Below are 51,626 nucleotides of genomic sequence, written 5' to 3'. Positions count from 1 at the left end.
ACGTATCCCGGCCAGTAGTTGCAAATTCTCGAGTGATAGTCGTTGAGTTTATTGCTGTGATTGCTATCCAATGTCAAGAGCAGATATTTTCGTAACGGAGTTTTTCAAAAGCTCTATGTGTAGCTTTTGTTTGTATGTATTAAAAGAATTATATTTCATGTGGTATCGGTTTTATATTTAATTAAGCTGCTTAGGTATTCATCTTCTGCCTAGCTTTTTCTCAACTATGTTGGAGTTGGCTTTCAGTATCACCGGATGCAGCTGTATGCCAGTGTTTTACGTTTTTGTCGAGCTACCTATCTGACCTCCTCAACCCAGTTATCCGGGCCACCTGATGCTGGAAAGACTGGCTTCGGGCGAATGCCAAATGTGTTCAAAAGACTGCCAGGAACCACTAATTACTTGATGAAACTCGAGGATAGCAGTTTCGAAGGTAACTTTGTCTGTTTAATCAGAGCAAATGCATAATATCGAGAGCAACCTACAAATGTGCACTCGGAAATGCAGCCAGCCTGCAGGGCATGTCAAATTAAATTATTAACCTTGTCAGTAAGGTTGATATTAAAATTGTCGTGTTTACATAACTCCGGGAACTCATTTTTGTCAAAATCTCGAACACTAGTTCTGTGGTAATGACTTATTGCACCAAAATCAAAATCAAAATGTCTGGTTTTCCAGTTGTCCTGTGGTTAGATATTTCCATATCATTTGTCGGTGTCTCGTAGCACGGGGAGATGTCTCGACGGCATCGTCGGCATCAAACAACCAGTTTTCAGCAACTTTACAATATTTTGGTAAACGAAAATCTAGCGTTTGTTCCTACATATTTTATTAAGCTGAATAACTTGTTATATCTTACTGTACCAACTAACTAGATACGTAGTTTAGCTCATTATATCTACGACCGTTTGAAAATAAACTACGATTTAACTTTATTTAACCATGCTCCTTCATGCATTAAGCAGTAACGTAAGTAGCAGTACGTAAGTAGTAGTACTTGCCTAACTTTATGATGGTAAAACCAAATAAAGTGTCCTCTAACTTGATATAATTCCGGTGAGACAACTTGCCACCACTTTGATTGCATTGTATAGGAGACTTTATTGACGTTGGAATTCGTAAAAAGCTTAAAAAGAATTGCGTTTCTCAGTAATCGTGAGCTATCGACAACGACTTATCGGGGCAAGCAGATGCATTAGTACCTAGTTACCTATTTTCAATTCCTAGGATTACAGAATATACTTTTTCCTATAGTTAACACACAAATAGACTACGGTGCAACACGACAGACTATATGCTATTGAAGCTTCAATTCAGGAATTTGAAAAAATACTGGTCCACTCTTAGCGTGACCAGAGAGGCTGGCGTGTTCTTTGGTCGAAGAATAAGCATTGACATGCAACGTCGCCGCAGGTCAGTGATGCAAAGGATTATTTTATTATCTACTAGCTTCTGCCAGCGGTTTCACCCGCATCCCGTGGGAACTACTTCTCGTACGTAAAAAGTAGCCTATAGCCTTCCTCGACAAACGGGCTATCTAACACTGAAAGAAATTATCAAATCGGACCAGTAGTTCCTGAGATTAGCGCGTTCAAACAAACAAACAAACTCTTCAGCTTTATAATATTAGTATAGATTCATTTTCACTCCTTGAATAATAATTTAGGCTAAATTTTGCTGGCGGCCTTAAAAAAAAAACTAAAGCTAAATTATTTAGCTTTAGTTTTTTTTTTAAATAATATGTATATTATATAGTCCAGTAGCTAAGTAGGTATATAATTATAAAATGTTATATAAGTGTCATAATATTTTCATTTTTAAACAAATGAAAACATAGATTTTATCAAAGCGTCTCATCATGTCATTTTTCCCAGTCAACAATGATTTTGCATATTTTTATGCATATTTTTAGCACATACACTGTTAATGTGTTCTCTAAGCCTGACTTTTCTAAACTTAAAGTAATAGTGAATAGTGTATACTTACATGCACAACCTAATCATACAGGTAGGAACAGTTCAGAAAACTGTAGCTTACGACTCCCTTAAAACTCTGTATTTATTTAGAACATCTCAAGTATTTTGTTCTAGAAAACTATCTAAACCAGTGGGACAGGGACAAGTCTTATACCCACATAATATATGTATTTCAAAAGTGATTACAACAAAGAAATAAATTTATTAAACCTCGCTCAGGATATAACTGTGCGGATGAAACCGTTAGATATGTTTAAAAAAAAAATGTTATGTTTGCAAAATCTTAGAATTAGAGGAAAATAGGTAATACCTACACTGTCACATTTTATTTGGAGTTCACACAAATTTCCCCTTTACGTCAACAGTGTACGTTTGTATGTGGACTTCTTAGAACGATATTATGATTAACGTCATCCCCGAACAGTTTTCTGGTGTGAACGTGACTGCTTACATCTGCCTAATATCTTCGTGCCCCTGATGAAACATAACGACAAATTGTAATTTTTTTGTACATCTTGTTGTACTCGAACAAAAACTCGTTTTTTGAACAAAAACGTTGATACTCTATAATATTCATCATCTTTGAAATATGTAAGCATACAAATAATACATGCGATGGCACAAAGTTTCGCAAAAAGTCGTTTCGTATTTCAAAGATAAATGAATGAAAAATATATTATTAAAATTGTTTTAAAAATATCTTGTTAATAAAATTCAATGAAATGTAGCTCGGGTTTACAGGCCCCAGATTTCTATATTTATGCTAGACAGATAATATTAATATGTAGAAGATTTAGCGAAAGGTTAACTAGTTAACTAAGACCAGATTACGAGTAGGTATCGTGTATTTACTCGGAGCATGTCAATAACTGGATCTGACATAGGTATTTGTTACGTTGCATCGCAAGGCCGTGCCTATATTGGCATTTTTTTTAACGACGTCAAAAATCATCAAATGACCCCTCCCGCTGTGGGTTAGCAGCGGTGAGGGAGTGTCAGACTCTTACTGATTAAAAACCGTCGTGTTCCGTCGTAGGCCTTTTATGTACCAGGGCCGCGGTATCTCTTTCGAACAACCCGCAGCCCCGGCAGATCACAGAGCACCTTAATTCGTGTTAAATGCTCTTGGCAGCAGCTACAACAAACAACTATCCTTACAAATCTTCTTAAGCCCATAATGTATGATTTGAACTAGTTTCCTCGCGATGTAAATTGTCTTATATCCTGTGATTCTGCGATAACTTCATCAGCTATAAATGAGCGTAAGATCATTTTTCATTTTCAATTAAGGCCGCCAGCAAAAATAAAATGGTGTCGTACTTCCTTCCTTGCCATACACTTGTATCATCCGCAGCACCTTCCGACTGAACACAGCATCATCTGTCTTGTCTCACAAGGTTGGCCATTGAGCGCGCCTTAAGAGGACGAATTGGAAACTTTGGCGCCAAGGATCTCAATTTTTCTCAGTAAATACAAAACGGATCAAAATACAACTTGGTTACCTGAAAGTTCATTATATACACCTTATTTTGTTAGATTTCAAAACATGATTAGGTAACTTTTATAACAGAGAAAAATATATCAAACATACCTCTTCTTAAAAAGAGATTCACATATTATGGGCAAACGGGACCGATTTAAGCCTCTTAACTTTTTTAGTAGTTGTGTATATACATACTCTTTAAAATTGTGGAAGGAATTTTTATCAAATTATCATTTCTAAATAATAAAATTACAAAACCATTTTGTCGCTTACGACTTTTAGTTATAAGCTAGCGCGCCTATTGTAATCCTCGCCCCGCTCAGAGACGCTCCGTTCCCTTTTGGCGCCTTAGATGCGCGTGCCGGTTATGAAATTATTGTTTACCAATTCGTCGCCTTAACGAGAGAGCGGTTGAGATAGCGGACAATATCATAACTCAGGCGGTATTTTTTGTGTTGGACTTTTTAACCGACTAGGCGTCTCCCCGAAAGAAGGTTTTCAAGTTTGTGTGCTTTTGTAAAAACGTGTTATTTAAGTCTCTGATGACACGACAAAACAACTTACATCGTGTTTGGGCTCACATTAGTCAAATTGACGACAACCGAAATCCTCTAAAAACACAAACGCTCTAAGTTTTAAATAAATGAATCTAAGTTCTATAAGTCGACACATACAGTACCTAGTAAACAGAGCTATAACATCTAGACACAGACTTAAGAGTTACCAGTGCTTTTAGGAGTTTATTTTTATTTAATTACGAAGAGCATAAAACTATGTTCTGACGACGTCTATTTTGGTCAGGTCTGCTTGCTAATTTAAATTATACATTATATATTAGTCCATTAACAAATAGGTTATTTGAATATTCTAGAGTTTATATAACGGTGAGCCCAAAAACGTGCAAGTTATAAGATAAATACTAAATTCTGGTGTATATCTATACTAATATTATAAAGAGGAAAACTTTGTTTGTCTGTTTGTTTGTTTGGTTGTAATGAATAGGGTCAAAAACTACTGGACAGTTTTTAAAAATTCTTTCACCATTCGAAAGCTACATTATACACGAGTAACGTAGGCTATATTGTATCCCGGTGCGGGCAGTAGTTACCACGGGACGCGGGTGAAACCGCGGGAAAACGGCTAGTTAGGTATTATACGCATCTATTGTAGTTAAACTCATTATGTTAATAAACAATGATGGAGTAACAAAAGCACTTTACACAGCTGATCGTAGCTGCAGCAGAAATGATAAAAGAAATAACATTGTTAATTATAATAATTTAAAAACATATATTCATGATTGGAGATGAGTAAAGTTATACATATACTTATAAATAGGTATCTCTTTCAGATTTGGGTGATTATTTGTATCTGTAACCACTCCTCAGAGAACGCTCATGCTATAAGAAATATAGCAGTGTAAGTATTTACTTATTACTTAATTTATTGAATGGTTTACCGACGGTTTCAAGCATCATTATAAATTTGTGATTTCCAATTGATATCCTGAATGAACTAAGGAATCCTCATCAGGATGTATATAACGTAGTACCTATGCAAACATTGCAGTGTGGATTGGATATTTATCCCTCTGAGTATGCTTCGTAAAAATGAACCCAACGGATAAGAATAAAATATTATATTTAATTGTAATTACACAAAATACAATAAGTTTTTATCGACGTATCAACTGCTTCTTCAAATCTGCGCTACTGAACCTATTCTTGTGAAAAAAATATTCTGTTAATAGATCACATAGACTGACCAAATATAAAAGTCTAGCTAAATTCCGAAAAGACCGAGTAATCTTACTAAGGAATCGGGACTATCAACATCATCAGTATTGTCGATGGGGACGCCCAATTCGTTTAATACTTTTGCAGCCACTGCAGGCAGTGGCTCGTCATCGACTGCATCAGCTAATTGACTGGACAGCGAAGGTGAAGCCGTGCTCGAAGCTGGGGGTGATGAAGATGCGTCTTTCTTAGCTGCAGTCGGATCTGTCGTCGCTGAAGCTGGTTCGGCTGTTGTTGAAGTTGGTTCGGCCATAGCTGAAGTCGGTCCTTCCGTCGATGATGTGGGGTTTTCCGTCGATGTGTTCGGATTGTCTGTTGATGTAGACTCTTGTCCCGCTGTCGAAGTTGGGCTTTCTGTCGATGAAGACTCTAGTCCCGCTGTTGAAGTCGGGCTTTCTGTTGATGAAGTCTGTTCTCCCGTTCCCGTTGTTGATGTTGGGTTTTCCGATGATGATGTCAGTGATCCCAATATTGAATTTGGGTTTTTTGTCAAAGACGCCAGGACTCCCGTCAATGAACTTGGTAATTCTGTCGATAATGTCAATTCTTCTGTTTCAGTGGTCGGCTCTTCCGTTATTGAATTTATTGCATTAATAAATTCATTTATAACTTGTACTACTTTGTTAAAGTTTGGGGCTGGCGATGCGTTGATTGACGTAATTCCTGGTAACAGAACAACCAGGGTTCCTAAGAATGCCTGCGAGTAGCCAACACTGGCTAGTACCTGTTGGTACAAAACAAAATTTAAAGTTCAAGTTAAAGGTTTAACAAATATGACTAGTGATATAAAACAGTTCTAACCAGGATAGTCGTGGACACGGTCTTCATAGCGGCTGCTTTCCAAGATTATTTAAATAATATAATACTTATGAAACAGCTGCCTTATTCCTTATATAGGTGCAAATGTTTGTGTTTACTAGCTGATTGCCTTACAAAATATATTTATATGAACAAATAAAGAGGTAAATAAATATGACAGAAGTGTATAAATACATGTATTCAGTGCTTACGTGGGTAGCTAATTATTTGATTAAAATGTATTATGTTTGAGTTATTCATCAGCAGGTTTCTGTGGAAACAGATGTTTGTTGTAATGCCTGAAGTGATAGATGTAGTCATCAGCCTGGAATGTGAGTCACTTGATGCACCGGTAACAACTGGCTTGAATCTGCTGACTTTCGTTACGGATATTTGCAAGGATACATTGTGGTGTGCGTAGAAGGTGGGCCTCCATTCTTTGCTAGTCAGTAGGTTGACGAGATGTCTCTCTCAAAACAAAAATAGCTGTAGATATTTAAAGAAAATTCAGCTTTATTATCGAATCTCTCTATGGCTTTAAGATTGGCTGTAAGAGAACACAATTCTAGGTTTAGCTCGCCATTGTACATAAACTGTCTGTATTCTTTCTATATATTTATTGTTAAGTGTGCAATAAAGAATAATAAAAAAAAAAACATCCACGCCACGGGCTTATCCATCATGTTGGCTTCATAACAGAAATAAGTCACGGTCAAAAAATTAACAGTTTAAAATTTTCTATAAACAATATTTTCCGAAACTTCCGCATTGGTCTCCTTTTTAGTAGAGTTAAAGGAAAACAAATCAAAAATCAAAATCGTTTATTTTGCAAAGAATATGGGTACAAAATAAGATGTTAGATTTATACATAGTTCCAACACATTCTACCTTACGGCATGCAAAAGAAAAAGAACAAGTTTTATTAGATACTATACAAACAAATAAAAATTTATTAAAAGGCAACAATTACTTAAATTATAATAGAAAACAATATATATAACATTATTATAGACTATCGTCATTCAGAAAATCTTGAATTGAGTAATAGCATTTATCTATAAGTAGTGACGATAGCCTCTTTTTGAATAGACCTAAAGTCAGTTCTTTGTAGGCTTGGGGTATTTTATTATAGATGACAGGGCCCATTGTCAGAAAGCTTTTCTTTAATAACGCTGGTTTGCATGTACCTGTAAACATTCGATTTTTAGGGTTCCGTACCTCGAAAGGAAAAAACGGAACCCTTATAGGATCACTTTGTTGTCCGTCTGTCTGTCTGTCTGTCTGTCTGTCTGTCAAGACCCTTTATCTTAAGAACGCGTGAACGTATCAAGCTGAAATTCACATGAAATACTCGGGTCTATTGTCCCTTTAAGCTGTGAAAATATCAAACTTCTAAGCCAAGCCAATCAAAAGATACAACCGATTATGTCGATATTTTCAACAAATTTTCGACACTCGCAAAGGAATCAAAACCTACAGGGTACTTCCCGTAAACTCAGAATCTTGAAATTTGACATGAAGCATTGTCATATAATGCAAATATAGGAAAAATTGCGAAAATCACATTTTTTTTGTTATATTATATAATAAAAATATTTTAATGAAATGAAACTTACTACCTTATTTCTCACGAACGAATAAAGGTACCAAATTGAAATTTATACCAAATACCTAGGTCTATTGTCCCTTTAAGCAATGAAAAAATCAAACTTCTAAGTTAACGCGATCAAAAGATACAGCAGTTTTACCGACACCTTAGACGAATTTCCGTCACACGCTAGGGAATCAAAACCTACAAGGTACTTCCCGTGAACTCAGAATCTTGAAATTCGGCACGAAGCAACGTTATATAGTACAGATAAAGGAAAAATTACGAAAATGATAAATTTGAAGTTACATAAAATATTAAAATAATATTATTTTGGCTTACATGACATAAAATATATTTTTTTAATAATTATAAACTTACCTAACTACCTTTTTCACATGAACGCGTAGAGATATTAAAGTTTTGATAAAAAGTGAAATTCATATCAAACACTTCTTAAATATAATGGCCTCTAAACTGTGAAAAATTTTAAATCATTCAAAGGTCATTGGGCACCTTAGTATGGAAACCATACCCACGGCGGATACGAACGAAATATAGCACAGTATAATGATAAAGGCTCTGATTTACTATGGCATTAGTCGCATCAATGTGAACCATGGGAATCTAAAGAAAATCAGGTGAAAACATCAAATATTTTCCTCATTTCAATGGGGAATTTAAACGACCACGTTTGACGGATTTGAGAAATCATTTCTTTGTAGTGAAAGAGTATACTCGCCGTTTATTTCCATTGTCATCAGGTCAGGATCTGATGATGGAAATCCTGAGAAATCGAGGGCAACTATCAGAAATTGTAGGCATGCATAGGATTTAAACTTGATTCTCAGATGTATGTCTGGTGATACTATCAAACAGTGAAGGTTTAGAGCTTACCTGATGATGGAGACGTGAGAAAGTCGAGAGAACTCCTTAACGGTATGTTTTTAGTTACGTCTTGTTTATATTATTCGTATTGACGAGAACTTTTCACAAAAGTTAAAAATAAAAACTTTTTACAAAAAAAAAACAACTTCTAAAAACAACAAGAAAACTGTTTATATGCATCGGTCTAGATCTCGGTGGTTAAATAAATATAGATGCATCCTCTAGACACCGACTTCTAGACCGATGCACCTAACATCTTTTTAATTTCTTTCTTGCTTTTGTTTTCTTGTTGCTTTTTTATATGTTTGAAGTTGGATTTGTTTGTAAAATGCTACAAAATAAAGCCGACTTTATAAAACAAAGAAAGGGACAGAATACTTTTGTCAAGGCTCTAGAAACGTAAAGCCAGCAGCCCCGAATCCTACTCTCTAGAGGTCGTTGTTACAATTCGACAGCTACAAGTCGTCAGGCGGTTTCGAAAAAAACCTGAAACTGGGGCTCGTTAGGTGATTAATCCCTCAAAAATAAAAGATCCCATTCCTGCAATGGCTGCTTTAACCCAAGTTAGTAGTGAATTCTCGTCACCTAAAATAAAATAAGCTCCAACACAAGGTTACGTTATAAATTGTAAAGGAGTTCCCATAACTATATCTGATCTTTGCTATCGATCCCACAATGGCAGTCAAACCTATCTATGTGGAAAGTCTTCGCCAATACGAATAAAATAAACCCAAACACGTGGTAGTTGCAACATACCGTTCAGGAGTTCCCTCGACTCTCTGTAGTCTCCATAATCAAATCAGATCCAAACCTTCACTGTTTACCAGTACCCTCAAAAATACACTCACATGTCTGGTTATGACTCAATGCGTGCCTACAATATTCAAGAGTTGCCCTCGATTTCTCAGGGTTTCCAGATCCTCACCAGATCCTGGTCATCCGAATTGGCATCTTCCTTCTTTATGAAAATTCTTTAACAATAAAAACTAGCATTGCAACCTGTACAATCCTCTGAAACTGCTTGTCTTTTATATTTTTCAAACGATCCTGGACATTCGTCTCCATGGAATTTTAATAAAATATTATATTCAAAGAAACGTCATACCATTCTCCACGATTTAAAACTACTTTGATTCATGTCCGCCACTTTTTACAAAGCGGGTCAGATATGCCCAATGACCTTTAAGACATAATTAGTTATTTTCAATCAAATTTCTGAATGATGACTATAAAATGTTGTATACAAGGTGTTGATTTGCATTTGTGCCATACTTCAGGAGGAGGACAAAAAATACGTAAATAATCGATTGGAATTACAGTAGACGGGAAATAGCTAATATGCACTGCTTTTTTTGTCATTATAATGTCGTAGTATTTCAGAACTAATCCAATTTTATGAATGAAATTAATGAATAATCGTTGCGTATGCTTTGTGTTTGCGTTTGTGTGAGGGAGGAGCACGGTTTTGAGGCCAGTAACATACGCGCCGAGTTTGAAAACGGGTAGTTGACGTTGACGAATTTCGGGAAAAAAATTAAAATCAAAACTTTTCGTACCAATTTTTTTGTTGATTTGGGTTGAGAATCATTAGTATAATTACGTCCTTGACTATGGCACGCATGCAAATCAACAGCTTGTATAAATAACTTTAATAAAATAACTTTTACAAGGTACTGGCCTACTATTTTAGTTATATTATAAAATAAAAAATATTAACTATTTTGACTCTCACGAAATTACCATAACTAAGATTGTTCTAAACTTAACGGTTGGCGCGAAACTCACTTTTTATCTATACAGGATTTGTACGGAACCCTCGCTGCGCGAGTCCGACTCGCACTTGGCCGGTTTTTATATTGTGATCTAACTAATCCCGGACGTGTTCTAATATCGTCCAAACCAGGTTTCTTTAAGAGAATAAGAAGAAGTGTAGATTTTTACATATCAGATAATATGATGGTGCATTAATTGGGGTGCTTTATAAGGATCGATCTCAGTGGCGTGCACTCGGAGAGGCCTACGTCCAGCAGTGGACTGCGATAGGCTGATGATGATGATAAAGATTTTGGTTCATATCTAAGTTAGAAGATCTCTACAGCAAGGTTATATCTTGGCCAACATTTCAGGAACTTAGACAAGTTTAAAGGCCCTTAACCTTGCTTCTGGGAACTTCTACTAGTTCCTTCTAGATAAACAGTAGTAAATCACACACCCCTTGTGTTATTAGTTGGATTGCCATGTGAGATAGAGTCTGACTGTGACATCTAAGCTCATTAACGAATGAACCGATTTGGACGCAGTAGATGTTTTTTTTTTGTGTTCAGTTTCTATTGGTTTATATTGGTGTTTTTTTAGCGCGCCTGTTCAAATATTCATTTCAAACTTACTCGGCGACGCGTATTGAAGTAGGTGCACGCACAGTAGCATCGTCATGCGTTGCTTACCCATGTGGTTTGAGTTGTTCAAAGCTTATTGTTATTGGCTTTTCTTATGGAAATCAATAAAATAGAAGACCTGCGCTCACTTGTGACCTGATTCTGATATTTGTAAAGCATGTTATACGGGGCACTGACAGTGCCCTATGTATTGTAATGCAGATTTTCCTACTTAAACTAGTCTGATTGTGACGTATTTACCAATAGTAGCAAAATGAGTGGTATCGTGAGGTGTTATCTAGACACACAGCAGTGTGTCCGCCAAGTTCGAGCAAAAAAAGCGACACACCGGCCGTAGGTTATATTAAACGAACCATTTCAGGCCAAATTCGACCCCCCTATAACTCAAAATCTATTTTATTTACGCATATCCAATTTCTAGTATCTGTTGAGACTCCCTCACTTATCTAAAACACAAAATTTCATTAATATACCTATTGTAAGTCTTGAGATATTGACGTCAGAAAATCGCAATTTTTACTATACACTCACTGACTGACTGACTCACTTTATCATGTGTTGAACTGGAGCAGTTTGTTATAATTTGTGTATACAGGCCTCCTTCAGGTGATTTTAACACTTTTGAATCAGTAATGGAAAATTCTCTCTCTAAACTTAATTCCACTAGTAAATCACTTTTAGTTTGCGGTGACTTCAATGTTAATATTTTAGAATCATCTTCTTTAACTACAAGGTTGCTAAACTTATTTAAATCATTTAACTTAGTAAATTTATTTCTAGAACCAACTCGAATTACGGCAACCTCGTCAACCTGTTTAGATAATATATTTACTAATTGTAGCGCCACAGAGACTCTGATTACCAATGGCCTAACTTCCGATCATTGTGGTCAACTGGCGCGGTTTCCTGATAAAAAGAATAAAATCCAGCGGGAAATAACATGTCGGCCCTTAACAACCAGTCGTTTTAATAGTTTTAAAAATAATATTAACGCGAAACTAGACAATGAAAAACAATATACAATATATATAATATATTTGAAATATTAAATAAAAACAATCCCCATTTAATGTAGGGAGCACTATTTGATATAATAAAATACGAATTTAATTCTAGTTTTAAAACCAAAACGCTCGTACTAAAAGAAACGGCTAACTTCAATGAGTGGACTACCCCCGGCATTTACAAGAGTAGAGCTAAGCTGTATGAGTTGTATGAAATGAAAAATTATAATTTTGATGAAAATTTTATTAGATTTGTTAGGAATTATTCTAAATTGTTTAAAAAAGTTTGTCATGCGGCAAAATCAATGTACCTATTTCAGTAATAAAATTAAGAATAGTAAGAGTATAATAAAAAAAATTTTAATAAAAAATTATATACTTGATTCATTGCGTTTAGTAGGTTTATAACAAGGTGTGTGAAAACTTGCCAAGTACCATCATTAAAAATTAACTATTTTTAACTGAGGCATGTGTATGGAACTTGGTACTTATTCAGATCTCACTTCTTTTATAGGCGAAGCATTCCCATATTATCGAACTTGGCAGCCTTTCACATTTTTGTTTTGGGTGGGATATCTTCTTTGTGTACCTATATAAACACAGAAAGGAGGACTATATCTAATTATAATATCTAGCTGTTGTGTTTCGACGAAGTCTTAGTATGGTTCCCCGTATTTCGATTTCATACCACGTTCACTCCCACTAGTCAGAGTTAGTTAGTAGGTATACAGGGGTTTCGTGCGCATCGAGCAAACGACGACATCGCATTCAAGGAAACATTATTAATTATCCACATTTATGATACTTCTTTAGAAGGTCTATCTGAGTCGAAGATATATCTACTGCAGTGCCATTTTATTATAGTGCCATAATACATTAACACCATGATAGTAGGACATCTTACTAAAATGTCAAAGTAGGTACTAAGTTTAGGTTCAGGTTGCGGAAAGTACAGACAACGAACATACAAACACGAATTATTTTTATTATTTTATTTCACTGAATAAAAATAAATGAATCCATTATCAGATCAAATGGAGCCTGACAGAAGTTTTTGTAGGAACTGAATGACGTCGTCCTTATATTTTTGGTCTACTTTTTCCAGCACTGGTTGGAACAAAGAAAGCAGCAGGTTGACGGTGCAGGGCACAGGGTCCGCGGCTTCCGACATCATCACACATACCACCTGCAACAATATGGTGCACACGTCAAAAATACATCAATGTTTTAAAAATTACAACCAATTTTTTTGCAATCGGTGATGAATACATAGAAAGTCTTCAAAGCCATCTATATCGTAGCTAACAATACTATTTAAACACTGATACTGATTGTGAAGCCTTTTCACAAGTAATGATGGCAGCTTTCTGAGGAAATAATTGAATCACATGCAGCGACATCGCTACCTCATCACCCAGTTACCTGGTGACATTATGCCCCCTAGTTCAATATGTTCATTGGGCTCCTCGATTCTTTATCCAGCTTGTGACGAATAACAAAAACTTTGACAGTTTTTAGTGTGAAAAGAAGAGGCAACAATACTTTTGGCATTGTCATGATAGCTCATACACTGAGCACTTTAGCATGGCTTTATAGTTTCACCAGTTTAGCTACCAGTAGGTGCTGTTACTCACCAGTAGTATGAGACACAGAGTCCTCATGTTGTGCTGCAAGCTACTGAACTGCTGAGTATGCAGTGATGCACCACACAAGTGCACCTTATATACTAGCACATACTTGTTTACTGCACTTTTTAATTGTTTAAATGAACAATATTGCCATACAATACTCCACGTGTTTTTCATTAGATACAAAGAAATGTAGATCAATACAAAAATACTTGTTATTGTAAAACAAAAATTTTTATTTAATCCATATGGATGACATTGTCATATAATTAAATACACTATACGGACATATTTTCTATTGTGTACCTATTTATTTATTTGTACGGAGCCAATCTAAAACCGTAGCAAATTGTTCCCTCAAGAATTACAGCGCTCGTCCGGAAGTAAAGACGACGTGAATTACGCTTAGAATATTATAACAATTTTTCTACAAAGAATGTTCCTGAACTATTTAGAAACTTACATAGTTTTAATAATAGAATACCTACCTATAGAATTCTTCTGAAGGATCCAATCCCAGTGAGTAGAGTGGGTAATTGAATAGTTAGTTCTTCTATCTCGGATAGTTAGCAGACAAGTTTTCTTCGGCCTCTGATTCCAAACTTTAAGAGTACTCAGCTAATTTTATATCGGCTGATAGTTGGTTTGGGCTCAAATCAGTATGAAGATGAATGGTAGTACGCACATAACAAAGACCAGGCATTTATCAGGAATTAAACCGACTGAAAACTTTGATTGAAATCAAAATTTCCTTTAAAGAATTGCCAACCCTCGACTCAACTGTTTAGCATGCAGTTTACGGGAGGGCTAAATTGAACATTATCGTGCATCGGAGAGCACGTGAATGTCGGTCCTCAGCCTGATCGTTCTCCGGTCGTGTTTGATTGCCGGCCTATCGCGCTATGAGAGTGATGGAATAGAGAGTGCACTTTTGCACTATGCCTAATATTATGTCCTGCGCAGCTGACTGATCTCCTTATATGAGAACAGCCGCCGTTGCTTTATAACTGAATTTTCAGAAAGGTAGAAGAAACCCAGAGAAATCGAAAACAACTTTTGAAAGTTTTTACTGTAGGCATGCATACAGTAAAAACTTTTCACTTAGGTGTTTATCTGAAGCAATTCCTTTTGGGTGCATCCGTTAAGAAGTAGGTGTCAAAGTCAAAGCTTTTTATTTTATGGTACAAAGCTGTTAGATTCCCAGCTCGTAAAGCGTACATAAATTACATTATGCAATAAGTAGGCGAAATCGATGTAGAAGCATCGATCATTAGCTATATGCAAAGTCACATTAATAACTCGAAGTAATAAGTCTGACTAAACCTGTAATAAATAATAATTACACAATAATTCTAACTAAAACTTTCGTGTAAATATTCTGGCATTGAATAACAAGCCTTAGCTATCTATCAAAAATTCTCGCACTTTTTTCTGAAAATCGTTTTCATAATGTTTACAGGTGATTTTTGTATATTCCAGTGGACATGATAAAATTACAAAAATGGCTACCTCATAAATAAGGAAATGTCATCATTTTTTAATTCTTTAAATAATGCTTATATGAGTCTGGTATATTTGCTATATATAGCACGAACACATTTTTTTTTTGTGTTTTAAATATATAATTTGCATTTGTGGCATAAAATACGACACCATTTTTGTAAGAATAGATGCCCCAACGCACGGTATGCTGTTAGTACCACAGATGGATCCACTACTCTAGCTAATTTGAATAATTCATATATTGGTTCAACTTTTTACATATGGTGTCGATGAGAGTTTGCCATTTCATCTCTTCAATTTGTGACTCTTTATTAAACTTACTATATTTAGGGTGTCTAGTGGATGCAGCTTTGTTTATTTCGCTCCCGACTTTCTCTTGTACAAAGTTTCCTTAACCTTGCTTTTACTCTCATTAGTTAGGTGACCAGTCAAAAATATGGGATACATGTAGATTTATATTTATTTTCATTTTATGTACACACACATCATAAGAAGTAACATTTATGTAGTTAAGTAAAAAAAAACATTTTTGTCTCAAATGAATACTTTATTACAGTTCATACATTTATTACAGCACAGATAGGTAATTATTATGGAAATACATAGTGCGAACAAGATTGCATTCAACCTTTGATTTAAATAGCAAATATTTTATCCAATATGTCTGTAGCAATTAAAAGTGGAAAGTTCCTTAATACATAGCTCTTGAGATTCTTGTACATCTCCTGTGTGAGGCCGCACTTGTCTATGCTGCCCTGCGCGCGCGCACACTGCCATACACACGCCACTACCTGGAACAACATTAACATTAAAGTATCGTCAGCCCTTTTCACATATAGGTACCGTGTCTCTGCAAATAAAGGTTCTTATTCTTCTTATTCTCATAAGTACACTTTAGACATAAGCCTCTGTCAACGAGTGCCTTATTTCCACTGGGTACATGAAAGCCCACAAAGCCCGCATAAATTGACAACCTTAGTACGATCACCAAAAGTACCACCTAAAAAACCATCTCCAAGACCATCTTAATAGACGAGCGCTAGTTTATCTCATCACGAACATGGTTCAAATGTCGGACCGAATAGGCAACATTGACAAACAATAATGTCTACTGGTTTGTTTGTGAGAACTATCGTGATCATAATACGTTGTCACTTACAAGGATGATAAGGCAAAGAGTTCTCATGATGTCGCTGGTGTTACTGAGTTGCTGAGCAGTTACTGCAGTCTATATACCAGCCAGACTGTTTACTGCAATATTGTGGAGCTGTGCAAATATTAGCACAATGCATTCACTTTGCTACAGATATTTTATTGTACCCAACCTAACATCTGTTTGTATTGTTTTTTGTTTTCAATTTTATTGCAATAAATATGCTACTTTATAAATAAAATTGTTTATTAGTTTTTCAAAAGATCAGGTGCATTAATATACATAGACTTTATTATTGTCACAGGTTTACGTTTACTGTTATTACTATAAACAAGCTTTCAATTTTCCACTATAAAGTGAGTGTAGTATGGTCCAAGAAAAACTCTTCCTAGTAGTGGTGCTATGATGTCAGATAGATAATCATCCAGTTGTTTGTATTTCTCTCCGCTGAGGCTGCACTTCTCCAAGATTCGCAGTTGCTGCACCTCCGTCGACTGCGACAAACACGCCAGTAGCTGGAATGGTCAATGACATGCATACAATATTTATATTGGTTTTGTTTAAAAACTGTTGGATTAAGAGACCTTGTGGTGAGGAGAGGTGTACCCTGATTCAGGGTACACCACCTCTACTCTCTTCATGGTCCATGAAGACGGAGACAGGTCTTGGTACGTCTAATCCGGTAGCGAAACGTAATTCTCGCGGGTAGAGGACTAAGCCGCGAGTGAAATCTCATTTAAACTGTAATCTATCGATCCAACTAGTGGAGCAATAGTTCTCGTCATCACACAGTTTAGCCGGTAAATGTCGGACATAACTGGCATGACAATTGCAAAACAGTAATTAATACTAGACCTTGAACATAATATGTTTATTTATTTATTTAATAGTTCATGTACACAGATACACACACAGAATACAGAAAAGAAGAAAGATAGAACACATAGTACATAGGCACAGCTTATTTCAAGAGAAATTTCTTCCAGCAGGCCCGTTATGGGAGAGTTAGAATAAGAAGAGATGCAGATAGTGTGTAAAAAAGAAAGAAGCTATAACTAAAAATAATTACTAACATTAACCTAAATACATATGTAATATATATGTTACCGTAAGATTACAAATATCGTTAGATTACAATCTATCTCGAGAGATTGTAAACTGTCGAATTATTGTGAACCGTAACATCTGATTGCAATTTAACGCATTATTTTTCGCTATATTATAATCTATCGATGAGAAATTGGCAAATTGTCAACTGTCCGAAAGCTCTCTCTGATTGGTCAGTCTTTTTGTAAGATCGACCAATCACGACCAGCCGTTCTGTTCCCATGGAGTTCCCGTAGAGTTAGGAATGAAATAGAGGTGTCAGTTAAATAAAATAAATGCTCTTCAAAAATTCTTCAAGTATTAAATTTATATAAAAATAACTCTTATAAAAATACAGTTAGGTATTTTGTCTTCAAATACAAACTAATATTTAAAAATAAAATAAAAGGGGTGCTAATTAAACAGGCTTCTTTTTAATATCATTATTCGCCCCCAAAAATGTATGTCGCCTTCTAAATTACTAAGTCAGCCACAATTAATAAAGCGTCGAGCATCTAAATAATACTATCTTAGCCACGAGTTATCTTCCACTCTAAATACAACTCAGCATGATGGTTATGTTTTTGCATCTAAATTTGTAGCATGCATTCTAACAGTAAACTTCTTAAATACTATTAAATGACATCATAAAAATATTTATTTACCTTCTAATTTTTTAACTCGTACCTACTGAGTTTTTTGTTTAAAATATAACACATCCCATATTAATTGACCCAGCATGGAAGTAAGCATGCAACATGCAGCAAGCATAACTTCTGTCACGGCTCCGGCGCTGCGGGGCTCCGGCGGTCCCATGCGAGCTTATCGTCGCAGATGGTTTTCACGCTCACCACCGCAGCTGCGCCTCAGCTCGCAGGCCGCCTCGCCCCTCCGCGCCTACGCGGTTTTGAATTGCACTCTAGGGGTAGGGCAGACAAGACTACGTGGAGTCGGTTTTGCAGCGATTCGTTTTCGTCACTAACTTCAATTTTTAATACAATTTTTAATTGTGTGTAATTTGAGTCTTAAAAATTAAGTACAATTTTTGATTTTATAAAAAATTAAACCGTCACTTATTTTTGCACGTCAAAGAGCTGTGACACCGGGAGTTGCAAAGAACATTGTCTTTTTTGACGTTCTACCAATCAGCGCGCAAGATGCATTCCGTTCTACGCCAGTTGACAATTTGACCGCTCTACATCGCTCTCGATCTTACAAAAAGACTGACCAATCAGGGAGAGCTTTCGGACAGTTGACAATTTGACAATTTCTCATCGATAGATTATAATATAGCGAAAAATAATGCGTTAAATTGCAATCAGGTGTTACGGTTTACAATAATTCGACAGTTTACAATCTCTCGAGATAGATTGTAATCTAACGATGTTTGTAATCTTACGGTAACATATATAAATAAATAAATATACTATATGTTGTCACTTACAAGGATGATCAGTGCGAGAGTCCTCATGATGTCGCTAGTGCTACTAACTTGCTAAGCAGTCACTGCCCTCTATATACCGCTCTGTGTGTTTACTGCAATATTGTGCAAATATTGCCACGACTATAGTATGGCCATAACCGCTGTGCACTCCCTGAGGTATGCAAGGCGAGGTGGGAGCCGAGGAAAAAAGAGCATAAGTTCACATGAGATCAATACACGTCAGACAAATCTGACGATATCAGTTTACATTTCTAAGGCAAGACTTTTGGCGGAGCGGTGGTCGGAATCTACATTATGCTCGATATTGTACTAAAATACCTAGGCAGTTGATGAATGAGAACTAAAGCTAAAATTCAAATCAGGATTTGTTTTCTCGAAAATTTACTATAATTACAAACAAATAGATATATGTAGAAAGTATAAAAAGTAAAGTTATTCCGACATAGATTCTGTTTCAACTTCATCTTCGATTTCGTCATCATCTTCATCGTCCGTATCGCCATTGGAACTTGAATCAGAATCTTGCAAATTTATTATGAATGAATCGATAATATTATCGAACCTAAAATCACGATTCCAGTAATCATTTTCATTTTTCTGGACATGATCATCGCATTTCTGCCATTTTTCTGCCGTGAATTCCGAAAACAATTTATCCAATACAATCATCTTTTCGTCTAGAGAAGAATTCATATAGTTTTGGGCTATGTTATTTTTGACATCAGCCCAGACCAACTCAATTGGATTTAAATCTGGATGGTATGGTGGTAAACGCAGAACAGTGTGTCCACGGGCTTTCAGGAGTTCGTCGATTCTATACACGGGTTCTTTTTGTGTACTTGTGATAAGAAGTAGCAGTTGAGCCTTTGTCATGGTTCCTGAAAATTCTACATTATGGCGTAGCAACCAGTCTTGCATTTCTTTTTTGAGGCTTGATATAGTTGGCTTCTTCTCAACCTGAACGCTATGGTAAGACGCGTTGTCCATTACAACAACAGAATTTGGCAGCAACTTATCTTTTAACTTTTCATCTACCCACTTATAAAAAGTAGGCCCGTTCATATCTCCATGATAGTCGCCAGTTTTAGCATCTGATTTGAATATAGTCAATGCATCATCCACCAAGCCATTTCGACTCCCAGCGTGGAGAATTACCAATCGCCGTCCTTTCCCAATATCAGCATGAATTCCGGATTCTGAAGATGATTGCCAACATTTACTGGCATGGTGACTGGCATTGATGTATGTTTCATCAAGAAAATATATGTTGCGGTTTTGCGTCCTGTAATTTCTGATTTGTGTAAGGTATTTTTTCCGCCACACTGTAATGTTAGGCTGCTCAATAAGGAGCAGTCTCTTTGATTTGCATTTTTTGTAACGATAGCCCATTTTGTGTAAAAGCATTCTTAAATATTCTCGTCCACAATTCAAGATGCCATCCTGCCTCAAACTTGATAGCAACTTACGGACACTTGGTATTTTTTTTTCGACCTCGTAAAACTGATGAATTTTTCTTCTTATAACTCCAGGGTCAAAATCATCCACAACGTGTTTTTTCTTTATAATTTTTGTTTTTTTCGGCGATTGAAACTTTAAACGGCTTGAATTTTCTATAGATAAATGACCCGCAGAAATTACATTATGCACGGTTCTTTTAGAGTACCCCGTAGCCTCTGCAACAATTTTGGCAATATTTGCATCACTTTTGAATTCAAAGCTTTCTCTGTCTGCTTTTCTTTTCTTAAAATATTCAGCCACTTTAAAAATTATGGTTTTTACATCACGAGATAACGCACGACCCATCTTTGAATTTTTAACTCATGTGCATCTGACATTGACGGTCCGATACCATTGACACTACCTGCCACCACGATCGTTGACGGCGGGCTGACAGAGCTAGTGATGATGGGTAGCTATTCCAATAAATAGCCAAACAGCGGCTACTAAAAAAATAAGGGAAATTATAAGTCTAGCCACAAAAATTTTTATTGGACACATGACTAAACTTCTAATTTTATAACTAAGCAACGGGGAAATGGACATAGCCTCTAATAAACTAATTCGTCTTTTTTACAACGCCAACTAAATATTCTATAGAAAGCTTCAGGTAAGGGTCATCAACTATTGTGACTTGTCCATCTTATTTACACATTGTCATCTAATTTACTAACTCGGCCTCGTTTTTAGCATATTGCCGTTTATAACCTTCAATTAAAAAACATTGTATTAAAAATTGAAGTTAGTGATGAAAACGAATCGCTGCAAAACCGACTCCACATAGTCTTGTCTGCCCTACCCCTAGAGTGCAATTCAAAACCGCCTAGGCGCGGAGGGGCGAGGGTGCCGGCTAGCAAGCCGAAGCTGCGGTGATGAGCGTGAAAACCATCTGCGACGATAAGCTCGCATGGGACCGCAGGAGCCCCGCAGCACCGGAGCCGTGACAGAAGCCATGCTTGCTGCATGTTGCATGCTTATATTTTAAACGTACTGAGTTAAAAAATTAGAAGCTAAATAAATATATTTTATGATGACATTTAGGTTATAATATTTTAGAAGTTTACTGTTAGAATGCATGCAAAAAAAGATGCAAAAAAATAACCATTATACTGAGTTGTATTTAGAGTGGTTTACTTAGAAGATAACGAGTGGCTGAGATAGTATTATTTAGAGGTTCGTTAATTGTGGTAGACTTAGCGAGTGCTTACTTCATATTCGTATCACACGTCTCTTTCTCACAATAGTCACAAAATAGGTTTAGAGAACGGTCCCCTCGTTGGTCTTATTTTTTTTATTTTCAAAAGATTATAATATAAAATAAAAATAATGATGAACTAAATTATGGCATTAATATATTATTATCATATCATCCGAACTTGTTGCGGCTGTTAGGATCGAACTCGGATGCCAAGGACAGTTAGTTGAGCGTTATTCAATTCAAGTCCTGCTTAGCTAGCTAATGCGTCGCCAGGTAACGCTAGTCGTAAGCCATTTTTGTTCAATAACCAAGTAGCTGAAATCAATGAAGTAGCTGGCTATTCCACTACAAATAGCCGGCTGGTTAAGTTATTGAATTTTCGGCTAGTTACCCATCTCTAGATAGAGCGCGTCACCCTCCGTCACCCCTCCGTCTCTCCGCGCGCATACCTCAGGGAGTGCACAGCGGTTATGGCCATACTATAGGTATATTCATTTTGTGTCCATTTATAGCATTAATTACTTATGGTAATTATTGTCATAGCTTCTGTTGGTGCATGTATTGTGTCTAGTGTCAAGGTCTATATCTGCTCGTATTGGATACAAGCGTGGTAATATGAGGAATTACATAACTTCTTAAACTTAAGACATCATTTTCTGTGCTACTATCATCATGGGATATTAAAAAACACAGCTTTCCTTAAACGAAGTTTATTGCACATCAATTTATCACTTAGAACTAGAGTGAACAACCCTCATGTGATGAGGACGGAGTATAGCTTCTGGAAGGGTAGCTCCACCGTCAGCGTGAGCGGCACCGCCAGCAGGTACGACAGGAACATCGTCGCTGTGGTGTCTGCCACCTGCAATACCAGCATTGGAAACTTTATTTTCTTAAGCATAAACATATTTTCATAACTGAAATTATTGTTATTATACAAACTATATTACACCTACCATCTATTGATATGAAATACATAAAAATAATAATTACAGAATAGCATCAAAAATCTCCTTATCGCTGCCCATCGGGAGTGTACCCAAGAGGCTGGCATTTGTATGGCAATGCTTAATTTTTGACCAAAATAAAAACCAAAAATAAAGAAAATCTTCCTGTTATTATGTTGGGTAAAATGTACCTCAGTGTGACTATCATCCAGAACTCTATAGTTAAGTTGTTATTGCTTAGTTCTTGCATATAAACATAAATGAATTTAACTGTTTGACTAATGAGATAATCGTTCATGTAGTAATCGAACTGCACACTTCACCACTTTAAGATTTGACATAAAACCTGAACATGCCATAACGAGTAGCTATAAAATGATTGCTTCTGTCCTAGAGATGAGTCATACCGTATGTAGCGTGGAGGTGGTGATTGGCGTGAGTGAGGATCCTGTGAGCATGCAGTTGATGCACCAGTGCAGCAGCAGCACCGGCAGCGACAGCCGCCCCAGCGCGAACCAGCCGCTCCAACTGAACACGTGCCGCAGGTAGCCTGAGAGGCACATTCATGGACTTTGATTTATTAATGGGCATTCCTTTAGTTGCTTCTTATTATCTTTGTTTTTTAGAATAAGAACTTTCCATTTGAATTGATCTGTTCGCTAGCGATATCTTAATGCCTTTATCATTCAATGAATAAGTTATATGTACATGTTAGCCTATAGTTTACAACGGATTAATATTGCAAAATAGTATTTTTTTTGGTAAATTCAGACTCACCTTTATTTTTGGTAATAGCTGCAGATTTTTCTGGAAAACAAAAAAACATCAATGAAACAACTATAGTTCGGCCATTCAGAGAATGCGTTCCTGACACGTCGCGATTGAACTGACGACGTAACTTTGCAATGGCGTTGCAGTTACGATAAAAATATTTTTGCTGGTTGTTTACCGTTTTAACAATTGAGGAGCATTAAAACAACATTATTATATCAATAATCAATGAATGTAGTTACGTCGTCAGTTCAATCGCGACGTGTCAGGAACGCATTCTCTGAATGGCCGAACTATAGCAACATCAACGTTTATCCAGTTCCTAAGTACCTATTCTAGCAGAAATAATAAGTCGTAGTTGAAGACGTTGATAGAACATACATATACCACATCACAGTCATATTACATAAGACCAAATGCATCTCGTGCGCATCTCAAGTGCTCGACAATACCTGGTGGCCCTTTTTTTCTAGAGGCAACTCGGGTGAGTGACCGGTGAGGGAGTGTCAGACTCTTACTGACTTAAACCCATCATGTTCCTTCGAAGACTTTTTATGTACCAGGGCCGCGGTCCTTCGAACGATCCCGCAGCAAACTATATGACGTACCATCAGCGTGTCGCAGTGGCGGCGCGGTGCTGCCGTTGCAGATGCCGAAGAGCAACAGCGCCGCCAGCAGCAGCAGTCCCGGGCGCTCCAGCGCGAGCAGCAGCGCGTGCCAGAGCCGCGAGCCGCCGCCGCGCACCAGCCACCCGCTCGCCGTCCAGCACGGCATCAGCGCCAGCACCAGCTGGCACGCCATTATCAGCCGCTGCCAGGACAGATTAGGATATTCCTTGAGAATAGTAACAAGGAAGAGTGGAAGCCGAATACATATTGCGCTCACCCCAAATAAAATTGGGAACAGGGCAAGAAGAAAAAGAAGAAGAGACTGCATTGCTCGACTAACCACAATGACTGTCTCTTAAACTCTAAAAAAGTTCTACGTCTCTTGATATTGGAGATTCATGATGGATCCTACGTGTGCCAGCATCCTTCTACCAACTTTGTAATAAATAAGTATTAAGTAGCGATTTACTCAATGCCATATCTGTTATTTGATCGTGTAAATATGAACTGGACTTAAACCTTCCCTCCTTACCTTCGCCCAGTATCAGTATCAACTATCATGATAGGTAGACTCAGATGATGCATTTATTTGATATCTACATAGTTACCAACAGTAATCAGTTACAAAAGAATTGCGTACCTTATGGTCCTGTGGCTTAAAGCCTATGTCCCTGAGATGGTGCAGCAGATGTGCCATGAACAGCCCCAGCAGCGCGGCGGGCAGGCTCCCGCACGGGTGCGTGTAGTACTGGCTGAACGACGGAGTCGTCTCGAACTTGTTGTGGATGTTACTGGGGATAAAAGAATTATTATACGTAGGTTTTGTTGTTGCAGATTTTAAGAAATGATGTTGAGTTGCATTGCTGTCGAATAAAGGTATACAGTTATGAAGATTCTTGTAATATTCCGTTCTCACTTTAAAGACTCCTCGATTAGAAAATTTGAACAACTTGGCGACAGCAGAAAACTCTGTTACTAAACCATTCGAGCGAGGAATCAACACTATATACTATACTAGCTCGTGCCAGCGGTTTCACCCGCATCCCGTGGGAACCTCGGCACGAACCCGGATAAAAAGTAGTGTATAGCCTTCCTCGATAAATGGGCTATCTAATACTGAAAGAATTTTTCAAATCGGACCGAGATTAGCGCGTTCAAACAAACAAACAAAAAAAACAAACTCTTCAGCTTAATAATATTAGTAGCGCGGCGGTCACCGCCGGCGCCGGACGTGTGCGAGAGCAGGCTCTCCACAGTACCTGGCGTGTCCGCTGGAGGGCGCCACAGTGTCGTGCACAGTGTCGAGCACGGCGGCGAGCGCCGTCAGTAGCGCGGCGGCTACCGTCGGCGCCGGCGCTTGGTAACAACATCTCCCAAGCCTGATCGGAAATCCCCCGAAATTGTGTCTTGGCTAAATAGCAGACCACCACTGGTGGCAAGACACCGAGGCATTGCAGGAAGGGCTAGAGGCAGCGATAGGGATCGTGTTATCGTATGTCAAACTGCTGCATCTAACATCTCTCCGATCGTAGCGGTTCACCGTTCCATCGGATAAAGGGATGTTAGACGAGAGAGTGCTCTTGCGTTTGCGCGTATTTTTGAGCACTATAATATATCCTGCGCATCTGACTGCTTCCGTATAATGGACCCCGATTTGGCGAAGACTAGTGGCGATAGGTTGAGGTAGAGAGGTTCGGGCTGATGCAACCTGAGCTTTGTCTGAGACCTGCACACTAGCGGCTCTGGGGGTGTGAGTACATGCCGTGGTCGTTTTCTCTTTGAGCTGGGGGGACAGAGGGAATCCGGCAGCACCCAGAGCGACAAAGCAGCCCTTTTTAGGGGAGCACTGCTTTCCTTGCTCAGCCTGGGAGGGGGCTAGAAAAGGTGCCCTAAAAAAATGCTCACCCCAAACACTTTTTGGATAGCAGTAACCACGGCTGCTTCCGCATCTTTTTATTCGTGGTCGACGCAATAGTAATAAACTTAAAACACTTTTACTGACTTTTGGTGCATGGAATGTTCGCACCCTTCTCGACCGCGAGACAAACGCCTGACCAGAACGAAAAACGGCCATAGTTGCTCGAGAACTCCGCCGCTACAACATTGATATAGCTGCTGTAAGCGAAACCCACCTTGCCGATGAGGGCGAGCTAGTCGAGCATGGCGGTGGCTACACTTTCTACTGGAAGGGCACTGCTGCAACAGAACCAAGAAGGTCGGGAGTTGGTTTTGTGATCAAGAATAATCTTGTGAAGACACTTCAAGAATGTCCAATCCACATTTCGGACCGTATAACCACATTGCGCCTTCACTTAGACGGTGACAATTTCCTTAATGTTATCAGTGTCTATGCACCGACGCTAGGTAGTTCTGACGACATCAAGGATAAATTTTATGAAGAACTTACACAATGTCTCCATAAAATACCGAACAGAGAAAAGATTCTCTTGTTAGGGGACTTCAATGCTAGAGTTGGTCGAGATTATGAAGCGTGGCCTAAAGTTTTGGGTAGACATGGGGTAGGCAACATGAACTCTAATGGCCAGTTGCTGCTTAGTTTATGTGCTCAATTCCAACTTGCAATCACAAACACCATGTTTCGCCTTGCTGCTAAGCACAAAACTACGTGGATGCATCCACGATCTAAGCACTGGCACCTCACTGACTATGCCATCACGAGGCAGCGAGACATCTCTCTGGTCCTAGTCACTCGTGTTATGCGCGGTGCTCATTGCTGGACGGACCATAGACTAATTGTCACCAAACTGCGTCTTTGCCTTCGGCGACCATTCAGGGCTAGCAGGAAAAAGCCTCAGAACATAAACATTGAGAAACTCAAACATCCGGGACCCCGAATCAAATACGCTGAAACGCTGGCATGTGATATACACTCTCATCAAAATACCGGTGATATTGATGCAGACTGGAACGCTTTATCGTCGTCCATTCTTGACGTAGCCATTAACACCATAGGTCTAAAAAATAAACGCAAGCAAGACTGGTTTGATGAGAACGACGAAGTTCTTTCTAAAGCTATTGCCAAACACCGAGAACTTCTCAAGCGCAGTAATAACAGCGCACTTATAAGAGAGAGTGACCGTGAGTTGCGTAAACTCACGAGACACACTAAAGATAAATGGTGGCAAGACAAGGCTCTATACATCCAGTGGCTTGCTGATAGTAATCAGTTCGGTGATTTCTATAGCGAAATTCGCAATCTCCTGGGTACCACCAACTTCATAAAGGTACCACTGAAGTCGCTGGATGGTAAAAGTCTACTGAAAAGCAAAAATGAAGTGTTAGATCGTTGGGCAGAACACTTCAATAAGCTACTTAATGTAGATCGAACAGCTGATCTACACTACATAGACAGTTTGCCTCAACTTCAAATAGCAGAAGAATTGGATGATGCCTTGTCTGAGGTGACATGAGGTGCTTTGTGCCTTCAAACAACAGCAAAATTAGCGTGCGGTTGGCCTAGACCTTATACCAGGTGAACTTCTGAAGTACGGCGGCGAGGAACTGCATTCGCGCGTCTGGGAAATGTTTGTGCTTATGTGGGAGAAAGAACAAGTTCCTGAAACTTTTAAGTTATCACGCGTCAGGGCTCTCTTTAAGAACAAAGGCGACCGGTCGGAATGTGGTTCTTACCGCGGTATTTCACTGCTCTCTGTCTCTGGAAAAGCCTTCGCCAGAGTACTTCTGAACCGCCTCAGGAACCTCTCTGAAAAGATTCTGCCGGAAACCCAATTTGGTTTCAGACCAGACAGAGGAACTTGTGAGGCAATATTCGCAGTCCGTCAACTCCAGGAAAAAAGTAGAGAGCAGGGACAGCACTTGTATCTCTGCTTTATTGATCTGGAAAAAGCCTTTGACTGCGTCCCTCGCGAGGCCCTCTGGAAGGTACTGAGAAAGTTGGGGTGTACAGAGAAGTTCATAAGACTCCTGCGACTCCTGCACGATGACATGCAATGTTGTGTAGCGGTTGAAGATGACCAATCGAGCTTCTTCTCCGTCACCTGTGGAGTGAAGCAAGGTTGTGTCCTGACTCCCACATTGTTTGCGTTATATTTCGCAGTTGTAGTCCGGGAAGTATTGACTTCTTCTCCTGAAGGAGTTCGTATTCGTTATCGGACTGACGGCAAACTTTTTAATCTGAATAGACTCAAGGCGACCACAAAGGTGTCCTATGCACATATACAGGACATTATGTATGCAGATGACCTCTGTTTCGTGGCTGAATCCCCTGAAGTCCTGCAACAGCTAGTCACGAACCTTCACAAGCAGTGCTGTACATTTGGTCTAAAAATCAGCATCAAAAAGACAGAAGTGATGTCTTTAGACAATCACGGACGTCAAGAACTGACCATTATGCTTGGTGAAGATGTGCTGAAGCAGGTCGATAAATTTCGATATTTGGGGAGCATTATAACATCTTGACGCCGAAATCAATAGCAGAATTGGTGCTGCAGCCGCTGCTTTCGGCAAATTCGACAAGAAGGTCTTCAGCTCCCATGATCTAAAGATATCCACAAAGGTCTCTGTGTATATGGCAGTTGTGTTGCCTTGTATACTCTACTCAGCGGAAACATGGACACCGTACCGACGCCACATCAAGCAACTAGACCGCTTCCACCTCAAATGTCTGCGCAAAATATTAAATATCCGTTGGTTTGATCGTGTGCGTAACACAGAAGTGTTGAGGAAAGCCAATGTAGGTGGCATTGAAGCATACCTCATGAGGAGACAGCTTCGTTGGTGCGGGCATGTACTGCGCATGCCGGATACTAGAGTGGCCAAGCGCATCCTCTACTCCGAGTTGCAGGAGGGCAAGCGGAAACGTGGCGGACAGCTGCTGCGATACAAGGATGTGCTGAAGCGCCACATGAAAAGCTGTTCCATTGAACAGTCTCAGTGGGAGAATCTGGCATCCAACCGCAGAGACTGGAGAAGCCGCGTTAAAGCCAAAGTTTTTGACTTTGAAGCACGCCGGCTTTCTGAGTTGGATGCCAAACGAGATGAGTTGAAAGCTCGACCACCTGTAGCTATCAACTACAACTTTGTGGCTGGTACCCTGACATGTCCGCAGTGTGCGCGGACTTTCACGCACAAAATTGGATACTCCAGCCACATGAGAGCACACGCACGCCATTAGGGTCGAAGTGGTCGCCGTTGCCGAAATCAGCGTGGAAGATTATTATTGGGGGTAAACATTTCTGTTTCTTAGCCTTTTGGCTAGTTTTGACTACATTTACGGGCGGGCGCCAAGTAAATGTAGCATGTAGTGTGTTTTTATTGTGTGTGTGTAGTAGATGTTATGCTTTGTTCATCCAACTGCATGAACTTTCTGACGATACGACAGGTGTTAAGAATTGCAGCTTTTTGAAGAAGAATGTAGGTGGAGTCTTTGAGATCAAGTAATTTGAGGCTATGGTGAAGGTGATTCGGTATGACACCCGTGGTGGAGAGGACTATAGGTATTACATACACTTTGTCTTGTCGCCAGATTCTGGTGACTTCGTCTTTAAGGTCTGCATATTTACTTATTTTCTCGCCTATTGTTTTTTGCAAATTATGTGTGTTGGGTACTGCTATGTCTATGAGGTAAGTGATTTTGTTGATTTTGTCCTGAAGTGTTATGTCTGGTCTGTTGTAGTGTATTGTCCTGTCTGTGAGAATAGCGCGGTCGTAGTAAAGTTTGTGTGTGGTGTTTTCTAAAGATTATTATTATTATTATAGATACCTACAATGTACACAATATTTTGAAAGAACAATTGTACCCATAGATGAACCAGTTGTTATGAACGTACTTGGGCATGGAGACGAACATGAAGGACTTCCAGTCGTTGACGTAGCCTCGGTAGGCGTTGAGCAGCACAGCGCCCAGGAAGCCGGCACCCAGCAGCCACAGCGCGCGCCCACGCCGGCGGGGCAGCCACAGCATCACCACGCACCCCACCAGGTGCAGCTGCATGTCCACTGCCAGGAACCTGGGGAGCAGAACAAAGCAATAAAATACCTAAGTACTGCAAAACTTGGTATCACAAATAAATTGTCTTTATCTTTCAATTACATTTTTTTTCTGGTCTTCAGTACTGACATACAACAATAAGTGAACGCAATTCGTACAATATACATTAACATTCTCACTCAGTCGAACACCTAAGATGATCGTAGTACTGACCAGGTCTGCCACTGGCACATGAGCTCAGGCTCGATGAAGTTCTGCAGGAAGAGCACGTTGGGCCAGAACTTGCGGCGACAGATGTTGCTCTCGCGGCCCACCAGCATGGGCCACATGGGGCCGTCGCGCGTCAGCGGCCACCACGTCGCCGAGAAACCCATCACCAGTATGTATAACGGCGCTATCCTGGAATTCAATACAAACTTTTATAAAAAATATGAATGACTTTTATGACTTCCTCGTATTATAAAAAATGATATTTAAATACTTTCTGTTATTGGCGTCAGCAAAACTATTATTACCTACAGTTTTCGTGTGTCTATTGAACAAGATAAGTCAGTATCGTCAACCTTAATCTAAAACCTGTTGACTTTGTACCTGAAGATTCTCTTGAGCATCAGTTTGGGCAGCAGCGTAAAGCTGGGTGGCTGCGGCGCCTGCAGCAGCGAGTCTGCCAGGAAGAAGCTGGACAGCATCAGCAGTATCTGCACGCTGGCTGTGCCGTTCTGCAGCAGCATCATCGCTGGCCATCGCGCCAACTGCACAAAGGAGCATCAAATTATTAACCACAGCAAAGTATTTCGAGTCGTTGAGAAAATAGACAAGCTACATAGCACTGACCTCTTCAATATGTTGCGGGTTCTGTATATAGAGTATGTGGTGCAGACAGCCCGCGTGCACGAACACCACCAGCGCCACCATTACCACTCTGTAATATTTGCCTTTCATATACCAGCTGATCACCAATGTGACTTTCAAAGTTAGCAATACTAAGAGTATCATAATAACTGCCGACAAGGAAATGAAAAACATGAGAGGAAAACTTTTCCACCTTATCTACTGGGTAGTTAGAAATCGCCAATCTGACTATAGTAAATGAACGGTAATAATGCATGCAGAAGGCATAATCTTCCAAGGGTGATGTACCTGAAAGCCTCGAGAGTGAGCAGCGTGTCCAGCCTGGGGTCACCGGCAGGGTACGGCGTCTTCAGGTGCTGCCAGTTGGACGCCAGCGACCACGCCGTCAGCACTCGAAGCTCTGCAATAGTTCTCATGTTTGCACTTCGATCTCATCTCGTTACATATGGACGTACCCACCTATATACACGTCATTAATTTACTTGGCGTTTAGAGTATTATATACTACTTTATTGCTATTGTAAGAAGCAACTTACTTTTAATGCTCTTCGTGTTCACATCATACACAGTCCCCACTACATTGAGGAGCACAATAACTGCCACCGCATACAAGAATACTCGGTGCGGCGTCTCTACAGCGCTGCCGGTGCTTCTCAGCGCTTCATGCTTGGTGTGCGACCGGCAGTAGCTGAGCTCGATCAGCTCGGCTTTCAGGCAGAGGCGCTGCAGTTGTTCCGACATGCAGCGCTGGAAGCGACGCGAGGGACTGCCGCTGGTGATGTTGGGGCAGCGAGAGCTCACGCAGTAGCCGCGGTGCAGTAATGTGCGGTTGAAGTTGTGCCGGTCAATAGAGTACTCCTGTGTTACACCGTATAGATATGTCAAAGAAAGAAAGAAAGTCAATTTTCACGTGTAAAGACGCATATACGCAATACGCATTGACATAATAGAAAAAAAATTTAGGGGGAATGTATGCGTCTTAAAACGCGCAATACGACAATCGCTCAGCATAATGCTGCGACCCGAAACGAGACAGCTTTCAGCGATAGCTGGTGCTACCGTGATAACGTCATCGACGCGTGTCCATTAATTATTTATTTACGTACTTATCAATATATATCTTCAGTAATAGATATCTTCAGTTTCATAAAAGCGTTCACAATGTTGTGAGGTACGCTTGGCTACACCACCCACAACATGAGAATGAAGACCGCTCGCGCCGAACGCGTTATATTTACGTGTGCTATCTCGCTCGCGCGCGCATCTGTCTCGTTTCTTTTAGGTACTCACAGAGTCTTATCAGAGCGTTCTTATTGGACAATCGCGCGACGTTCTCGCCTGAGCGTTAGCACTTCTTCGGCCCCTGTGATTTTACACTTAAGCTCGTTTTGTATTTACATTTAAGATCCTCCGAGCCCTCTGACTCCTCTTCCTCCGAAGACGACTTCACCGTCGTACAGGGAGGTAAGAGGAAAAAGAATAAAAATAATGACAAGGCGCGCAAGACCATCGCCCTTGCCGCATCCCCTCTCCCTAGCCCGCCCGCTGTGTCTACAGCATCCCCCGCCCCGTCACCCTCGACCTCACAGGTCGCTTCCTCCCAAGGTGCCGCTAAGCCCAAAAGCGCACCTAAAAGCAAATCTCCGCCGCCTGTATACTTACAGGACAAGGCGAAATGGACCGAAGTGTCCAAGCTGTGTGTTGATCGTAAGATCAACTACAGATCGGCCTCCAATACCGGAAACGGTATAAAAATCGTCCTCCCTACGTCAGACGACTATAGGGAGATAACTAAAGCGCTAAGAGCGAGGAACATTTCGTTCCATACATACTCCCTCCCTGAGGAAAAACCTCTCCGGGTCGTCATTACCCGTATTCCGAAGGAAATCCCTTCGGATGACATTTTAAGTGACCTTAAGTCACAAAACATCCCTGCGACGCAAGTCCATAGGATGCACCGCGCCCGCAGCGGCCACGCCTTCGACATGGTGCTCGTAGTATGCGAGCCGTGTCCTTCTAAAATCCACCCGATTTTTAACATCAAATCGGTGTGTAATTTAACCGGCATCTCAATCGAGAAGCCAAATAGATCTGGCATTGTATCCCAATGCCACCGTTGCCAACTGTGGGGTCACTCACAGCGCAACTGTTTCGCCCAGCCTAGGTGCGTGAAATGCCTAGGCCAACACGGCACCTCCGACTGCCCACGACCCAAGGACCGCACTCTGTGCACCGAGCCTCCGAGCTGTGTACTCTGCGGCGCCTCAGGCCATCCCGCCAACTACCGCGGCTGCCCAAAGGCCCCAAAAACGTCTCCAAGCTAGCCAAGCGTGCAAACGCCCGCCAGCTAAGGGAAAGCCCATCAGCGAGGCTACCTACCGCTCAACTTCCCGAGCGTCTCAGCCCACAACGGCCCTCCCCATGGAACCCTCTCAACCATCAGAGAGCCTTTCCAACCCCGAGGCCAACTCAGCCCCAGCCAACTCCCGCCCCGGTGAATAATCCCACCGCGGCGCCCGCGAGCTTACCTCGCGTCCCTCCCGTCCTTCCCTCCGCGCCCTCCGCGCCCTCCGCGGCTCCTATAGCCGCCAAGCCCGCGCAAGCGCAAGTGATCGTGCCCTCTTCTAGCCCAGTATCAGCGCTCAGTTCTATGAACGTTATACTGAGCACGTTCAGTGTATTCACGAGCGACAGAGCTCAACAACTTTCGAGGGAGATAGTCGCCAGCAATGGCGACCTTATCAAACTCTACTCCATTATGCAGGAGTATTCAGACGTCGCCCAGGCAGTTCAAAACCTGCCTCACTTTAGGAAATAGAAATGGATAATACATCCAAAATTAAACCCCATTCCCTTAGGCTTGGCTATTATAATGCCAACGGTATTCTCGGCCAACGCGACGAGATCTCCGCCTTCCTACAATCCCATAAGATAGACATTCTTCTCGTACAAGAGACCTTCCTAAAGCCGCGTGTACGCGGACCTAATATAGCTAACTATAAGTTAATTAGAAATGACAGGATCACACGCCACAAAGGCGGCACGCTTATCTATTATAAAAGATCGCTACATTGTGTAGAGATCACTCCCCCCGACTTAAGCTGCATTGAAGCCTCGATCTGTCGACTAGCCATGTCCCATCACCAGTCGATCACTCTCGTATCGGCCTACTGCCCTCCCACGTCCTCATCCTTTCAGTCCTACGACCCGATCCTTTTCACGAACGATCTCAGAGCCTTACTAGGCCTGAGCGACTCTGTAATAATAGCAGGCGATCTAAACGCCAAACATCCCGCCTGGAATAGCAACACTACTTCTCCAAGAGGCAGGTTGCTATTCAATCAGTGTGAATCCCTCAACTTCGATGTCATCGCTCCGATGCATCCCACTCACTTTCCTAATATAGTCGACCACCTTCCCGACGTTCTCGATGTAGCGCTCCTCAAGAACGTAAACTTACGTTTACATTCGATCGAGGTACTACACGAGCTCACCTCCGACCACAGACCGGTTCTTGTGGAACTAGCCTCGCGCTCAGGCCCACTCGACCCGGATCGCCCTCCTCCCACCCAGATTGTCACGGACTGGAGAATGCTAAGCGAAAGCTTGAAATCCTCCTCCGCCCAGTTAGAATCAATTCCCGATGAAATCAACTCAGTCGCTGACATGACGGGCGCGATCGGCTCGTTCACCGAGCACGTACAATCCACCGTGGACAAGTGTTCACGTAGAGTTGAAGCGACGAGCTTTCATCGCTTCAAGCTCCCGGATGACGTGCGTGCTCTGGTGACCGAGAAGAACGCGGCTGTCCGTGCCTACAGTACTTTTCCCTGCGACGCTAACAAGTCTCACATGCGTAACTTACAGCGTGCTGTAAAGGAACGCCTTGCTGAGATGCGTCAAACGCGCTGGGACAAGACGCTGAGCGAACTCGAGCCGACTCATCAAGCCTTCTGGCAGCTTCAAAGGAAACTCAAATCCGATGAAGTAGCTTCCACCCCGCCGATCAAACGCCCCGACAATTCCATCGCCTTCGAGGCCGATGAAAAAGCGGAATGTCTGGCCGACAGCCTCGAGGCTCAATGCTCGCCTAGTACCCAACCGGTCGACCCGGTTCACCTACTAAAGGTCGAAGCCGAGGTCGAGCGCAGATCCTCCCTACCACCGCAAGAAGACCCCGACGATCCCTTGCCTGCCGTCACTCCAGACGAAGTGGCAGAGATCATCAAACGTCTCAAACCCCGTAAAGCTCCGGGCCCAGATAGAATAACCAATAAAGTGTTCAAAATCCTACCCGCTTCCCTCGTAATGCTCATGACCGCGATCTTCAATTGCGCCATGACCCATAACCTGTTCCCACAGGCATGGAAAGAGGCAACCGTAATCGGTATTCCCAAACCCGGTAAACCAAAATCAGACCCGTCCAGCTATCGCCCTATCAGTTTACTCAATGTGTTCGGCAAGATCTACGAGATACTTATCTATAAGCGTCTCAAAGATTACGTCGAAGCAAAGAGTCTTATTCCATTAGAACAGTTTGGTTTTCGAACCCATCACTCTTGTGTCCAACAAGTCCACCGCATCGTGGAAGGTGTGAGTCACGGATTCCAACGTGGCCAACTCACCGGTACGATTCTCTTCGATATAGCAAAGGCATTCGACAAAGTCTGGCACAAAGGCTTGATTTACAAGCTTTACCAACTCGGTGTCCCAGACCGTCTCGTCGTCATCTTACGAGACTTTTTGTCGAATCGCACCTTTCGCTATCGCATAGACGGCACTCTTTCTTCGGCCCACCCTATAAAAGCTGGCGTCCCACAAGGCTCGGTACTCTCCCCCATCCTCTTCACGCTATACACTAGCGATATTCCTAAGAACAAGCATGTTCAATTAGCCCTATTCGCCGACGACACGGCAATCTACTGCTCAGGCCGCAGCCCAGGCAACACCCTAGGTGTCTGGACTAGGCTATGGAGAATCGAACTCCACCCCGACAAAAGCCAGGCCATACTCTTTTCGAGCCCTCGCCGTAGGCTTCCTCCCGCGCCCCCGTCAGTCACCATGTTTGGTAGACTGATTCCTTGGAAGGAGCATGCCAAATATCTAGGTGTAATCTTAGACCAGCGCCTCTAGCATTCGCCGAGCACATACGTAAGGTGCGCTCTAGAGCAGCCTTTGTGTACGGCAGATTGCACTTCTTGCTCAATTCAAAGAGCAAATTATCTCTTAAATGCAAGTTACGCCTCTACGTATCGTGCATACGCCCCGTCATGATGTATGCTTGCCCTGTGTTCGCACAGGCAAGCCATCGCCGCCTTCACAGAATGCAGGCCCTTCAAAACCGTGCTTTACGGAAAATCACAGGAGCTCCCTATTATGTTCGAAATGAGATTCTTCATCTCGACTTAAAAATCCCCACCATCCGCCAGTATATGAAGCGTGCCACCATACGGTACTTCGAACGCGCTGAGAAACACGATAACTCACTTATCGTGTCAGTCAGTAATTACACTCCCTCCCGCATCAGTAGGATTCGCCGCCCTAGGCATGCCCTTCTAGAACCTGACGATGAGATAACTGTCCTCCAAGAGAGTAGTAAACTCACTAGCACCCTACACAAACACAAACCGCGTTCGTACAAACCTCGCCGCCGAGGTCCGCCGCGACGTCCTGTTCTCTGTCCTCCCGACCCTTGCTCATCGAGCCAGCCCGCGAGCTAAGCCAGTAGCTTTAAATTCCCCATTTAATAATAATGATCATATGATCCAGCCTGTCCCTTTGCTGCCTCCCCAGCGACGCCCTAAGCCGAGGTCCGACCCCACAGGGGGTACCCTTAGCGCAGTCGATTAGTTGATAAGTTGTTTACGCCCCTGGCTGGAGGCCTTAAATTCTAGGCATCCACAGGGAAAAGTCCGGTTAAGCAGTACACGGCCTCCTAGGCTGAACTGCGAGATGCCATACCAAAAAAAAAAAAAATACATTTAAGATACTATATACTCTTCTACTTTACACCATCATCGTTGTTTCATTTCAACATTACCTGCATTGCTGCTGCAATGTCATATTTAAGGTCTCTTCATTGTAACGCTTTATGATTTTGCCAACAATACGGGTTGGGTAGGGTTTTTTTGGCAAGGTGACCGTTACGGAGGAAAAAATCGTAACGCAGAGTTACAAAAAATGGCTAAGGTAAAGTAAACGTTATTCAGTAAGATGAATACCGCGGGATTATTGGAGAACATTGCAAAGTTTTCATTGATATTCTTTGTTAACATATAACATATTATCATCAGTTAAAATAAAGACTATAATGTCGGGACATAATGTCGGGACACCTTTTCACACACGGTCGGTTAGCTCCATGGTAAGTTATTAATTAACTTGTGTTATGGGTGCTAACACAACTGATAAACTACATATAGCTACACATATACATATTTATAAATACATATTGTAACACCCAGACCACGACCAACAAGCATGCTCATCACACAAATGTCGACCGAACCGGGAATCGAACCCGGGACCTCAGATTCGGCACACCGGCTTGGTGACCATTGCGCCATAGAGGTCGTCAATAGCAATACCATGAGCACTCCTATTAAATTTTTTGACTGTGTGGGAAGATGTTACCGTCATGAGCAGGTAGGTGGGGTGAGGCTCGGAGACCGGCTTGACGCTGAAGGTGCCGAGGCAGTACAGCCCCCCGCGCCGCGCCAGGCACGACTCAAACTCGTCCAGGTGGAACAGCCGCGGGAACTGCGCGTACTCCTCGGCTGTGCACCAACATACATGTCAATCTCTCATAGAATAGGTACAATCTACATTTATATACAAAAGAGAGTCGTGTTAGTTAGGTACACAGAACTCAAGCTTAGACCCAGGAGAAGTTTTTTTCACCATCAGGGAAGCGGGTGAAACCGCGGGCAGAAGCTAGTTTACAATAAACACTAATGGCCTTACTACAAAAACTTTAACCACTGTTTTACACTGGTCTAAAAAAAATGTGGCTCCAAAATGAACCATATGTCAACGTCATAATTTGACATTTTTTTAGACAAGGCATAAACTGACGTTTAAAAGTTTTTGTGGTAAGACGGTAAATGTTTCACATTTCATTTGAAAATTCAAGTAATATTTAACTACATTAACAAATTGTTTATTGTACAACAGGTTAGGTTAATAAACTGCCGTTTTATTTTTATTAATAATATTATTGGTATCTCACTGGTAACTCCTGCTGCTGCCATGGAGCCGGCGACCACCACAGCAAGGAACCTCACCACCACTTCTCCCAGCATCGTCTATTCTTCTAGATCCTTCTAGATCAGTCCTTTTAAATTGTATCACACTATCACTATGATTTAATGAGCATGAGCATTTTTTGAATTAGTTAAAATAAAACTTTTATCGCTTGTAATAATAAAATGCAGTAATTCACGCGCGTACGCGCAGGGTAGCCGAGAGCACTTTGTTACAAATCGCAATAATATTACCCACGAATAATTAAACCCGTATCCTTTGTTAACGGGTTTTTTTTTATCGTAAGGCTATCTACAGAAATCTGCTCTTATTTTCATATTTTTTAGAGGTCTTTGAGCCTAAAAATAATCGAAAGGTCTTAACCCTGATATGCCCATAGGGGCGATTTCGGACAAAATTGTGCCGTCACTGTTAATGCATAATAATCGCGTACTGTATGTTGAATTTAATTTAAACTCTATTTATCAATAGGTGCAATAAACATTTTGAAGCCTGAGACAGTAACTTTGACACATGACAATTTCGAGTGACAATTCAGGCGCAAGCTTGTTTAAGTATTTCTTGAAAAAGTTTGCGAACGATCGGATGCAAATGTATGTTATTTTGCCGTATCAATGGTTTTTTTATGTTCAGACGGCTGGCAGGAGCTGGATGCGAGAAGCCGAAAATCGATCTCAGTGGCGTGCACTTGGAGAGGCCTATGTCCAGCATTGGACTGCGATAGGCTGATGATGAACGGTTTTTTTTTTAAAGTAATCCAATGAGTGTTTCATAGTTGGATATATTGGTTTTCCAAAATGGTATATTTTCCTATTCACAATTGGTTATTCGGGTTTCTTGGGTCCGTAACAACCTTGCACATAATCGAGCTTTAGGTATATTGTTTTTCTTAGATTTTAGGTAGGTGTGTACTCTCAACAAATAATATAGCCGATTCCCTGGAGGTCTTCGATGACGACGAAGGTATTCAGGCCATCGATATTTACATAGATGTTTACGATAGGATCACGTCGGATGGTGATGCAGCCGAACAATATAATATGTCGATTGGATCGTCATTAATCAACAGCAAACATTATTTTTATAATTCATTGTAACGCTGGTTTAATAGAATAATAGTCGGCCACAGATAGATGGAGATTCATTTGTTTGTCGGTACCATCATTATTTTCCTATTTTTAAACCAAGTCAAAGTTTTTAATGATTGATTGCGAATATAAAGCGTTTGATTTTCATATCAGAGCAACAATGACAGTCCTACGGAACCGCAATCGTAAGAAATATATTAAAATCAGTTCCTCGCGCATGCGCGTGACCTTCACGCAGTCATAACCCGACACCCTTGTTAATTGAACCACTTTAGTAATAACTACGTGTATTTATTCAATAAAATATGTTTTCATTGAGTCATTTACTTTATTTCTTATTATGTACAAAGCTTAACGAATAATGGCAACTATAATTATCATAATATCACTTCATTTATGTAGTTGTATGCAATAACAAACTTAAATAAATAATATTATGTAAAATCAGCAAAAAAGTCCATTAACAACAATATTAACTACTTATCAAAATTGCAGTACGTCGGGATATTTATATCTCAAATGCAAGATGTTTTTATTCCCGGATGTTTATTATATTTATTGCAATTTATTTTGTTAAGTACGAATGACAGTAATGTATGCAAGATTTTAACGTCCACGAATATTGCAATTTTGTTTTTTTTAACGGACTTTTGTTGCTGACCATGTTGTTCATAACTTTAGGTCAATGTTATAGCATTGTACCTGAATATAATTGTTTCGCTTAATTTACACGTAAAGCTACAATTAAATAATTTAAAATTAAATCTTAAACTATACATAGAGGATCGTTATTCTTCTAGATTTAAACTGGTTACTTTAGCAGTTTATTAGATCATTGCTCACTTAGAAGATAAACACAGCACGATTGGGGTGAATTTTGTTATTTCAGATTTGCTACCAAAGAAATCTGAAAAACACATGTTTCACTACTAAATGTCGAATGTTACTAACACATGCTATTTTATTATTTACAAAACTCTTTACTAAAGTGAGTAACAGCGGGTAACCAGTCCTTTACAGTCAGGCCTGCCTTTACAAATGCGCTCTGCAAATATATACAACTTCTTCAAATTCGCAATGACATTAGGTACTTAGGTACTACTATACATTTGAACACTCAACAATTACACCTTCGAGACTTGGCTTTCCAACGTTTACAATACATTCGTACAATTCGTTTTTATGTATTAAGTGTTGAGCTGCGTCTATGCTAGGAGAGCCGAGCACGAGCGGAGCACGATCCGAACACAATTCGTCTAGTGTGGACCAACTTACAAGCCTCTAACGAGCGCGCTGCGAGCATTTCGTTCGTGCTCGGCTGCGATCCGCCTGTTGTCGGTTTTAGACGAACATAAAGGGATTTGCTAGTGATCGTTGTAGGTTCGTTGTACGTCCACACTTGACGCCGCGAACGATAAGCCGAGAACGGCTCCGCTTGTGCTTCGCTCGTGCTCGGTTCGTCTAGCGTAGACCCGCCTTTGTTGTTTCCGATCAGCTGGTGAGCTACGCTTGCTTGTACTTGAGCAGCAGCAGAGAGTTGAGGGTCCGGAGCGCCGGCATCTCCAGCAGCAGCGTCAGAGGCACTGCTGCCGCGTACGAGAGGCAGCTCGTCGCCAGCCAGTCCACCACCTGCGATGACAGATAGTTGAAGGTATGAAGCTGGGTATTACGGATTTCATTAAAAATGCTCCTCTATTAGTTTGACTAATAAGTTACATGATTTGAGAATTGGGGAATTGGAGAGCTTTCACGTCCACCAGACTGATAAGACGTGTATTCTCTATCTTTATTAACGAAAACTCTCGAAAACCCGGACTGGTAATAACATTACCAGATAGAATTCTCAGAGGTGGTCAATGTTCTGTCTTTTGTCGTGTGGATTCCATCAACATTTGGATATAATACATACTTCATTTGGTAGAGATACAAGGTAGCGTTATTACTGAGTAACTGACCACACTGAGTAGCGAGCTATAGACGGGCTGCGGCCTGGAGGCCGCGATGCTGAGGTTGATGCACCAGTGCAGCAGCAGCACCGACAGCGATAGCCGCCCCAGCGCCGACCAGCCGCGCCACGAGAATACCTGCTTCAGCCAACCTGAGGGAATTCATTAATACCTTATACAGGGTTCTAGCGAATTGAGTCAAGAGCGGATTTCTTCAGATGTTTTAATCAAGGGGCGAAGGGAAGAAAAGGATAAAGATACTTTTTGATTAAAGAAAAAACCGTTATAAACAGTTACCGTTTCTTCATGGAAATTGTGGTAGATTTAGGTATATACACACTGCAGCTTATCTTTTATACTCAAACAAATGATTATACGAAAAAGACGCATAATTGTTGCGTAATTTTCACATGAGCCAAAAGCTTTTTCTTTAACCCACCACCTCCAAGTCTTCTACGTCGTTACCTTCAAGTCCATTAACCATCCCGAAGACGATCCCTCCCGCCAGCAGGCTGAGGACAGGTCTCTCCAGCGCGGTGTACGTCGCAGTGAACCAGGGCGCGGAGTGAGTGCGCACCGTGTCGCCTGATAGCACCCACCACATGATCAGGGCAGGGGACATGTGGTAGGGGAGGCGCACCCACTGGAACAGTTAAATACGCTCGTAGATTTACTTAGTTTTGAGAATTCCAGGATCAACGGAATACTAGCTTTTAGGATCTCACAATTTATCGATTTTTTCATTTTCTTTTTGGCAATTAAGAACAATACGAAACCTTGCTAACTTATCGTATCTTGCGTTACATACAACAAATTAAGAATTTGTCATTAAAATTCAGAATGACTATGTATGTGATTGTGAATATGTGAAGCCGTAGGTAGTACCTGAACAATCATTAAGTCATCTATATAAAACACAAAGAACACACAGCAAGGTAGGAACGAACTCACTTTATAATCACTAAGCTTGACTCCCGCCTCTTGCAGCTCGAAGTGCAGGAAGGCGAGGAACAGCCCGACGAGGCAGGCGGGCAGGCTGCCCCACGGCGCCTGGTACAGCCAGCTGAACGACGAGATACCCGCGTACATCGTGCGCAGGTTACTGCAAACGATAAACATATGGATTCATTAAACATTAGGCTATAACATAAAGCCGACCCCAATAAAGTTGAGCACTATTTCCAACTTTATTTATTTATTCAATTTTATGCAATAAGTCGTGGTGGCCTAGTGGGTAAAGGACTAACCTCTCGAGTATGAGGGTGTGGGTTCGATTCCAAGTCAGGCTACTTGCCTTCAATGCAACTTTTCTAAGTTTGTATGTACTTTCTAAATATATCTTGGACACCAATGGCTGTCAAAGAAAAAGGTAAAGGAAATCATCTTGAGGAAACCTGGACTATATAGTCTGAAATCACCAACCCGCATTGAGCATTGAGCAAGCGTGGTGATTAATGCTCAATCCTTCTCTATGTGAGAGGAGGCTTGTGCCCAGCAGTGGGACAAAAAAAAGGCTGTAACAGTATGCAATAAACCTTACGAAGGCGGACTTAATGCTGAGATGCAGAGATACCACATTAACTTTCATTGAAATCAACCAGAGTACTGGGAAGTTTTCTGGCTTTCCTGACCACAAATAATACGCACCTCGGATAAGCGAAGTAGACGATAGACTTCCAGTTGAAGACATAGGCGAGCACGCCGTTGAGCGCGCAGGAGAGGCACGCCAGCGCGCCCAGCACGTGCAGCGCGCGCGCTCGCTGCCGCACCAGCAGCACTGTAAGCACCGACGCCAGCACGTATAGCTGCATGTCCACTGCCAGGAACCTGGAGACCACAAGAGAACTCAGTCATTTGCTTTACTTGTTGTAAGGACTTTTAGTATGTGGTCTTTGATCCAACAGTACTCCAGATTAGAGACAGTTATGGACAACTGCCTCAGTTTGAGCATGAGGGTAGGTTGAGAGTACCTAAATATCGAAGCGATTTTAAGGAATTTCAGAAAAGAACATACGCTCTAACGGCGAACCCTGTGCCAATTATGTCCTCACCAGGTCTGCACCAGACAGAGGTCCTCAGGATCGATCAGGTTGTTGAGATAGACAGCATGCGTCCAGAACTTGCGCTTGCAGGCGTCACTCTCGGCGGCCACGGCTGCTGTCCACTGCGGCCCGGAGCCGAGGCTCGGCCACCAGGTGGCTGCGAAGCCCACTACCAGCAAGTACACTGGGGAGATCCTGGAAGAATTATATCATTCATTCATTTTTATCACCTCGACAATTTCTGTTTTAAGTCAAGCACGGGTTTGTTGACGGCCGGTATACTCGTAAAAGTGTTTTTGATATCTCTCAAAATTTTGAAGCAAACTCCATTAGGATTTCAAATAGAAAAGTAGAATTCGATGAAATAGGTACTTCACATAGGCACGACACGAAATGACTTGAAAGACTTTCCACTATATGTTTAGACTAACGCACCACATACATATTCGGTGCTAAATAGTACAACTATTTTGTCAGCACCACTGTCAATAAAAAGACTGTTCTATAACGGGCACATACCTGGCTATCCTCTTAACAGTGATGTATGGCAGCAGCTTGAAGGAGACGCAGTTCTCCTTGGAGTGCAGCAGCAGGTTGTACGCGAGGAGGAAGTTGGACAGCAGCACGAATACCTGCACCACCGACGTGCCGTTCAGGAAGATCATAAGCACCGGGTGACGGGAGATCTGGAAAACACCAGTGTGATGATATTTATATACTTTTATAGTAGTTACTGTTGCTTGCTCATAAGAAACCATTAAACATATAGCTTTGCATGGTAGATACATATAGATAGTATTCTTTGAAGTTTGTTTTGGTGTTGCGGGGTCACGGAATTATTTTGTAAACTTCCGCAAGCTTTTAAATGAAATATTTGTGACAACAGTATTGCCAATTTTCACCATATCCTTTCGGCAATATTTTGTGTAGTTTATAGGTAGCTCACCTCTTCGATCCACCTGGGATTGTACAGGTACAACATGTCGTGGATACAGCCGCTGTGCGTCGCCATGATGAGCAGCATCAGAAACACTCTGGAATTTATAACAATTATTTTTAACTCTCAAAGAATAGGTTGAGCAAAACTTGAGTTTTGTGTCATCAATTTGCAATTCGAAATACTCCAAATAATTATTGGATTATTGGTTGTATATAAATGCTACTCTATTTTAGATGTCCCAAGTGTAATTAAATCTTTATGTTGCAGTACACACCTGACCCCCTGCACGGGCGAGAGAGCGGCGAGGCGTGGGTCTCCGTCTTCGTAGGACGCGGTCAGGCGTCGCCAGTTGCTGCGGATCGACCACGACGCTAACAATGGATTCTCTGTAAACAATATGTATTCATAACCATTATTAGACTGGAAGCCGACCCCAACATAGTTGGGAAAAAAGGCTTGGAGGATGAGGATGAACCATGTACATAATGTAGTTTATCAGTTGTGTAAGCGAACATAACACAATTAATAAATAACCATGGGGCTAACCGACCGTGTGTGATAAAGGTGTCCCGATATTTATTTACAATTTATTTATTTAATGACATTTATTTTTTTATGTTTGAAGTATAGAATGAACTTACTCTTCACATTGTCTCCCGTGAACACATCATACGCAGTCCCCAGAATATTGCAAACAAGTATAGCAGTGACTGCCAACAGGAACATTCTCTGCGCTCTCTGCGGCGGCTCGTGCGAGTGCGCGCGCGCCACGTGCTGCGCGTGCGAGCGGCAGTAGCGCAGTCGCGCGAGCCGCGTGCGCAGTGACACGCGCCGCGCCCACTGCGCCGCGCACTGCTCGAAGCGCAGGGAAGCGTTGCGCTCGCCGGCCAGCGCGGGGCAGCGCGAGCTCACGCAGTAGCCGCGGTGTAACTCCGTGCGGTTAAAGTGGTGAGGGTCCAGCGAGTACTCCTGGGAGAACATAGGTCAAAGGAAAAATAAATCGAATCAGAGCCATGTCCTAATGTAATAACAGGTAGTAGCCAATACCTAAGTTAAAGAAGTTCAGTACATATTGATTTCTGACACTTACGCGAATATTAGACATTTAAATAAAACTACTTTTACGGATTTTATCGCGTTATATTAATATTATTTAATCCCGACGTTTCGGATCCTTTACAGCATCCATGGTCACGGGCAGACTAAGGTGTTGGTCGTCTTGATATATTAGTTACAAACAGCTACCCTACATTTTGTAGCAGAGAATAACATGCCTACTGAATATGCTGAACTGTTAAAACATTGCCTAACATCTGGCTATTTACTGTGGAATAATCACTTCTACACGCAAGTGGATGGTGTAGCAATGGGCTCCCCAGTATCTCCCATTGTTGCTGATATCTTCATGGAGGATTTTGAGGAGCGAGCCCTGCAATCTGCACCCGTAACACCCAAATTCTACAAGCGGTACGTAGATGATACTTTCACAATACTACCATCTGACAAAGTCACAGCATTTTTAAATCATCTTAACTCCATAAACCCCAAAATTCAATTCACTATGGAGTCAGAGGCAAACAACTCCTTAGCTTTCTTAGATGTTTTGGTTATCCGTAACCCTAATAACACCTTGAGTCACACTGTGTATCGGAAGAAAACCCATACAGACAAATACCTTCATGGTGAGTCCCACCACCACCCAACACAGTTATCTACCGTTGGTAAATCATTGTTTCAGAGAGCACGTGGGATCTGCGATGAACAACACCTGGGTGCTGAGCTTCAACATGTCAAGCAAGTACTGCACGACAACAAGCTCCGAGTACCGCGCCCTCGTCGCAGAACCCGCGTGAAACCAGCCACAGTTGAGCGTCTACCTGCTGTTCTTCCATACATAAGAGGAGTCACAGACAAGATTGGCTACATCTTGAAGCGAGCTTCAATCAAAACCTACTTCAAGCCGCTGAAGAAGATCAGTCAATTCTTACCACCTGTCAAGTGTCACATACCTCTACAAGATGCGGGTGTATACAAGCTTGAATGTGATTGTGGTCTCTCTTACATAGGCCAAACTAAAAGAAGCATAGGGACCCGCGTAAAAGAACACATCGCCGATGTCAAACACCGCCGTTCCAGACAGTCAGCAGTTTGTGAACACACACTAGACAAGGCCCAGCATTACATCAGATTTGATAAACCACAAGTCCTTGCAAGAGAAAACCGATTCCTACCTAGGATGATTCGCGAGGCTATTGAAATTAAAAAACATCCAAATTTCAATAGAGAAGATGGCTGGTGCATACCACCTGCTTGGAATCCCATCATAGAAACTATTAAATCAAAATCCAAGCCTACAACTGCTCGACCTATGGATACAGTGAGCTCGTTTTGCGTGAATCGGATTGTCAATAATAATCAACAAAATGTAGGGTAGCTGTTTGTAACTAATATATCAAGACGACCAACACCTTAGTCTGCCCGTGACCATGGATGCTGTAAAGGATCCGAAACGTCGGGATTAAATAATATTAATATAACGCGATAAAATCCGTAAAAGTAGTTTTATTTAAGTTCAGTACATGTTTGAATGCAACAGAAAAAATATTAAGCTGAATGTCAGGCCCTAGCGCCACAGGCTATCAAACAGTCATGTTATAAGATCGTCTATTTAAAATAGAAAGTCATGTTTACAGCAGCGTGTTCAAGTACTGATCTTGTTATAACTTAGTGTTTTAATTAACCCAGAAATTACAATTGTAACTCAGATAAACCAACAACTTTATTCCCTCAGACTCAGGATTTTCCACGGCCCTTAATAGTCACTCGACATTTATAGGTCAAAGATAATAATGCTTGAAACCATGTTGAAACCACATGAAACAAAATGTCAATTGATTTCAATTGTGATAAGACACGGAAATCACTGCTTTACTCCACTTAATTAGAAATTAAAGTCACCGCAAGAATATTACTCAGTAATTCAATTAACCTTGCACGTGTATAATAATACGCTAGACCCTTTCTATTATTTCCAAAATGCTTTTTTCCGCATTTGGGTGTTTCCTACTAAAACTAGGCGTTTTAGCAGGGTAAATTCTATGCTCCAGTCTCCAAAATTGTGAAACAACTCCCAGCTGCCGTTGAGGACCAGACCCCACGTCATATAGATTAACAGACTCCAAGGCCGACTACCGATGGCGACTGCAGTGAACCCCAGCTTTCCGTACCTGGAGCATATTGTAGAGCGGACTGGGGTGCCGGAGCGGCTCCACGCTGAAGGTGCCGAGGCAGTACATCCCACCAGGTCGCGCCAGGCATGACTCCCACTCGTCCAGGTGGAACAGCCGCGGGAACTGCGCGTACTCCTCGTCTGCGGGGAGAAAAAGTCAGGCATTTCACAAATCATCATTATCTTCCGAGCCTTTTCTAAACTTTGCTGGGGTCTACTTCCATTTGTTAGCATTTCACAAAATATATGGAATTATCTACGACAAGTCACGCAACGACACGATTTCAAGAAATACATTAATAGTAGTAATAGGCACCCTTCTGATAGACATGCATATTCAAGAGCAACTCACTTGGGTGAGATTAATGAAATAAAGGGCTGCTTCGAAATGAAGAATGTAAATAATGTCAAATTGTACTTATTCTGATGACGCTGATATTTTGACATGCACAGCATTAACACTTCCGCGAGTAAGCGTGACTCATTCTCATGATGTTTATTTGTTAGTTCATCAATTTGTTATCTTGGAGATAGTAGATCGAAGGTACCCAAAAAGCAACCAAATATCCTTTTAGGTTCTAGATAACAGGTAGGTAGATAAATAGTATGACGGTGGGCGTGTGTGTGCGGGTATGTGTGTAATGCACAATTGAACTGAAAAAATAATTGCACGTGCTGTTTACTTATGATCCATTTGTATGATATGTAGGACCTGAACTGTTGTTATAATGAAACTCAGTCGCATACATTATTAACGACATGGAATATTTTTCAAAACCATTTAGGTACGCGAAAATGTAACAGCATAATATGAAAATGACTTTTATAAAACTGTACCTACCTGCAATAAACTTCTGCAATGCCTAAACTATTATGTTTTTAATGATCTCAGATATCAGAAAATATTTGTATGTATTGTGAACTCATTGCCGGGAACACTCTAGAAGGCGTGCACTTTTACTGGTGAGCTGGGCAACAGATACATATATGTAGTGCATGTCACGGTCGCGGGTCCCCGGGCTATTAATGTTTCTTTTTTAGTAACATTTTAGGTGTTACCTGCTAATAGGTATTATGTGACTGAAGTTACAGGTATTTTATCCGTGGTTTTAAAGTCTTTAAAAAGCTCCGGCATTCAGGCTTTACCTAGAACTTTTCCGCGGTGTTCCGGGTGAAAGTACCGAAAATACATACTTTTAAGTACATAAGTACCTAATTGGTAGGTAATTTAAGTATATGGTCTAACTAAAGACAATTATCGGGCACGTCGTAGATTGGTCAAAAATTATCCTTTGTAAAAAATATACTATGCTTCGCTATCATTTCTTGAACCCTTGTCAATGCTGGTTAAACAAATCTTTCATTAATTAACAGTTTAGTGTTAGTTAATATATCTTATCGTAACTATTGCACATGGTGGTTGCCTAAGCAGTTAAAGTTGAACCAGGTCAATGCTGACGCGTAGATCAAAAATATTAGATTATAATATGTAACCCATGGTGCCACGGATTCAAAATCCCAATAATACCAGCCAATTCGCTCCGCCGTTCATTCGAGTGTAGTGTTTCAAATGACGTTCAAAAACTATACTGAAAATGAAACAATTAGAGGAATGCTTAGGTGATAAGAGAGGGTGTCGGAACTCCGCACAGCTCGTTACTGAGCTTATTACCAATTACTAGATGCATATGCAGTAATAACAACATTGGTTGCTCGCTTGTTAACGGAAACTTCTATTTACTATACCTACTTGTCTTTCCACTCTTCAGAGCTTCCTAAATCGAAGACGCGAAGAATAGACATTATGGCGTGGGTGTCAGGCTATTTATTAATTATAAGGACATCGCCTTTACTGGAGTGCGCTCTTGACCCTGCTCGCCAAATTAACATATTTGTCATTTTGGAAACGTTTCAACGGAGATTATGTAACTTTATTGCATTGATCCTTATGGGAAGTTAAGGCTAAGATAATTCATTGTTTTTGGATAGGAACTCCTTTTTTAGGTCTGTTACAGCCTTTTTTTTTATCGTCCCACTGCTGGGCACAGGCCTCCTCTCACACGGAGAACAGACTTTTTAGAGACAGAGACTTTTTTAGGTACCTCATCTAATACCCTATTTACGTAGTCTACGCTCTAATACTGGCGATATCTAGATGAACTAATTTCCGACAGCGGTCTCACCCTTGCTACGGTAACAGCATTGCGCCTTCCAGATAAAAAAGTATCTAACCTTTGTCGGTAAATAGGATATCTCTAACAGTAAAATAATTATACAGATCGCTCTAGTAATTACAAAGAACAAAACAAACCAACAACTAACTCTCCCTCATCTAGACCATCCAGTACAGCTTCGTGTAGTCGCCTTTGATGACTAAACTAAAAATTCTTTATCCAAAAGCGGACACGTAAAAATCTGGCAAGGATATAAATTGAAAATAGAAACACAAGGCAAGTTATAAATACCTGAGGGTCGAGCTAATCCGACAGAATTACCATTAAGAAGTTCACGACCTTGTTCCCCAAAAGGTAATACAGTTTATGTAATTTAAGTAAAGTATTGAAAATGCACGCTTCACCCAGAATGTTAAGGACATGCACTTGGCCCTAGTAGAACGAATACGAGTTCCGTGGGACCAGGGAGTTCCGTAGCTTTACATATGTGATTGTTCAAGAAATAATGTTACTTATGAGATTGTCAGTCAGAGAGAAAAGCATGTTGCTCCGATGACTATATAATTAGGATCAGCGGACAAGGTTGGTGATGAACTTAAATATGTTGCTTTATTTCTATCTTTAGGTACCATTCACTCTGTCTCATCATTCGTTCTCCCTGTAGGTACCATTGTTAGCTGGAAAACCCTTACCTACTGCAGCTAATCACTCCATCCATCCATCCTCCGAGCCTTTTTCCCAACTATGATGAAGTCGGTTTAACCGGATCTAATCACTGCCTACTTTAGGTCAGTGGGTCGTCTTAGGGGAATGTGGAGCTTTCGTAACAAGACTACGGAACTCCAAAAAAAGTTATTTATATAAGGGACATTACGCTACTTGACGTAATTCAATATAAAAGAATAAATAAGTTCCGCCGTATTATCTCGGCAATGTCGCGATTATTCACTTTATATGTAGGGTTATTTCATTGTGGCTGAATGTCGCCGGCTACAGGTTTTGTAGCGAAAGTAGTTAATATGTGACGATGGAGCTTTAATTTTATTTTAATTAGGGAGAAGTTTATATCAGCTGTGAAAGATTAACATTGATTTGTAGAAGTAGACTGGGATTTACATACACACATATACATGAATACAGAAGATAGAGAGAGACCTTTTGTATATGTATAGGTCTATAGGTACATCAATATTATCTTGTCACCTCTTACTAGTGTTCATCCCACAATTGCTTATAAGAGTTAAACATATGTCTATAACAAAAGCTACGCTGCAAGTTTATGAGTTCACTGTACGACTATGTATTAAGTAAGCATTCAGTTTCTAGTTGACACTTTAAAAAGTCTCTTTGCCCATAGATTAGATAAGCTGCAGAAAATTCTAATTTGAACCTGAAAAACTTGAATCACAATAGCAACTGTCTATTAGTCACAATAAAACTTATATGTTTTACATACCGGTGACATCTCTGGCCTGCGCCTGCGCCGCCAGCAGCAGCAAGCACCACCACAGCTTCATGTCGTGTGTATGCGTGTGCGAGGGACCAACAGCGTCAACTCCCTACCCTCCACTGCAAAGGGTCTGATACTTCGCACTCCTGCTTATTTAACTAGGTTCGATTATGTTCCGTGATTACCCACCGACTTCGGCAGCCTTTACCACACTAACACTAGTTAAACTCTTATCTATGAGTGCTTTATGCAGTTCTTATCAAATTCTGATATATTTCGAAAGAATGCACTTGCATTAAGTCACTGCACTGCGATTTTCCGATACTAATATTTCGACAAATTCCAGTAATTATAAATTTAGTTAGACCCAATGCACGACTCTCTTGTGCGACTCCTTGTGTGTTTGTAGCGGATTGTTGCGCGTGCGCAGATCGTCTCGGTTCAATGTCAGTGTCGCGCGCGCATGGGTTTGGGGTAACGCACGTCACTGTGGCTGGTCAAGCATTATTTACTTAATGCAAGTGTTCGCAGCTACATGGTAATGTGTTAATTTGTGACAGGTAAAAGGGTTTTGAAAATTCAAAAGATGTTGAAGAAATCAATCGTATGATCAAAAGCAATGTTGGTTTTATCAGGGTCGATTACACGGCACCACGGAGGACGGATATAAATATAATGGATATAATTGGGTTTTGAAGAGTTTCTATTAGAATTCCCGATGCCATTGTAGATTAGATTTGTTGAAAGTTATATATGCAAATGCATACTTACCGTACAAAATTCTAACTGCAAATGAAAAGGCTTGAATATGCCACAGATGTGGGATTGTGTTTGCAATGAAATATATCGCTTAAATTATCCGGAAAAAATATTTTACTTGATTGTGTAGCTGTGGCTTGAAAAGCGT

The 51,626-nt window shown here is 40.8% G+C and overlaps 4 protein-coding genes and 1 long non-coding RNA gene across 5 annotated transcripts; all 5 read right to left on the bottom strand.

Moving 5' to 3' along the window:
- Window positions 1-5,083: 5,083 nt before the first annotated feature.
- LOC124639432 (cell wall protein IFF6-like) lies at window positions 5,084-6,083 on the bottom strand. The gene is made up of 2 exons (XM_047176789.1): window positions 6,057-6,083; window positions 5,084-5,979 (listed from the first exon to the last, which is right to left on the bottom strand). The coding sequence occupies exons 1-2, from the start codon at window positions 6,081-6,083 to the stop codon at window positions 5,242-5,244; spliced, it is 765 nt and encodes a 254-aa protein (XP_047032745.1). The 3' UTR covers window positions 5,084-5,241.
- Window positions 6,084-15,586: 9,503 nt separating this feature from the next.
- LOC124639433 lies at window positions 15,587-18,856 on the bottom strand. Its single transcript, XR_006985467.1, has 3 exons — window positions 18,744-18,856; window positions 16,220-16,728; window positions 15,587-15,851 (listed from the first exon to the last, which is right to left on the bottom strand). It is a non-coding gene; the product is annotated as an uncharacterized LOC124639433 (long non-coding RNA).
- Window positions 18,857-19,175: 319 nt separating this feature from the next.
- Window positions 19,176-19,805, bottom strand: LOC124639606. Its single transcript, XM_047177048.1, has one exon. It carries the CDS (start codon window positions 19,803-19,805, stop codon window positions 19,176-19,178), a length of 630 nt encoding a protein of 209 aa, XP_047033004.1.
- A 2,387-nt stretch (window positions 19,806-22,192) lies between these two features.
- Window positions 22,193-38,054, bottom strand: LOC124639431 (nose resistant to fluoxetine protein 6-like). Its single transcript, XM_047176788.1, has 13 exons — window positions 37,816-38,054; window positions 37,221-37,363; window positions 31,124-31,445; window positions 30,876-30,987; window positions 30,570-30,657; window positions 30,327-30,487; window positions 29,949-30,134; window positions 29,575-29,754; window positions 24,405-24,555; window positions 23,765-23,966; window positions 23,163-23,192; window positions 22,793-22,935; window positions 22,193-22,300 (listed from the first exon to the last, which is right to left on the bottom strand). Exons 1-13 carry the CDS (start codon window positions 37,886-37,888, stop codon window positions 22,193-22,195), a joined length of 1,899 nt encoding a protein of 632 aa, XP_047032744.1. The 5' UTR covers window positions 37,889-38,054.
- A 1,732-nt stretch (window positions 38,055-39,786) lies between these two features.
- Window positions 39,787-51,103, bottom strand: LOC124639430 (nose resistant to fluoxetine protein 6-like). Its single transcript, XM_047176786.1, has 12 exons — window positions 50,726-51,103; window positions 47,094-47,236; window positions 44,508-44,835; window positions 44,141-44,252; window positions 43,873-43,960; window positions 43,446-43,612; window positions 42,936-43,121; window positions 42,532-42,711; window positions 41,836-41,986; window positions 41,350-41,527; window positions 40,894-41,036; window positions 39,787-40,567 (listed from the first exon to the last, which is right to left on the bottom strand). The coding sequence occupies exons 1-12, from the start codon at window positions 50,784-50,786 to the stop codon at window positions 40,442-40,444; spliced, it is 1,863 nt and encodes a 620-aa protein (XP_047032742.1). The 5' UTR covers window positions 50,787-51,103; the 3' UTR covers window positions 39,787-40,441.
- Window positions 51,104-51,626: the final 523 nt, after the last annotated feature.

The sequence above is a fragment of the Helicoverpa zea genome, chromosome 19 (genome assembly GCF_022581195.2).
Source record: "Helicoverpa zea isolate HzStark_Cry1AcR chromosome 19, ilHelZeax1.1, whole genome shotgun sequence".
In the NCBI taxonomy this organism is placed as follows: Eukaryota; Metazoa; Arthropoda; class Insecta; order Lepidoptera; family Noctuidae; genus Helicoverpa; species Helicoverpa zea.
The sequence above is the reverse complement of the archived record's forward strand: the minus strand, read 5'-3'. Positions and strand labels throughout refer to the sequence as shown.

Bases quoted from the DNA above. Each gene is read 5' to 3' on its own strand.
- LOC124639432 (XM_047176789.1), bottom strand. From the start codon at position 6,083: ATGAAGACCGTGTCCACGACTATCCTG. The intron at 5,980-6,056 runs GTTAGAACTGTT...TTGTACCAACAG, and splicing joins CCGTGTCCACGACTATCCTG to GTACTAGCCAGTGTTGGCTA.
- LOC124639606 (XM_047177048.1), bottom strand. From the start codon at position 19,805: ATGAACGGGCCTACTTTTTATAAGTGGGTAGATGAAAAGTTAAAAGAT.
- LOC124639431 (XM_047176788.1), bottom strand. From the start codon at position 37,888: ATGCTGGGAGAAGTGGTGGTGAGGTTCCTTGCTGTGGTGGTCGCCGGC. The intron at 29,755-29,948 runs GTCAGTACTACG...TCTGCTCCCCAG, and splicing joins ATGTGCCAGTGGCAGACCTG to GTTCCTGGCAGTGGACATGC. The intron at 23,967-24,404 runs GTACGCAATTCT...CTGTCCTGGCAG, and splicing joins TTAAGCCACAGGACCATAAG to CGGCTGATAATGGCGTGCCA.
- LOC124639430 (XM_047176786.1), bottom strand. From the start codon at position 50,786: ATGAAGCTGTGGTGGTGCTTGCTGCTGCTGGCGGCGCAGGCGCAGGCC. The intron at 47,237-50,725 runs GTATGTAAAACA...TTCTCCCCGCAG, and splicing joins GCAGGCCAGAGATGTCACCG to ACGAGGAGTACGCGCAGTTC. The intron at 41,528-41,835 runs GTGAGTTCGTTC...TAACTGTTCCAG, and splicing joins TCAAGCTTAGTGATTATAAA to TGGGTGCGCCTCCCCTACCA.